Source organism: Eptesicus fuscus, chromosome 1 (assembly GCF_027574615.1).
Source record: "Eptesicus fuscus isolate TK198812 chromosome 1, DD_ASM_mEF_20220401, whole genome shotgun sequence".
In the NCBI taxonomy this organism is placed as follows: Eukaryota; Metazoa; Chordata; class Mammalia; order Chiroptera; family Vespertilionidae; genus Eptesicus; species Eptesicus fuscus.
In genome coordinates, this window is record NC_072473.1 from 50,590,555 (window position 1) to 50,662,643 (window position 72,089).

Below are 72,089 nucleotides of genomic sequence, written 5' to 3' on the forward strand. Positions count from 1 at the left end.
GTCGTAGTCTCAAAGTTGTTGTGGTATGCAACAATCAGGCTTCCGCCCTATGCCTCCATCTTGGTCCTCCTTTGTATAGTTAAGTCTTGATTGTTGTTGGTGTCACTGGGGGGGCTCTCTTTGTCTATAAAGGAAGAGTTGCTGTGCAGGAGACACGTTTATGGGCCGGGTCTTGGTGCAGCAAAGCTTTGGCGCTCACTGAATATTCCCGTTGAATGTGTCCCTTATGCACGTGGTTGAAATCTGGTGTCATCTCCCACAGACCACTAGATGCCCTCGTTTCTGGGTCTCCAATGGGGTGTAGATCAGCTACTGCCTTAGGCACTCAGCAAGGATTACAGCAAAAACTGTAGTTTCTTCCTCCTGTCTGAGTGGCCCTGGAGCAGTCCGACTAGAACAGCAGATCATCTGGTCCGCTGCCAGAGGGCAGACCACCCACATGCACAAGCCGTTGCTTGGGGCGCAGGTGTGCCCGCGAGACTTGCGGGGCAGGTCTTCAAAACATGCGGGGCGGGTCCCAGGGCGGGGCGGGGTCTCAGGGCGCCCACAGGCCATGGTGCGGCGAGCCTCGATGGCTGTGAGTCTGGTCCTTCTGCCTTCCACGTATCTAAGTCCCCTCGTTCCGCACTCCAGCGCAGCAAACACTGATTGCTGGGCGCACCTCCGCAAGAGTCCCGCCTCTCCCCGCAGGCATCTGGGTCTCCCGGGGTTCGCCAGAAGATGGGTTTCAGGGTGATGGAGAGCCAATCTCCCCTAGGTTTGGAACAAAAGCCCCTCTCCCCCGCCACCAGCCAGACCCACACACCTCCACACCTCATCCCCTCCGATTTCGCTTGGTGCGAGGCAACAGAACAGCCCCCAACCTCCGCCGCCATCTTTTTCAAACTTCTCAATCCATACCTCTTAATCCCTTCATTTCAGTCAACTCTACTGAAGTCTAGCGCCGCCGGGAGGTGCACGGAAAGGGCGCCTGGGCCTCCGTCCAGTGCGTGGTGCGCGCGTCCTGCGGAACCAGGCGCGCGAGGGCCGCGCGGCTGGGACGGGCGCTGGGCGGCCGCCGAGCTCCAGGCACCGCCATCGCCGCGTTCCGGACGTCGCTGCTGCAGCGTCCCCCCAATTTATACTTCTTAATCCCTTGAATTCAGTCAACTCTACTGAAGTCTAGCGCCGCCGGGAGGTGCACGGAGAGGGCGCCCGGGCCTCCGTCCGGTGTGTGGGGCGCGCGGCCCGCGGCACCAGGCGCGCGGGGGCTGCGCGGCGGGGACGGGTGCTGGGAGGCCGCCGGGCTCCGGGCGCCGCCGCTGCGGCGGCTTCCCCAGCGTCCCGGGCCGGGCGGCCTGCGGGGGCGGCGGAGTTGCGAAAGTGAGTGAGTTTCCCAGGGTTTCGCCCGAAATGGGGTTCAGTGCAATCGGAGCCGGTGCTCAGCGCACTCCGGAGCCTTTATCTCCTTCCTGCCAGTGAACGCCGGCCAGGTCATCAGCCGCCCCCTCCTCTCCGGTTCCATCCTCCCCGCAGGCGCGTGTGCTCGTGTCTCCGCCCGTTTCTCCATACCTCAGGCTTTTACGGCTTCCCCGACTGTCCCCGTGGCCTTCTCCTTCCCCCCAGCTGTGGGTATTTCAGTCCGCCAGCTCTCCTGTGGTTCTGGACGATGTCCGTTCTGACCTCTAGTTGTATTTTTGAAGTTGTTGTGCCCGGCTGCAGGTTAGGTGTTTAACCTATGCCGCCATCTTGGTTTTTTCCTCCCAATAAAAATTTTAGTTAACACTTTAGGAACACCTGTTTGTCCAGTACAATTAATTTTTCTAGAATATTCACTTGTTTCAACTAGCCAATTTAAATTTGCCTGAAAACTTGACTACTATTTTACTGTCAAATTTATTACTCTAACAACAATCTTATTTTACCCTGTAAATATTAGTGGAAGGGATTATTTGCCTTCTTGAGTAGGTCCTGAGCATTCCTGGTGGTAGGCTGGATTTAGATATCATAAACCCACTTCCCCACACCATGGGTACAAGACAACTCAAACAATTCTTGTTGTAGTGAGAGGGCAGCTGCTGTCGGCCAAGTCTCTGTTGGTCACCTGGGTCCTGATCTGAGCTGGGCATGGGAAGCACGAAGCAGCCATGGGGGCAGGAGACCTCCCTCAAAAGGGGCTAGGGTTCAGGCCCCTGCAATGTTGGGGGGTGAGGGTCTGTGCCCCACCTCTGTTGATCCCCAAATTCTCTCCTGATGGCCCCTCTGCGACTGTGCCTGTCTTAGGTTGTTCCTTCCTTGAGGAATCTTACCCGTCTCTGGCTAATCAGCCATCCTCCAGGGCCAAGCAGGGTGACCTGAGGTTCAGTTTTGTCTCCTTGGTAGCCTATGCCTCCGTGTCTGCCACTATTTCTTCAAACACCTTCTCTATCCCTTGCTCCTTTTCTTCCCCTTCTGGCACACTTACTATGCAAATATTGCTACGTTTCATGTTGCCCTACAGCTCCCTTAAGTGGTCCTCCTGTTTTTTAATTCTTTTTTTCTTTTTGGTACCCACTGAGCCTGCCCCTTGAGTGTGTTTCTTGTAGAGGTGGTTGGGTGGTGCTTTGATGTGGTTTGAAGCTGTCCTCTGAGTGTGCTGGTTATGGGGCCTCCAAGGAGGTCAAGGTCAACCATCTCCGGAATCCTGTCCAGGGCCAGCCAGCATGAGCTACAAAGCAATATGCAGTTGGCTGCTACTTATGCTGGCCTTATAGCTGCCCAGGAGAGGCCAAGTGAGCACCAAGGCCACCTGCCACTGGTGCCAGGCCTGGGGCCACTTATCTAGAGCTATAGGCACACTGAGGCCCAGGAATCACTATGGCAGAGTGAACAGTGTTAGCCAGGTTGATGGCGACTCAGATATGGTGCCTGTCTTCTGGCTCTATCCAGGAAAGTCTCAGGAAAAGGAACAATGGCCTCTTCCAGCACTATGTGTGGCAGAAAGCTTCCCCTCAATCTCTCACTCTGAAGCCCAACAATGCAGTTCTCCCCCTATGTGCCAATTACCTTTCAAGCTGCTGCCCAAGTGCTGGAGTTCAGAGCAAGTGAGTCCAAGTAAGTCCATTCACAGGCACTTTAAGAGGAACTGCCTGAGACTCCAGCAGTTTCTATCTCCAGAGACCACCTCTGCCTGCAGATTGATTGTATTCAATCTTGAGTAGCCCTCAGGCAATCGTCCACAGATGTGGTGAGAGTTTTACCAACAGGGTGGGACAATTGCTTCTGCCTAGAGGCTAATTGTTATTCTCAGTCTCTTAATGGGCCTCAGAAACTCCAATAGGGTGAGTCAACTGTCTTACCTCCAGGCAAAGCCACAGGGATAGCAAAGGTCTGCCTGAGAAAGATGACCTCCACAGTGTGAGGGAATGACTCAGCACAGGAATCCTGGGTGTCTGCCTTTTGAGCTCTAACCGCAGAGCCCCCAACCTGGGCTTCTGTTCACACAGCTCCAGTCCATTCTGTCTTACCTCTGCTGGAGCACAAGGTGAGTGGCTGCACAGGAAATTTTGTGTGTTGGTCCTATAAGAAGGTGCTTACATTTCAAGCCATCTCTACCTGGCAGACAGCAACCCTTATGCTTTTCACAGCCAGATGTTATGTAGGTGCCTTTATTGGTTCTGGTGCTCTCTGCTGGGGGGCCCAGCTTGGGTATTACATCCCAGAATTCTCAGTGGCAACCCTCCATAGCTAAGATATTTCTCCTGAACTTCAGCTCCTATCTGTGGAAGCCTGGCCAGCCCTTCCATGCCTCCATCCCTCCTACCAGTCTCTATGTGGTCTCTACTTTCCATTCTTGGTTATCAGGGTTCTCTCCAGCTAGTCTTTATTTGATTATTTAGGAATTTTAAAAAATATTTTAGTTGTAATTCCAGTTTCGTCCCGGGAGCCTGTCTGTGCAGCATATTTACTCTGATACCATTTTTAATCTCCCAGTCATGGTTTGATTCTCAGTCAAGGGCACTTACCTGGCTTGCAGGTTTAATCCAGGCACATGCAGGAGGCAATAATTGAGTCTATCTTTTTTATTATTAAAATTTTTAATGTTGACATAATTGCAGGTGTCCCCCTTTTCCCCGCCCTTTGCCCACCTCCACCCACCCTTGCCTCTCCCTCCCTTGGCCTTCACCAAAGTATTGTCTGTGTCCATGGGATATGCATATATGTTCTTCAGCTAATGTCTTCACCTTCTTTATCCAGTCATCCCCACCTCCTTCCCCTCAGGCACTGGCTAGTCTGTTCTATGTATCTACACCTCTGTTTCTATTTAGTTTGTTAATTTATTTTGTCCATTAGATTCCACATATTGGTAAGACCACATGGTATTTGTCTTTCTCTGACTGGCTTATTTCACTTAGCATAATAATCTCCAGGTCCATTCATGCAGTTGCAAATGGTAAGAGAACCTTCTTTTTTACAGCTTCATAGTATTCCATTGTGTAATTGTACCATAGCTTTTTTATCCACTCATCTACTGATGGCACTTGGGCTGTTTCCAGATTTGGCTGTTGTAAATAACACTGCTAATGAACATAGGGGTACATATATTCTTTCTGATTGGTGTTTAGGAATTCTTAGTATATATTCCCAAAAGTGGGATCACTGGGTCAAAAGGCAGTTCTATTTTTAATTTTTTGAGGAAACTCCATACGGTTTTTCATAGTGGCTGCACCAGTGTGCATTCTCACCAACAGCGCATGAGGGTTCCCTTTTCTCCACTTCTTCACCAGCACTTGTTGTTTGTTGATTTGACAGTAGCTATAGAAGGATCCTTAAATACCATTCTAGTAGTGTGGGAGGTGGTATAGTCCTTAAGTGTGCGCCCTATGGAGCCAGACTGCCCTGAGTTCAAATTCTGGCTTTATCGCTTTAGCTGTGTGAAGTTGAGTAACTTCCTTTTCTGTACCCCAGTTTCCTAATCCTTAAAATGGGGACACTAATAGTATAATAATACTTGCTTCATGGGCACTAATGAAGATAGTCCTTCCTTTCAAAGCCCCTGCAACCTCCAACACTGTAAGTCAGGAAGCCAAGGCACAGAACGGAGGTGAGGGGAGAGACTCACCCAAGGTCACAGAATGAGTTCAAGGCAGAACTTGGCCAAAACCCAGGTCTCCTGGGTGGCCTAGCAAAGGCTCCAGCACATAGCTTGTTCCTATAGCTCATGTAGTCCTCTCCACTCACAAAGAACATTAAAAACTTGTATGGCCAGGTCATTGGCAATTTTCTGTCTCCCAGTGTTCATGGGAAAAGGAGAAAAGGAATTCTTATTCTTTCTAAGGCTCCTTTATTATTATTTTTTTAATTCTCTGTGCACTCTCTGAAGCTGGATCTCACTGGCTCCAGAGTCTTTCTCCCTTTTCAGTTCTCTCTGGTAACTCAAAACTGTCTGAATAGATTTAAATAAACTTCTCAAATAGTCTCCTTCAAGGAGGAGATGATGGAAAGTTCAGCCTGAAGGGATAATTTCTCTGATGCTTATAGTGAGGGCTGAGTTTGGGGGATGGTGACAGTGCTGATGGTGTGGTGGGGACACAGGGGTGAAGGGTTTGGAGACCAAGGGCATGAGCTGAGGGGAGGGGATACTGTTGGCCAGGGCTGAACCAGGAGATCCCTGAATGAGGAGTCAACACCTGGAGACTCGCAGACAGCCAAGCTCAAGAGGCCCAGAAGGCCCATCAAATCTACACCAACTCATGTCCCTCCCCCCAACACACACACACACACACACACACACACACACACACACACACACACACACACCAGATAGGGACTGACTTTCCAAGAGGTTCAGGAAGCATTGAGTAGTGAAAGATCCTATTAAATGGCTAAAGTGTCACCTGGAGAAGGAATATATGAATGCATTAGCTCCAGTCAGTAACATTATATATGTGAGTTTATAATTTGCCTTTAAAATTATATATTACAGCCCTGGCCACCATTGCTCAGTGGTTAGAGCCTTGACCTGTGCCCCGGAGGGTTGCAGGTTTGATTCCTGGTTAAGAACATGTACCTGGTGGGGGTGAGTGTGATAGGCAACCAATCGATGTGTCTCTAGGAATTGATGGAAAATAAATATCCTCACTTCTTGAGTGAGGATTTAAAAAAATACATATTAAAAATCTCTAGTCCCCAAGCACTGTGATTGGCCAATAAGGGAAAGTACTCCTGAAAATAAGCAGCCAACTTCCTCTGAGTGCTTGCCATGTGTCAGGCACTGATTTGGGTGTTTCACATGCATGGAATTAATGAAATCTTGCAACAGCCCAAAGAAGTTGGTACAAATAAAATCCACATTTTCTGTTGGGGGGAGGGAGGTGGAGGAGGGTCTAGGGAGGACAAGTGGTGATGGACATGGACTTGACTTGGGGTGGTAAACACACATAATACAGTATACAGATGTTGTGTTGTAGAATTGTGCACCTGAAACCTGTATAATTTTGTTAACCAGTGTCACCCCAATCTATACTAATAAAAGGGTAATATGCTAACTAGACTGGGTCGACCGGACATCTTCCGGATGTCCAGTCCTCCTTCTGAACAAAGCCACGGTGGGCGGGGACCGAGGCAGAGGTGGTTAGGGGTGATCAGGCCGGCAGGGGAGGGTGATTAGGGGCAATCAGGCAGGCAGGCAGAGGGGGTTAGGGGTGATCAGGCAGGCAGGTAGGCAGGTGAGTGGTTAGGAGCCAGTGGTCCTAGATTGCGAGAGGGATGTCTGACTGCCATTTTAGGCCCGGTCCCTGTCGGACATACCCTGAGGGGTTCCAAGTTGGAGAGGGTGCAGGGCGGGCTGAGGGACCCCCTCCAATCCCCACCTCCGCACAAATTTCGTGCATAGGGCCTCTAGTAAATTCAATAAAAAGGGAAAACAATACATTTTCCAGATGAGAAAACTGAGGCCCAAACTAGTTAAATAACTTGCCCAAGATCATGCAGCAAGTAACAGAGATGGGTTTAAACTTGGCAGTTTGGCTTCAGAGTCAGTGAACTTCAACACTGTGCTATGCAGAGATAAACAAAATGGGCCCTTCTCTCAGAGTGGACAGCCTGGGAGGAGGGGCCTTGTGACAATAAGAAGCTACCTTTTAGGCTAGCAAATGATGTCAAGTAAACAACTCAGTGAGTCAGGAAACTGCCATTCCAGTTCTGAGCTGTGTGACCTTGGGCAGGTTACCTGACCACAGGTAGAGCCAGACCCTAAATCACAGGCCTGTTGGGTTGATCCACATGTGAAAATACCTAGTAACCCCTACAGAGCTGGGGGAGGGGGGCTTTTATAGCCACCAGCTCACAAATCCCATGTTCTGTTCCCCAACCTCCAATATATAGGGTATCCCCCCAAAATACATACTTTAACAGCTGATAGTTCAATTGATGTTTTTTTTTTTCCTTTTCAGATTAACCCATTGGAATTAATAATGGCAGCCAAAGTGTGTATACATGTTTTGTTGGGACACCCTGTGTACACCTGTCTGTGTGCTTACCCCAGTATGAACTTGTGTCTCCCAAGCCAACAGCCCCCAGCAACCCCACTGCACCCCAAGAAAAAACATTATTTATAGACATGCACACACCTCTCCCTGTAGACACACACACTCCTGTGCACATGCACAGCCCTATCCTTGCACACATGTACCCATCCCTATGTACACAACCACTACCTTGAAACCCTGTCTGCAGGAGCCCTGTCCACAGGACTCAGAAATCTGGTTCTTATGCAGCCTAGCTAATCATTCTGTCATGTGGGGACTGTAGGCTGGTGGGCATCAGCAGGGCATGGGGGCCCAGAAATGGGTGGAGTGGGGTGCACAATTCGGTGTGGAAGAGGCTGGTCAGGAAGGCAGCAGAGGCTGGTCAGTCCCAGTCTTTTAAGCAATCTGTTTAGCCCTGCAGCTAAGAAACCCATTAGCAGTGGCTTCTCATTTCAGATTTCCCAGCATGCCATGGCCTGCAGACCGTGCACTGTTTATTTGGAGAAGCCAAGAAATTGTTTGTATAATTAGAACAGGGACAAGGGCTGTCATTGAAGGGGTTTTCCACAAGGAGCCCTGGGTTTGCAGAGGATGCCAGCTCCAAGGCCCCACCACCCACCTGAGGAGCACCCGGCTGGGGCCCAAGAACAACAGAGGTCAGTGGCTGGGCTGCAGGACCACCACAGTGGCCTCTCTGGCCCCCTCTCTTGGTAATAACTGACTAGACCAACCACCACTGTTCTACCAGGACCAGGCAGATAGGAAAGAGGGCCAAGGGGCCATGAAGTCAGCACAAGGTACAAAGAGCCCAGGCTTTCAATTTCGATCTTTGCTTCACTGGGCCTCTCTGGGCTTCAGTTTCCTCATCTGGAAAGTAGGTACGGTAATACATTTATTAGAGCCTGGGAGGAGGAACAAGCTCTGTGTCAGTGTCTAACATTATGCCACAGTGCCCCATAAAGACCTTCTTCCTTGCTCTGTTCTGGAATGAACCTTGATTCCTTATTACTTTTCATCCTTCTGAATAATTAGCTTTCATTCTGCCCACCTTAGACTTTTCCCAAACTCTGACAATCATAGTATCATTTAAAAAACTATAGATATATTTTTATTTATTTCAGAGAGGAAGGGAGGGGGAGAAAGGTACAAACATCAGTGATGAAAGAGATTCATTGATTGGCTGGCTCCTTCATAACCCCCACTGGGTATCAAGCCTGAAACTCAGGCATGTGCCCTGACTGGGAATTGAACCGCGACTCCTGGTTCATAGGTCGATGCTCAACCACTGAGCCACAGCACCTGGGCAATGAGAGTACCATTGAGTTCAGAGTAGGAGAGGCCAGACAGTTTGCTTCCTTCTCTCTTTAGGCAGACTGTTCTTTCTCCTATGGCCTTTGTCAAAAATTCTAATGGAATCTAAATTTGTGCTTATGAAACAACTCCTCTCCCTACCCTTCCTCCCCGAATACACAGGTCTGAGTTCTGCTCCTCATCTCGGGGTAGGGATGAGGAGCAGAACTCAGACACAAGTCTTAGAGGTTGATCCAGGGGGCCCTCCTGATCAGGGCAGATCCCCACCTAACAGAGGTTCAGACTAGGGTCTAGCCCTTCAGGTGTGACCCAGCCTCAGCACTGCACTGCTTCTCCCTCCCTCACTGGAGCTGCTGTCTTGAAGTCCTGGTCACCATCTGAGCTGCTTCCTTCCCTGGCACTGTTTGATCAGTGGTGGGGTAAAGAGCAATTATCTTAATAGCTCCCATAGTGGGGACTGAGGTTCCCATTTGGGCCTCACTTTTGCCATTTGTGAAATGGGAGGTTGGACTAGATCAGTGGTCGGCAAACTCATTAGTCAACAGAGCCAAATATCAACAGTACAACGATTGAAATTTCTTTTGAGAGCCAACTTTTTTAAACTTAAACTTCTTCTAACGCCACTTCTTCAAAATAGACTCGCCCAGGCCATGGTATTTTGTGGAAGAGCCACACTCAAGGGGCCAAAGAGCCACATGTGGCTCGCAAGCCGCAGTTTGCCAACCACGGGACTAGATAAACTCCAAGACATTTTATCATCTTTTTAAAAAATATATTTTATTGATTTCAGAGAATAAGGGAGAGGAAGAGAGAGATAGAAACATCAATGATGAGAGAGAATCATTGATCAGTTGCCTCTCCCATGCCCCACTCTGGGGATTGAGCCCACAACTGGGGCATGTGCCTTGACCGGGAATCGAACGGTGACCTCCTGGTTCATAGGTTGACACTGAGCCATGCTAGCTGGGCATTTTCATTTTCTTAGTAAATGCTCACAAATTGCTTTCTGAGGTTGATAGGGCAGGGAAGTAATAAGGTCCTCAGGTCACAAAGTAGCTGGGCAGAGCCAGGATTCCAGCCCAGGTTATTTGGATTGCAAAGCTCACTTGCCTCCCAGACACACACACACACACACACACACACACACACACACACACACACACATAAAACAAAGGAAAGGCAGGAGAATCAGCAGCTTTCATTCATTCATTCATTCATTCATTCATTCATCTATTTCTTCTGTCCATTTGTTTTTATAATGAAATATGTCAAATGTGTGAAAAAGTCTCAATAATAGTATAACAACCCATCATTCATCTTCAGACATAAAACATCACAGATATAGTTGGAGCTTTCTGTGTACACTTTCAGATCCTAATCATTTTTTTAAACCTGACCCAAGGTAGCCACTTTCTCAATTTTGATATGTGAAAAGCCTTGCACTAATGGTACTCTGTGTACACTTAGTCACTAGCTTTATCACTCCCCATCATGACTGAGATGCATCCTTACTAACACATGTAGCTATAGCTCATTCATTTTCATTGCCACATGGTATTCCATTGTCTAAATATGTTACAACTTATTTATCTGTTCTACTAACCATGAACATTTAGGTAGTTTTGCACATCTTATCATAACAAAGAGTTCTGCTATGAACATCTTTGCACATGTCTCCAGGTGAACGTGCATGTGTTCATGTCTCTGGTGTCTTGTTGGGTCTGAGGTGTGTGCTCATCCTTACAGGATATTGCCAAATTGCCCTATTCATTTGTATATTCATAGGTGGAATGTTTATTGAGCAATTACTATGTGCCAAGCCCTGGTATGACAGCAGAGCAGGAGGAGCCATTGCTTTTCAAGTGAGAAGCAGAGGGAAAGGGGTAAGTTAGTTAGAAAGAACTTGAGGAGGCGTAAGTAGTCAATTTCCATGAACTTATAGAGAACTCTCTGGGAAGAGCTTTCAGGCTGTCTAGACATGGTGGGTGAGGGAAGACATATGCATGTCTCCTGGCCAGCTTCTGAAGGGATGTAATCATGAGAGGTGGCAGTTAGTAGGCCCAAGTGTTGGTCCTGGTTCTGCTTCATATTCATTGTGTGACCTTGGCCAGGTGCCTTCCCCTCTCTGGGCCCAAGTTTCTTCCCAATATGTGGGGCAGAGGGGCAATATGAAGTCTCAGTCTTTACTGTGTGTAGTCAAAATATTTGAGTTGGAAGAATCAATGTATCACATAACCTCTGGAGCCTTGATTTTCTCCTTTTTAACATGGGCTTGCTAAGCCCAGCTGAGCCCATCTCCCAAGGCTGCCAGGAATACTCTAGAAGGGTTCGGGTTATCCTTTTCAGTAGTATTCTCCTTTAGGTGCAGGTTTGTCAGGAGGGAGAGAAATGGCAAAGGTGACTCCTGAATTCCCTCCCAGCTTCTAGCTTTTGGCTTCTTTACTCCTCCCATTTCTGCTAGGCCTCTTCTATAGATTCTGCTCCCACTCCAATTCAGCCATCTCTACACACAAGGTATAAATGTAAAAAATAAATAAACCCAGAACTGGAGAAAATTGCTGGCAAGTGTTGGCTGCTGATTAGCATGCATAGTGGACGTGCAGCTGGGCATATCGAAGAGAAGTGCATTTTTCAGCAGGATAGAACTATCAGCGTGGTCTGGGCCAGGGAGAGCAGCAGAGGGAGGGGGACCCAGAGGTGGTGCTGCGCTGGATTCAGGGAGCCAGCCCGTCAGCCAGGAGGGCCCCAAGCCTCCTTTCTCAGGCTGCTCAGTTCCCTGCACATGCTCCCCAAATCCAAGCAGGAATTTTCCCTCAGTGACTGGGGCCTGGGTGAGAGGAATGCAGGTGGGGGGAGCAGAGCCAGGTGGGGAGGGTCAGATCGGCCTGGGTTACATAGCTGAGTGAATTGAGGTAAGTGCATTCATCATCCTCAGCTTCCATTCCCCATCTGTAAAAGAAGAATAGTGAGCATCCTGCAGGCTTGTGGTGGCCCAGTGAGTGAAGGAGAAGGCCTAGCAGTGATAAGCATATTGTAAGAACATAAAAGATGTGGGCCATTTTCCTCCTCCTCTGCAATATGAACCCCCATCACCCCTCCCCCCAGTGTATGGCCTGGGTGGGTGGGGGCACAAACTAGAAAAAGTAAGGATCTAGAGGAGCATCTGAGGGGAATCCATGGGGGAAATTCATAGAGAAAGAAGAATAAAAAAGTAAAAACAGCTGTGAAGTGCTTTGCAGTCTTTATCACTTCACTTAAGCACCTCAGCAATCCTTTACAGATGAGGAAATTGAGGCACTGAGAGTTTACTAACTTGCCCAAGGTCGAACAGCTAGGTACTTAGCAGACTTGGTATCCAAGCCCAGGCGACTTGACTCCAGTTAGGTTTGCCAGATAAAATACAGGCCACTTGAGTTAGATTTGAATTTCAGATGAACAACAAATACTTTTTTAGTATACACTGAAACCAAAAATGACATACCTATGCTAAAAACTATTCATTGTTTGTCTGCAATTAAAACTCAGCTGGGTATTGTTGTTGTTTATTCTAGATTCAGCAAGTCTAACTTCAATGGCTGCATTTTTAACAGTTCCTAAAACACAAACCCTGCCCCCTAGCCACACTCTAAGGCCTCTGAGAAAGTGGTTGAGGCTTTCTCTCCCTGCCCGGGACCCCAAACTCTCCCACCCACCTGCAATCCCATACCTGGTAATTGTGCTTATTAATAGAGGGAGAGTTGGATCTTAGATCTTAGTGGGTCCCTGTGCAGCCATGGAGTCATTGCAAAGGAATTGCCAGAGGAGCAGGCTGTCCCCAGGGGCCTAAATCTCAGAGCCCTGAGTCCCAAGGGTAAGGAGTGGAACAGTGGAAAGGGTGTGCTCGCTCTGGAGTGTGCAAACCTGGATTTGAATACTGGAATACTGGAAATGCCATTTATTTGCGGTATGACCTGTCTTAGCAGTTCAAGCTGCTATTTAAAAAATACCATAGCCTTAGCCAGTTTGGCTCAATGGATAGACCATCGGCCTGTGGACTGAAGGGTCCCGGGTTCAATTCTGGTCAAGGGCACCTACCTAGGTGGGCACTTACCTAGGTTGCAGGCTCGATCCCTGGCCCTGGTGGGGGCACATGTGGGAGGCAACCAATTGATGTGTCTCTCTCACATCAATGTTTCTCTTTTTCTCTCTCTGTCTTCCCCTCTCCCTTCTACTCTCTCTAAAAATCAACAGAGAATATCCTCGGGTGAGGATTAACAACAACAAAATATCATAAACTGGATGGCTTAAACAATAGACATTATTGTTATTTTTATTTATTGATTTAAAGAGTGTGAGGGAGGAGGGAAGAGGGAAGAGAGAGAGAGAGAGAGAGAGAGAGAGAGAGAGAGAGAGAGAGAAACATCCATTTACTTATTCATGCATTCATTGGTTGCTTCTGGTATGTGCCCTGACCAGGGATCAAACCTGCAACCTTGGCATATTGGAATGACACTCTAACCAACTGAGCTACCTGGCCATAACAACAGACATTTATTTTCCCCCACTTCTGGAGGCTGGGAAATCCAAGATCAAGGCTTATAGGTGGCCATCTTCTCACTATGTCCCCACATGGCAGAGGTAGGGGCAGGGACTTGTTGAGTGCAGAGAAAACAAGCTCTCTGGTCTCTTCGTCTAAGGGGACCAATGCCACCCTGAAGACCCCTCCCTCATGATCTCATCTAAACCTAATTACTCCCCCAAAGCCCCATCTCCTAATACCATGACATTGAGGGTTATGACTTCAACATATGAATTCTGGGGACACACAAACGTTGGGGCCATTATAGGCTCTAAGCAAATTACTTCAGCTCTCTCTTTCCTCATCTGTACAGAAACAATAAGAGCAGAGTTATCGTGAGGAGTAAAGGAGCTGATGTGTACTGTATTAGAAGTGCTCAGGAACTGTGCCCTATTGTTAGTGTCCTCTCCTCCTCTATACCACAGGCTTACGATTTCTCAATTTCTCTTGGGAGAGAGAGAGAGAGAGAGAGAAAGAGAAGAGAGAGAGAGAGAGAGAGAGAGAGAGAGAGAGAGAGAGAGAGAGAGAGAGAAAGAGAGAGAGAGAGAGAGAGAGAGAGAGAGAGAGAGAGAGAGGCCAAGCAGCTGATGAGAGTCTGGCCTCTGGGGTCACTTCCTCTGTAGCTATCATCCTCCTCTCAGCTCCCATCCTGCCTGCCACAGCTCCTAAATGATTCACATAAGTATTAATACTCCAGTCATCCTCTGATTGAATGGAGACTCTGGGAAAGTTGTTGTTCACCCAAACTCTGACCTATCTATGGGGAGATCAGCCTGGGGAGGGGGGCATCATGGGGTAGGGAAGAGGGTAGGAATGCCCAAAGGTGGAAAGAAGGCTCAGGGGTATGGCTTTATGATACTACCTCCCTTAGAGCCCTTTGTCTCTCCAAATGCTGATCTCCAACTTGGGAAACTTGGGAAAATCTGAGCACTTGTCTCTCTAGCTGCTTTCCTTCTCCTTTCCCATCTACAGAATGTAGATAAAGTCCCTACATCATAGGGTTAGCAGAAAAGTGAGAAACCATTTTTTCAAACTAACATTGCTCCAAAAGCAAAGCATTATGATTGCACCTGGGCCTTTGTTTTACTATCTATAAAATGGATAGTAGAATGCCTGACTTCTGGGCTTGTTTTGAGGATTAAGGTGTCCTCTGGGCTTCTTAGGCTATTCCCTGTACACAGGACACCCCTTTCTCGCCCTCACTTTCCCTGGCCTGCCTAATACTAGCTCTTTCTTCAGGATGGCTCCAAAGGTTTCCTCTGCTGAACAACCTTCCCCCAACCCCCACTGTACTCCCAGACTAGCTTTGACACCCCATCCCCTGGCTTATTGCGCCCCCTGTCTGGGTCCACTAACACGTACCATCATGGCCAGGTTCTGTGTCTGTCTCCTCAGTGGGCAGCCAGCTCACCATCTTGTTCCTCATTTCCCCCTGACCAGTATGGGGCCTGGCACTGAGTTTGCGCTCAGTAAACGTTTGCAGAATGAGTGAAAGTGCCTCATAAACACTAACATGTTGTCCAGATACCAGGGGTTATTAGCAGGGCATCGCTTTGAAACTCAAGATTCTTCCTATCATCACCAGCATCGTCATGGAGCTGGATTTTTCACAAGAGGCCCTCTCTTATCTTAAGCCTTTGCCCCTGGGATCCAGGCAGTGGGGCATATGATGACACTGGGGCTGGTTGCCCCGTGGGAGCACCTGGTGGATTCCAGGGCCAGTTGGGGCAGCCTCTGCCCTTGCTCCAGCCTGTCTCCTGGGTCTCTAGCCTGCTGTTTTGCCTCGCTGAGCCCACTGCGTTCAGTCGCAGACACCTCATTATCACAGTGATGCAGCCAAGCTGGAGGCAGTTCAGAGAAAAGCAGTGAGAACAATGTGGGGGGGGGTGGAGTTAAGGGGGCCTGGCGCAGGCACTGGTAGCAGGGGGAGGGGAGCAGTCCAGGCCTAGGTTCAGGCACTTGGCTCAGCCAGACCCAGCAGGGAACCTGAGAAACACAGCATCTGTGTTCCAGCATCTGGAGAAGGGCCTTCCAAGCAAGGGAAGAAATGAGCTCGGTGGGAAGACAGAGGGAAGGGGGATCCTCCCCATCACGGGCCAGGTGACCCAGGCATAAGCCAGCACAGAACCCAGTCATCAGCCTTCAAATAGCATCCCACCAGTTCCCACCTCTGCAGCTACCTTTTTGAGCCAGGAGATACCACTTCCTTGGAGTGGAAAGCAAAGAGAAGAGGCTGGTATATAAGAAGCAAAGAGAAGAGGCTGGTTTTCTGCTATAACCCCAGCTCCTCACCCCCTCTCATTGTATTGATGGGAACATTGGTCTAGGGTGGTAAAGGGACTTGGCCAAAAGTATAAATGCAATTTACATTAGCTATCAGCCATGGTACAGCCTGAGCTGGAACTTAGGAACCCTGGACTTCAAGTTTTTGTTTTTGTTTCTTTAAATTTTTATTTATTTATTAAACTAGAGGCCCGGTGCATGGAATTCGTGCACTGGGGGGGGGGGTGTCCCTCAACCCAGCCTGCACCCTCTCCAATCTGGGACCCCACAGGGATTGGGCCTAAACCAGCAGTCAGAAATCCCTCTCACAATCCGGGACTGCTGGCTCCTAACTGCTCACCTGCCTGCCTGCCTGATTGCCCCTAATCGCTTCTGCCTGCCAGCCTGATCACCCCCTAACTGCTCCCATGCTGGCCTGATTAACACCTAACTGCTCCCCTGCCAGCCCAATCGCCCCCAACTGCCCTCACCTGCCGGCCTGGTCCCCCCCAACTGCCCTCCCCTGCTAGCCTGATCTTGCCCCCAACAGCCCCCTAACTGCCCTCACCTGCCAGTCTGATCTTGCCCCCAACTGCCCTCCTCTGCTGGCCAATTTGGTTCTGATTGGTCAGTTTCTATGCCAGTCAGCATCAAAAACTCCACCTCCTAGGCAGCCATTGGCTCCTCACAGTTGACCAAGATTTGGTTCTGATTGGTCGGTTTCTATGCCAGTCAGCATCAAAAGCTCCACCTCCTAATCAGCTATTGGTTCCTCACAACTCATCCAGATTTGGTTCTGATTGGTTGGTTTCTATGCCAGTCAGCATCTCTGGGCCTATCAACGGGGCCTGATCAGAAAGGCAGGGCTGATCAGCAGCCTGGGTGGACGCATGGAGAGAAATGGAGGTGCAGCTGCTGGAGAGAAAGAGAGAGGCAAGTGCTGATCAACAGCTGCCACAGAGGCTACATATCAGACCCTGCTTCTCTCTTCAGGCCTCTCTCTGGGTCTGATTTGCAGCCCCCTCAGCAGTCAGCACTGGGTCACCATGGCAACCCAGTATTGACTGCAGGACTGACTTCTGGTTGGTTGAGCCTCCGATCATGACAGACCCAGGGTTTTTATAAATTAGGATGTATATTTTATTGATTTCAGAGAGGAAGAGAGAGGGAGAGAGAGACAGAAACATCAATGATGAAGGAGAATCATTGCTGTCTCCTGCACGCCCCACATTACGGATTGAGCCCACAACCCGGGCATGTTCCCTGACCGGGAATCAAATCATGACCTCCTGGTTCATAGGTCGACGTTCAACTACTGAGCCACGCCAACATGGCAAATTTAGTTATTTTTATTTTCTTTTTAAAACCATTTTTATTGATTTCAGAGAGGAAGGAAGAGAGAGAGAGAAAGATAGAAACATCAATGATGAGGAGAATCATTGATTGGCTGCCTCCTGCATGCCCCCTACTGGGGATCGAGTCCACAACCCGGACATATGCCCTCGACAGGAATGGAACCCGGGACACTTTAGTCTGCAGGCCGATGCTCTATCCACTGAGCCAAACCAGCTAGGGCTTATTTATTAATTTTAGAGAGAAAGAGAAACATTTATCTGTTGTTCCACTTATTTATGCATTCATTAGTTGCTTCATTGTATGTGACTGCTGTTTTGCCCCGCTGAACCCACAGCCTTGGTGTATCAGGATGACACTCGAACCAACTGAGTTTTGTACTTCTCCCACCATACCTTTCTCTCTCCAGGAACCGAGTGAGCTACTGCCCAGACTGTACCCTGCCATATGCCCTGGGGCACATGCCACCACTTCTGCAGTAACCCCTCCCCAAATGCACACCCATAAACAACACATAGATAAACACATTCCACATGAGTGCAGGTAACTGACACACACGTGAGTTTCCAGGTGGGATGTTAATTTGACTTTTCAAGACAAAATTGCCTTCCAAAAGGGTGATGCATGAAATGCAGATCAGGCCTAGCACCCCTCACTCATGATTGGCACTCTGGTCTCTAAGCCTTTTCCCTTGCTGGCCCCTCCACCTGGAATACTCTGCCTTCCAGAACATGGCCAGGCTGGCTTCATCTTTTCATGAGGGTATCAATTCCAATATTGTTCTTCTGAGAAGCCTTCCCTGACTACCTAATCACTCTAGCCCAAGCATGTCAAACTCATGGCCTGCGGGATGCATGCAGCCCACAATGAATATTTTTGCAGCCAATAGAACAGTATGTAAGAAACATTTTAATAAAAATTTTGTAACTTAATTTTTACAATATCCTGTTATACATAATTATTAATAACGAACTACAATGTTCGCTAATGACTGATTACTATAATCATGTTGCATTCATTTCCCTTATGCACCTTATGCACAGGCATACCATTTCTCTCCACTAATACTAGCAGCGAATATTTTAGCAGCCAATTGCCATGTCATTAGTCTTATACTGATTTGTTTGGTGTGTGCAACAGGAAATATTATGCTTTTGGAGAACAAAAAAATAGATTTGTGTTATGCTTATTAATTTGTGCAGTTATTCAGTGTCTGTTAAGTTAATGTTCAAGAAAAAATATTAATTTTTATTAAAATGTTCTATTATTTTATGTTAACGATTACTCATTTATTTCAGCCCTTTGTATTCAGCATGTCTATCAAAATAAACTTACATTTCTATGAAAATTGAAGCTTTTGGTTTTTTGCAGCCCACATAAACTTAAACCTTGTTTATTTGGCCCGTGTTAGCCTTTGAGTTTGACATGCTTGCTGTAGCCCATCACACCATTTTCTGTTCTTCATGGAACTGGGCATGCTTTCAAATCAGCTTGCTTGTTTATTGTCTTCCCCACCCCTCAAAATCAAAGCTCATTAAGGTCAGGGACCATGTCTGGCTGGTTTTCTGCTATAACCCCAGCACCTAGAACAGTGCATGGCAAACACACACACACACACACACACACACACACACACACACACACTGAGTGAATAAATGTTAAATGAATGAATAAATAGACAACCAAACCCAGAGCAAGATTTTCCTTCTAGAAAAGTTGTCTAGCTTGGACAGAAAGAATGAATACAATCTTGAACTGGAAGAGTCCCTGAACTATTTCATTCATTCAATAAATATTTATTTATTATCAGGCACTGATTTAGGCACTGGAGACACAGCAGTGAACAAATCAAAGATCCCTGCCTTTATGAAGCTTACATTCCAGTGGGAGGTGATAGACAATGACCAAGATATTTAAGTCAATTTTAGGCTATGTTAGAAGGTGATAAGTAATAAGAAAAATAGCCCGGCCCGTGTGGCTCAGTGGTTAAGTGTCGACCTATGCACCAGGAGGTCATGGGTTCAATTCCTGTTTAGGACATATGCCTGGATTGTGGCTTGATCCCCAGGGGGGCACGTGCAGGAGGCAGCTGATTGATGTTGATGTTTTTTTCTCATCGATGTTTCTATCTCTCTAAAATCAATAAAAACATATAAGAAGAAAAATTAAAAGGAAAGGGAGATGGGAGGAGGATAGGTAGGAGAGTTATGTGTGGAAATTTAAATGGGGTGGCCATTTCAGCAGAAACCTAAAGGCATTGAGAGCGTCAGCTGGAGGATATGGGGCAAAGGAAACAAAAAACACAAATGCCCGGAGGTTGGAGTGTGTCTGGCATGACTGAGGGACAGCAAGGAGGTCTGGGTGCCTGGGGCACAGTGTTGGAAGGGGAGAGTAGTGGCAAGGGGAATCAGTCACAAGGCAGGCATCCTTCCTGTCACTTTCCCATTTTTGGGTTGCCAAGAACCAAGGACTTATGAGCCCTGAGAATGGCCTTCCAAGAAATGTTTCAAAATCCAACCTCTCCCTCCTTTCCTGAGTGTAGGGCCCCAGCCTGGGCCAGCTCCCCAGGTGTCTTGTTGGCCCTGCCTGAGGCACACAGGACATTTCCACCAGCTTGGCTGAGGACAGAAAGGGCTCTTGGCAAAGACCCTTGCATTTGGATAGCACTCTGTTGTTTGCACTGTGTCTTTATTCTCAGACTCACAGATACAGAGAACAGACTGGTAATTGCCAGAGAGGTGGGGGTTGGAGGACTAGGTGAAAAAGGTAACTGCCCACTAGGTGAAAAAGGTAACTGAAGCAGTTAGGGTGGGCAACATTAGCCCCATTTGAAAGGTGAAAAAAGTCCAAGTATAGAGGGTAGTGCTAGTGGTCAATGTCTACCAAGTACTTGTTATTGACTCTTCAGAAGGACTTTGGAGTACCAGCCTCTCTTGAAAGATAAGAAAACAGAGACTTAGAGAGGTTAAGTGACATTTTCCAAGGTCACACAGCTAGGTCATGGCAGACCTGGAATTGAAATCCAGACCTTTCTATCTCTACTGTCTCATATTTTCCATCACACCACCCAGCCTCTGGGGAAGCAGGAGGAGGTTGAAAGTGAAACCCAGGACAGCAAGATCATTAACATTGAAGAGGTGGTAATTTATCCACAGGGCATAAAGGACAGCATGTGGGCTTTAGAATCAGACAGACTGTGACTAGAATCCCAGAATTGCTATGTGATCTTGCACAAGTTGATTCCCCTCTCTGAGCCTGGTTTTCTTGTGTCTAAAGCAGACTGAAGGCAGACATCTAGTTTGTGCAGTTGTTTTATGGATTCAGTAAGATCCCATGTGGGGAAGTGCTCCATGTGGTGCCTGGCACATAGAAGATGCCCAATCAATGTGGGTCCTTCTTTATAGATGTTCATCCAACTGAAGTGAAAAGGCAGAGGCTGGTGGCAGTGTGGCCAACCTTGGTCACCTCCATGCCTGGGTATGATTAAGACTGAGGCTAGGCCTAGAGGACAGTCCCAGCTGGTGTGGTGAGACTGTCAGCACCAGGCCCCAGACCTCTTTTCTCTGAGAACCTTCCTGGGCCAAGGACAACAGCAATGCCATTGCTCTACTGGCCCAACTCTTAATTGGGAATCCAGAAATAAATGGGGAGCAGGAGCCTGGGGGACTGAGTCCAGCTCTTCTCCCTGTGACTCTCTTCCTGCCTTCCCTCTTGCCAGGCCAGCAGAGAAAACAGTTTTCCCAGCTGCTCCGTCCCTCCCTCCACCTTAAGACCACCCCCTCCTACCCCCCCCCCCCCCCCCCCGCACCAGGGCTTAGGGCTGTTTAATGGGGTGGAGCTGTCTATAATCTGCTCCATAAATGTTTTCTGGATCCTCATCAGAAACCATAATGTCCTATTAATATGCTGATGAGATTTCATTTGGGGCTAAGGAAGGAAGAGTAGCTGGGAGGATGTGGGATGGGGTGGGGTGTCAAGCTTCACCATGGGGGTTCCAGGGGGGAAGAGCCTAGTGGAGCTCCTGGTGTCTCTCCCAAGTCCTTGGAAAATTCAGAAAATTTGGTCCCAGGCCCCATCTTTCTCTGGGCACAGGCCCCTAAGGGACTGAGTCAGCTGCCACCGAGACTGGCAGATGCACACACTCCTCTGCACCTTATCCCTGAATACCATCCTGTGGAACCACCCCATGACCAAGGTTAGTCACCAAAGCCCACGCTCAGTCCTCATTTTTTCCTACCACTGGCATCTACACGGAATGCCCCAGGCCTACGGACTTCAGTGTGATACAACCCGGTATTTTTAGAAAACTAGAGAAGCAAGGTATATAAAGAGGCCAAAACAGAGTAGGCCCTCAATAAATTGTGGCTATGAAGACAGATCCCACCTTGCTCCTAGTCTGATGGGTGAGCAAGGCCAATGGTAAGCAATTAAAATCCAGTGCTGTGATGCCAGAGGAGTTTGTGTATAACAAAGGAGGGAGGGGCTATCTGTGTTCATACCGCTGGCGGTGTGGATGCCAATCAGTAGGTACTTACAGAACAATATGAACGAACAAACAAAACAGAAACAGACTCATAGATACAGAGAACAGACTGGTAGTTTCCAGAGAGGTGCAGGGTTGGAGGACTAGATGAAAAAGGTAAAGGGACTGAGAAATACAAATTGGCAGTTACAAAATAGTCACCTGGATGTAAAGTACAGCATAGAGAATATAGTCAATAATACTGTAATAACTATGTGTGGTGCCAGGTGATACTAGACTTATTGGGAGGATCACTTTGTAAGTTATGTAAATGTCTAACTACTATGCTGTACACCTGAAACTAATACAAAATAATATTGAATGTAATTGAAAAAAACATTTTTATTTTATTTTATTTTTTTAAAATTTCTTTATTGATTAAGGTGTCACATATTTGTCCTCATCCCACCATTCCCATCCCACACCCCTCCCCACGGATGCCCCACCCCCCTGTTGTCCTTAACCATTGGTTAGGCTCGTATGCATGCACACAAGTCCTTTGGTTGATCTCTCCCCCTTACCCCCACCTTCCCCCACCCACCCTCTGAGGCCCAATAGTCCGATCGATGCCTCCTTGTTTCTGGTTCTGTTCTTGTTTATCAGTCTATGTTGTTCATCATTTCCCCTAGATTAGCGAGATCATGTGTCACTAGAAATATACTTATAAGAACCGAATGTGAGACGAGCAATAATAGTTATGCTGACAGGCAAATGAATCAGTCTGTAGTGAGTTTCTTTCTGGACCAACAGTTCTTTTGAGACCCAATTTCAATGTCCACCAGTTCCTTATGTGTACATGTCGGCACTGACTTTTCAGCTCTGGATGGTGGACAAATGGTGGTAATGCAGGTCCGATTCCCTCTGGTTTGGTCTCGCCCGGACCCAGAGGCACGGCTTCACCTGGACCCAGGGGCGCGTGGCCTCTCCCGGACCCAGGGGTGCGGCCCCACCCGGACCCGGGACCCAGCCTCACCTGGATCCAGGGGCGCACAGCCTCACCCGGACCCGGGATCCAGCTTTACCCAGACCCAGGGGCATGCGGCCTCTCCCAGACCCAGGGGCGCGTGGCCTCACCCGGGCCCGGGACCCAGCCTCACCCGAATCCAGGGGTGCACGGCCTCACCCAGTCCCAGGATCCAGCTTCACCCAGACCCAGGGGTGCGTGGCCTCACCCGGACAAAGGGGCGGGTGGCCTCTCCCAGACCCAGGGGCGTGGCCTCACCTGGACCCGGTACCCAGCCTCACCCGGATCCAGGGGCATGCGGCCTCACCCGGACCCGGGATCCAGCTTCACCCAGACCCAGGGGCATGCGGCCTCGCCTGGACCCGGGGGCGCGCGGCCTCACCAGGGCCCGGGACCCAGCCTCACCCGGATCCAGGGGTACACGGCGTCACCCAGACCCGGGATCCAGCTTCACCCGGACCCAGGGGCGGGTGGCCTCTCCCAGACCCAAGGGCGTGGCCTCACCTGGACCTGGGACCCAGCCTCACCCAGACCCAGGGGCATGTGGCCTCTCCCGGACCCAGAGGCACAGCCCCACCCAGACCTGGGACCCAGCATCACCCAGATCCAGGGGTGCACGGCCTCACCCGGACCCAGGATCCAGCTACACCCAGACCCAGGGGCACGTGGCCTCATCTGGACACAGGGGCGCGCCGCCTCACCTGGTCCCGGGGGTGCGTGGCCTCACCTGGACCCAGGAGCGTGCAGCCTCACCCAGACCCAGGGGCATGCGGCCTCACCCGGGCCCGGGAACCAGCCTCACCCTGACCCGGGTCCCATCCTCACCCGGACCCAGGGGTGCGTGGCTTCTCTAGGACCTAGGGGTGCACAGCCTCACCCGGGCCCAGGATGCAGCCTCACCCGGACCCAGGGGCACGCGGCCTCTACTGGACCCAGGGGCGCGACCTCACCCGGGCCCAGGACCCAGCCTCACCAGTACCTAGGGGTGCGCGGCCTCACCCGGACCCAGGGGCGCAGCCTCACCTGGACCCGGGACCCAACGGGGCTTCTTCTTCTTGATCCCAATTCCTGTCGGTCAATTCCCTCTCAGCAATTCCTTCGGCCATTTTCTCAGAGCTCCAGGGTGGCTGCCGTGGAACTCGTCGGGCGGCGGGCTCGGCGAAGCTCCGGTGTACCCAGTGAGTGGCGGCGGGCTGGTCCGAGGTCGCTGCGGCGGCACTCATGTCTGCAGCGGCAACCAGTCGCCAGGGGAGCACTCCTGGATCCAGGACCCAGTGGGGCCTTGTCTTCCCAATCCCAACTCTCATTGGTCAATTCCTTCTCAGCAACTCCTCCAGCCATTTTCTCAAAGCTCCGGGTTGGCTGCCACGGAACTCTCTGGGCAGCGGGCTCGGCGAAGCTCCGGTGCACCCGGTGCGTGTTGGCGGGCTGGTCCAGGGTCGCTGCATCAGCGCTCGGGTCTGCAGCAGTGGCCGGTCGCCGGGCATGTGCATCTGGCCGCTTCCAGGGTGCTGAGATTCTCGAAGGACTCAGGTTTCAGCAAGCGTGCAGTCTCCCACCCCATGTCTCCCAGGGGCTCGTCTGTTCGTGCTCAGCAGCGAGTGGAGCCGTCCCCTCAGCTGGAGATTGCCAGGGGAACTGTGCCGAGCACGTTCCAGGCCGCCATTGTGTCGCCAGAGCCGTAGTTCTTAGTGTGTTCTTTGGCTCACCGGCATCAGCATCATCCCGTGTACCCCTCTCTTTTATTCTAGTTGTAGAGCATCTACTCAGCCAGCCCTCCTGCGGTTCCGGATGGCGTCCGTTCTGCTCTCCCGTTGTAGTTTCAAAATTGTTGTGGTAGGCAACAATCAGGCGTCTGCCCTATGCCTCTATCTTGGTCCTCCTTTGTGTAGTTAAGTCTTGATTGTTGTTGGTGTCACTGGGAGGAACTTTCCTCCAGGCCAATTGGCTGTGAGGACCCGCTGTGTCTATAAAGGAAGAGTTGCTGTGTAGGAGACACGTTTATGGGCTGGGACTTGTTGCAGCAAGGCTTTGGCACTCACTGAGTCTGTCTCTTGAATGTATCCCTTATGCGAGTGGTTGAAATCTGGTGTCGTCTCACACTGACCTCGTTTCTGGCTCTCCAATGGGGTGTAGGTCAGCTAGTGTCTGAGGCCACTCAGCAGGAGTTACAGCAAAAACTGCAGCTTCCTCCTCCTGCCTGAGTGGCCCTGGAGCAGTCCGACTAGAACCGCAGTCCACCTGGTCAAGCTGCCACAGGGCAGGCCACCCACATGCAAAAGCTGCTGCTTGGCACCCGGGCGGGCCTGCAGAACGTGCAGGGCGGGTCCCAGGGCTGGGCGGGTCCCAGGGCAGGGTGGGTCTCAGGGCGGGGCGGGGTCTCAGGGTGCCACCAGGCCATGGTGTGGCACACTGCAATGGCTGCAAGTCTGCTTTTTCTGCCTTTTCTGCTTTCCGCGTTTCCAAGTCCCCTCGTCCCGTGCTCCAGCACAGCAAACACTGATTGCAGGGTGCACCTCCGCAAGGAAGTTACTCCCACTCTCCGACACAAAGGCTGAGAGTCCAGCCTCTCTCCGTAGGCATCTGGGTCCCCCTCGCTTCCCCAGAAACTGGATTTCAGAGTGATGGGGAGCTTATCTCCCTTAGGGTTGGAAAAAAAGCCGTGCATCCCTTCCCCCGCCACCAGCCTGACCCACGCGCCTCCGCACCTCAGCCCCTCTGAGTTTGCTCTTTCCTCTTCCCTCTTAGTTGTAAATCCACCATTCAGCCAGCTCTCCTGTGGTTCTGGGTGGCAGACGCTCTGTCCTCCAGTTGTATTTTTGAAATTGTTGTGCGTGGCGCAGTTCATTTGTTTAACTTTGCCGCCTTCTTGGTTCTCCTCTCTCAAAATGGCTGAAGGACTTGAATGTAAGATGGGAAATCATAAAAATCCTCCAAGTCGGTGTCGGCGGCCTCCGGGGCCCCGAGGATCTCACTGGGCAGCTCGGCCAGGTTGGTGATGCGAATGAGCCCGTCCTGCAGAAAGATGGTCTCTTCCTTCACCGAGAGCCACTGCGCCGAGTCTGTGGCCGCCACCGCCAACGAGCCCATGGCCCCGGCTGAGGTGCTGTCTGAGAGGAGCAGCCGCCCGGCCTGGGGAGACGCAAGCAGGAGTCGCCGCGCTCACCAGTCCATCTTTTAGTTGTATTTCCGAAACTGCCATGCGAGGCAACAGATCAGCCATTTAATTCCGCTGCCATCTTGGCTCCTTTTCCAATGCCAGTGGACAGGATGGCGGTGGAGGTCTTCAGTTCCTCGTAGAGGTCGGCGCCATTGCAGGGGAAGGCTGAGAACTCAAAAAAAAACATTTTTTTAAAGGGTACTTACAGATAAGGTCTCTGTGCCAGGCCTTTGTGCCTGCTGTGCTCCCAGCCAGGAATGCTTCCCTATATCTTCATCTGCCTAAGTCCTGCCAGCCTTCAAGGCCAGCTTCTGGGTTCTCCTGGCTTCCCCCAACTCCTGTCTGCCCCTGCAATCTCCCCCAGAGGGCCTACATTCAGAGGTATTTGCATCTGTGTGCTGTTACCTGGAACAAGGCTGTGAGCTCCTGCTCCTGGCTTGAATGGAGTTCACTGAGGCATCTGCACACTCACTGCACCTCTTCTCCAACCTCCATGGGCCACTGGATCCTTGATTTCCTACCCAGAAAGTGCCCGATCACCTCACTTCCCTCAACTTACGTTGGCTGCTGCTGGCTGCTAACTCCCGGCTCACACCCTCAATTCCTGGATTCTCAAAGTCATTCTGGTTGGGACCCCTGCTTCAGCCTGCTCTGAGTGCCTGTGTTGGCCAGCTGGCCCCATTTTGCAGTGCTTCCCGTCTAACCCTCCTCCCATGGCTACACCTGGGAGCACCTTGCCCTGAGCTCCTATTCCCTTTTGCTGTTTCCAACAAAATTCACCTTCCTGGTTCCTTGGCCTCTTTCTCCAGCTGGAACACGTGGTCAGGCAGCTCCTTCAACCCAGTGTTCTGTCATCTAGCCTCTGAATTTGTCAGGGCCAATCAGTCACCCTCCCTGTCTACAAGTAGAAAGAGTAAGTGCAATGTATGGCATTCAGGTCTTCATTCCACTTATTTGCTGGGTAGCCTTAAGTAAGTTCTTCAGTTCTCTATGCTTTAGTTCCTATAAAATGGGAACAATAATATTATCTATGTCACAGAGTTCTTGTGTGGATTCAAGGAGACAATGCATATGAAGCACTTAGCACAGTGCCTAGTATAAGTGCTCAATAAATTCCAGCTATTATTTCCCAGCCTTCTCAGAAGTCCATCCAGCATATCTCTAATCCCACACTGTTGATGCCACATCTCCAGGCTTTCCTCCTGGACCCAATTCATCTTATTCCTACTGCCCCAATTCTGCCTGTGGAATCAGACAGACCTGGTTTCATTTCTTGTTACACCTTTTAACTCTGAGTATTTCTCTGAGACTCAATTTATCTGTAAACTGGAACTGTAAATTCCCACCTCAACAGATTGATGTGAAGAACAAATGAGGTGGTGGCCATGTAAGTATCTATCACAATGTTTGTCATATAGTAAATATTTTTCTTTCCACATACATGGAGCTTAGGTATGAGGCCAGTTTGGTTTGAGCCTGGGGATGAGGTGAGTACAAAGGGAGGAGTATGGCTGGGAAAACTGACAAGGATGCCAGGGAGGCCCTGGCAAGGTAGCCAAACTAACCAATGCAGTACCTGAAGGGCAGAGCAAGCTTAGGCAAGACATGCAGTGGGCACTGACAGGAGTGCTGATCTGACTTCTGGGCCAGGCAGAAGCCGTGATGCAAGGTCTGCAGACCTGGTCCTTCAGCAGGCCCCGGGGATGTTCCCTGAAGGACCCAAGCCTACAAGAAAGAACATGGAGAGAGGCTGCTTGGGAAGGTATGGATTTCTTTGGGTGGCACTGGGAAGATAGTGGTTGAGAATACTGATAACATTCTAATTACCCTGAAAGCCATGAAGTTGTGGTCTGGAGACAAAGGGTCAAAGATATTTCAAAGAGCAGGCCCTCTCTGTGACCAAGACCTGCCTAAGAATTTCCTGGTGCCTGAAAACTTGGATTGACTTGGGTGAACTCTCTCCGGATGGGATTCAGGACATGGCAGGATCTGAGACTGGAATTGGGTAAAACAGGGAACCAGAGCCTGTTTGATGTGAAGTGTCCCAGAACAAGGAAAGACCAGGGGTGCTGGGGGGCAAAAGCTGAGAGAGGCTTGAAGGCAGTAGTCAGCCTACTCAAGCCAGATATCAGGGTTTTCCAAAACTCAACTCGTCTCTAATGAGCTGCTCAGATCAGAAAGTCATCAGTGTAAAAACATGTATTAAGTCCTTACAAAAAAAACACCAGACACTAGAGCTGGGAAAACAGGTGAATCCCATAGGCTTCGCCTTCTGACGAGTTGGTATCTCTAAGCTAAGGCAGTGGGGCACAGGCTGGGTGAGATATGGGGGAGGTGGCAGAACTTCACCTCAGTTGTGCCACCTATTTGCATAATAACTTTCCCCCTCTCTGAGCCTCATCTTCCTCATTAGAACAATGGGGAAAAGGTGGGGAAATAGATGCTTTTTAAAGGCCTAAGAGTCTGAATTGGTGAAGGGGGCTCAGTAGTCATGCAAGGACAGGAGCAGAGTCCAGGGTCTCAGAGTAAACAAAGCTGGGAAGCTCTGCCTGCGCCCAGAAGGTGCCTGGCCCTCCCACATCTCCCAGGGAGGCCTTTTGTACTGGACTCCATGGGGCTGATATCATACGTCAAAGCCATTTCTCACCTTCTCTGCCATGGTGTGCATGCGGGTTGTCCAGACGTCTGCCTGCCCACCAGGCCCGAAGCACTGAGGTTTGTGATCACAGAGGAGCAGCCATGAGAACTGATGCGGCTATTTCCCGTATAGGCCCCAGACACTCTCTGGTGACCATAGGAGGCCAATTAGTGAGAACAAAATGCTTCCTGCTCTGGGCCTTGCCTACCACTGCCTGCATCTGCTCAAAGCTTAATGGTCATTTGAGATGTCTCTGGGGACAGAGGATGGGGCTTCCATGGACTGCCTGGCTCCAAGCAGCAGCCTGGGTCCTGAGGGCAGCTGGGGGAGGAGGAGCAAGGTGCCTGTGGCTGCTGGAGAAGCCCTGAGGCCGAGGGCCAGCATCTAGAGCTGCTCCTGCCCCCCACCTGGGAACCGGTGCTCCTCAGGGTCTCCTGGTGGTGGGCACAATGGGGAAGGGCAGTGAGGCCTCAGGGCATCTTCTTACTTTTGGAAGCTGCTGCAGCCTAGACTCCTGACTAGGCCTTGGGCCCTTGTGAGGAGGATGTGGTTAAAAGCCTTCATCCCAAACTTTCCAGGCTGGGCTAGAAAGCTGGTGTGGCTACCTGTGTGCTGTGGGTAAAGTGCTCAGCTGGAAAGGAGAGACCTGGGTTCTGGTCAGGGCCCAGCCACTGATGTTCTGCTTTGTGGTTTCTCCATTCCTGGGCCTCAGTTTCCTCATCTGTCAAGTGAGAATTGCTGCCTGCCTTACTGATTCAGCTGTCATCGTTTGGAAGAGTGTCATCAGAGAGCTCAGGCAGGTAGGGAGGCTGGAGTGGAGGCGTAGGGCAGGGGGAGGGAGGAAAGCTGAGTCTGGAAAGGTGATGTCACTTCCTTAGAGTGGTCCTCTCTGATGCCCTTCTCCCACCTCCATTTGAAACCCACTCTGGCCACTTATTAGCTATGTGACCTTGGGCAAGTCTCAACCCTTCTGCACCTCAGTAAACCAGGCATTAGATCAATGTTATTTTTGAGACCACGGGAATAAATGAGGTGAATCTTTGTAAAGCACCCAGTAGAGCTGAGACAGAACTAGGGTGAGGAAGGGTGGGAGCCCTGTCCTGTGGAGGAAATTCCTGAGGGAGTCCTTAAGCACAGCTACCACCAGCTGCCAGCCCCAGACTCCACCCCCACCCCCGCAATGAATAATGAACTGGTATTGATCTCCTGGTCAGGAAATTCCCTGTGATAAAAATACAGCTAGTCTGTGAACCTTGAGCTCCAGACAGGTTTTCACCAGCCAGGGCTGAGCTCATATGCACTACCCCCGCCCCAGCCCACAGCTCCCACAGGGAGAGCTCTGAACAGGACATCAGAGACAGAGACCAATTGGTGCCCACCATCTCCTCCACTCTGTCGCTAGGCATAAAGGCATCAAAGGAGCAGGATCACCTATGGCAGGAGCTCATGTAGCCAGGCCCCTGGAAAGAGAAGATGGAGCACAGACCTGGGTTTAAATCCTGCCTCCGCCACTTCCTGCAAGTGACCCAGTTTCCCCAGCTATAAAAAGGAGATGATAATTCCTTCATCAGAAGTTAGTCCTAGAGTCAAATGAATGAAAGTATATAAGGTGCCCAGCACAGTGCTTACCAAGGAGAGGCACTCAGTAAATGGCAGCTCAGGACTTCCTAATTATCCCTTCTCTCCCCCTGTCCTTGCTGTGAAACACATGACCATTTCACAGACAAATGAACCTGAATGACTCTTTAAAAAATAGACCTTTTATTTATATATAATTAACAAACCATAAAATTCACTCTTTTAAAGTACATAACCAGTGGGTTTTAATATATTCACAGAGTTGTGCAGCCACCACCATTATCTAATTTTAGAACATTTTAAATCAACCCAAAAAAGAAGCCCCATACCCACTAACAGTCACTCCCTTTTCCCACCTCCCCACCCTATGCCTCTGACAACTACTAATTTACTTTCTGTCTCTATGGATTTGCCTTTTCTGGAAGTTTCATATAAATGGAATCATACAATATGTGGCTTTTTGCATCCGGTTTCTCCTATTTAGCATGCTGCTTTCAAGCTTCATTCATGTCGTAGTGTGTAATAGTACTTTATTCTTTTTCATGGCTGAGTAATGTTCCATCATATGGATAAACACACTATGTTTATTCATTCATTAGTTGAGAGACATTTGGGTGGTTTCCACTTTTTTTACTATTATGAATACTGCTGCTATGAACATTCATGTACAAATTTTTATGTGGACATATATTTTCATTTTTCTTGGGTAGATTATGAGAGTGGAATTGTTGAATCACAGAGTAACTCCATGTTTAGCTTTTTGAGGAACTGCTAGGTTATTTTCTAAAGCAGCTGCATCATTTTACATTTCCACCAGCAGTGGATGATGGTTCCATTTCCTCCACATCCTTGCCAACACTTTTTAATTGTCTTTTTTATTATAACAATCCTAGCGTATATGAACTGGTATCTCATTGTGGTTTTGATGTATATTTTCCTTTAAAAGATTTTTTAAAATTTATTTTAGAGAGAGAGGAAGCCAGAGGGATAGAGATACATCTATGAGACAAACACATCATCAATCAGCTGCCTCCTACACATCCCCTACTGGGGATGGCGCTGCAACCTGGGTATGTGCCCTGACCAGGAATCAAACCAGTGACCTTTTGGTCCATGGGTTGACACTCAACCGCTGAGCTACACCTGTTGGGTGATGTATATTTTCATGATGGGTAATAATGTTGAGCATCTTTTCCTGTGTTATTAGACAATTGTATATCTGCCCTGGAGAAATATCTATTCAGATCATTTTGTCAATTTTTAAATTGGATTGTTTGTCTTTTTATTGTTGAGCTATAAGTTCTTTATTCTGAATAAAAGTCCTTTATCTATGACTGGCAAATATTTTCTCACATTTTGTGATGTGTATTTGTCTTCATTTTATTGATGGTGTCTTTTGAAGCACAAAAGTTTTAAATTTTGATGAGGTCCAATTTATCATTTTTTAAAAAATCCTCACCTGAGGATATTTTCCATTGGTTTTTAGAGAGAGTGGAAGGGAGGAGGAGAGACAGAGAAACATTGTGATTGGTTGCCTCCTGCCCTGGTCAGGGATTGAGCTTGCAACTGAGGTACATGCCCTTGACCAGAATCAAACCTGAGACCCTGTCAGACCTTTAGTCCATGGGCTGACACTCTATCCACTGAGACAAACTGGCTAGGGCTATCTATTCTTTTTTTGGGTCATTTGTGTTTTTGGTGTTGTGTTTAAGAAACCATAAGAACCTAATCCAAAGTCACTGTTTTCCTCTAAAGGGATTTATAGTTTTAGCTCTTACATCTAATATAGGGTGTCCCCCAAAAATGTATACACACTTTAACTGACAGCTCAATTTTGAAAATGAAATATATTTTAATAAACACTGCCTTTATAATTATTCAAAGTGTGTATATACATTTTGGGGGCCATCTTATATATTTTGAGTTAATTTTTAAATATGGTATGAGGTAGGGGTCCAATTTTATTCTTTTGTCTGTGAATATCCAGTTTTCCCAGCACAATTTGTTAAAAAGACTATTTTTCTCCCTCCTGAATTGCCTTGGCATTCTTGTTGAAAAATAATTAACTGTATATGCAAGGGATTATTTCTGGACTCTAAATTCTGTTCAATTGATCTCCACATCTATCCTTATGCCAGTATGATACTTCCTTGGTTACTGTAGCTTTGGAGTAAGTTTTAAAATTGGGAAGAATGAGTTCTAATTTTGTTCTTTCTTTTCAAGATTGTTTTGGCTATTCTGGATTCCTAGTAAAATCCACATGAATTTTAGGATCATTTTATCCATTTCTGAAAAAAAAAAAAACACCCCTAGCTGAATATTTTTATAGGAATTGCATTGAATCTGCAGATCGATTTGCAGTTGATTGCCATCTTAACACCATTAAACCTTCTGATACATGAATATAGGATGCCTTCCTATATATTTAGGTCTTTAATTTATTTCAGCAATATTTTACAGTTTTCAATGTACAAGTCTTACACTTCAATCATTAAATATATTCCTAGGTGTTTAATTCTTTTTGATGCTATTGTAGACATAATTGTTTTCTTTTTATTTTTAAAATATATATATATTTTTATTGATTTCAGAGAGGAAGGGAAAGGGAGAAAGGAATAGAAACATCAATGATCAGAAAGAATCATTGATTGGCTGCCTCCTGCATGCCCCCTACTAGGGATAGAGCCCACAACCCAGGCATGTGCCCTGCCTGTGAATTGAACTGTGACCTCTTGGTCCATGGGTCAACGCTCAACCATTGAGCTACGCTGGGCCAGAATTGTTTTCTTAATTTATTCTTCAGATTGTGCAGTTAATGTATAGAAATGCAATTCATTTTTATGTACTAATTTTGAATCCTGCAACCTTAGTGAAATTGATTATTAGTTCTAATAGTGTGTGCATTACTTAGAATTTTTTATACACAAGGTTATGCCATCTATAAATAGAAATTTACCTCTTCCTTTACAATCTGAATGCATATGTTTATATTGGAAACTTCAGTGCAATGTTTAATGTAAGTGGTGAAAAAAAAAACATTCTTGTCTTGTTCCTGATCATAGGGGGAAAGCATCAAATAATTTACCATGAAGTATGATGGCGGTTATGGGGTTTTGATGGATGCCCTTGATCAGGTTGAGGAAGTTTCCTTCTATTCCTAGTTTATTTATTATTTTATCATGAAAGCTTGCTGACTTTTTTCAAAAGCTGTTTCTGTGTCCATTGAGATGATTGCATTTATTTGTCCTTTATTCTATTAACATAGTATATATTCATTGATTTTTGGATGTTTAGGCAACCTTGAATTCCTGGGATAAATCCTACTTGGCCATGGTGTAGAACCTTTTTATAAATTGCTGGATTAAATTTCTTGTGATATTTTTGGCTTTCATATCAAGGTAACACTGGCCTCATAGAATGAGTTGTGAAGTGTTCCCTACTATTAAATTTTTTGGGAAGAGAATGTAAAGAATTGCTATTCATTTTAAATGTTTGGTGGAATTCACCAGTCATCTGAGTCTGGGCTTTTCTCTGTGGGATTTGTTTTTAATGCTTATAATCTAGTCTACTTGTAGTCTATTTACTTATAGTCTACACAAATTTTTATTTTTATTTTTGTATCTGTTTCAGTGGTTTCTCTCTCCCTAGAAATGTATCATTTACCTCTACTTTATTTAGCTTATTGGCATGTAGTTGTTTATAATATTATTATTTCTGTAAGGATGGTAGTCATGCCCTGCTTTCATTTCTTATTTTAGCAATTTGGGCTCTCTCTCCTCTCTCCTCTCTCCTCCTCAGCCTGGTTAATGGCTTCTCAATTCTTTTGCTAATTTCAAAGAACCAACTCTTGATTTTGTTCATTCTCTCCATTGTTTTTCTATTATTTATTGGTTAATTTAGTTTTTGAAGGTGAAAGTTTGGGTTTTTGTTTGAATTATTTCTTCTTTTTTAAATTTATATGTAAAGGTGGACTTTACAGAATTTGGCCTTTATTTTATTTTATTTAATATATATATATATATATTATATATTTCAGAGAGGAAGGCAGAGGAAGAGAGAGATAGAAACATCAATGATGAAAGAGAATCATTGATCAGCTGCCTCCAGCACACCCCACACTGGGGTTCGAGCCCACAACCCGGACATGTGCCCTTTACCAGAATCAAACCTGGGACCCTTCAGTCCTCAGGCTGACGCTCTATCCACTGAGCCAAACCAGCTAGGGCTCTTCTTTTTTTTTTAATATTGGCATTTATAGCTACTACATCTCTCTCTGAGTATTGCTTTAGTTGCATCCATTAAGTTTTGGTATGTTGTGTTTCTGATTTTATTCATCTCAAAGTATTTTCTGATTTCCCTTGTTATTTCTTATTTGACCCACTGATTATTTAGCAATGTGTTGTTTAATTTTCACATATTTGAGAATCCCCCCAAATTTTCTTGTTTTATTGACTTTTAATTTATTTCCATTTTGAGTGTGTTAGAAATAAGGCAAGCCCCCCAAGTCAGGGGTCCTTGTAGAACACAAAACACACTTGGGAGCCAGGCAGCAAGGCAAACATCTTTACATCTTCGTAGAATGGTGTGCACACATGGTCTAGAAGCATGCACACACTGAGCAGGTGGGCTGCTCGGGTTTATAATCCCTGATGCACGTGACCTGTCCTTTGCTCTTGATTGGAGCTCAGGCACACAGTCTTTCGCGATTGGCTAATTCAAAGGGAGGGGCTGGCCTTTGCTGTTTCAAGATAGTGGCCCACAGGGGAGCTGCAAACCATGTGGCCAACATGGCGGCTGCCAAGTCACGCAGTCCAAAATGGCAGCTGTCTAAACTGTTCTTTGACAGAAAAGATGCTTTGTTTATTCTCACAAGTGGAGAACATACTTTATATTATTTCAGTCCTTTTACATTTGCTGAGGCTTGTTTTATGATCTAACACAGTGATGGCGAACCTATGACACGCGTGTCAGCACTGATGAAACATTTGCTGCTCCTGAGGATGAAACATTTGTGAAATAATGTTTTTTTCCTCAAAGTGACACACTACCCAAGTTATGCTCAGTTTTTTGGCAAAGTTTGACACACCAAGCTCAAAACGTTGCCCGTCACTGATCTAACATATGGTCTACCCTGAAGAATGTTCCATGTATACTTGAAAAGAGTGTCTATAGAACTGTTACTGGGTGAAGTATCTATAGATTTTTGTTAGTTCAGTTGATAGTGTTTTTCAAGTCTTGTAGCTCCTCCTTGCTCTTCTGCCTACTTGTTCTATCCATTATTGAATGTGGGGTATTGAAGTCTTCAAGAATTATTGTTGAATTGTTTATTTTTTAAATATATTTTTATTGATTTCAGAGAGAAAGGGAGAGGGAGAAAGAGATAGAAACATCAATGATGAGAGAGAATCATTGATCGGCTGCCTCCTGCATGCCCCACACTGGGGATTGAGCCCACAACCTACTCATGTGCCTTGACTGGGAATCAAACCGTGATCTCCTGGTTTATGGGTCGACACTTAAACACTGAGCCACGCTGGCCAGGCAAAATTGTTTATTTCTTTATTCAATTCTGTCAGTGTTTCATATAATTTGGGGTATTTGTGTTAGGTACCAGTATATACACATTTGTAGTTTTTGTCTTCCTGATGAATTGACTATTTTATCATTATAAAACATTATTTTTTAGTAACAATTTTGTCTTAATGTCTGTTTTGTTGATATTAGTATAGCTACTCCAGCTCTTGGTTACTGTTTGCATGATATAATTTTTCCATCCATTTATTCTCAACCCATTTGTGCCTTTAAATCTGATATACTAGTATGTCTCCTGTAGAAAAATGTATAATATAGTTTATCATAGTTTTTAAAATCCATTCTGTATTCTCTGTCTTTTTTTCTTATATTTTTTATTGAATTTATTGGGGTAACATTGGTTAATAAAATTATATAGGTCTCAAGTGTACAATTCTATAATGCATCATCTATATGTTGTATTGTGTTTTCAACACCCAAAGTCAAGATTTTCCCCCGTCACCATTTACCTCTGGTAATCACCATACAGTTGTCTATGAGTAGTTTTATTTTGCTTAATCCCTTCACTTTTTTTCACCTAGCCTCCCAACTCCTCTCCCCTCTGAAAGTTGTCAGTCTGTTCTTTGTATCTATGAGTCTGTTTGTATTTTATTTTTTCTTTAATAACAAAAGTTACATGAACAACTTTTATTTTTTTTTTTTTAAATCCACTGAGCCAAACCAGCTAGGGCTCTTCTTTTTTTTTTAATATGAGCATTTATGGGCATTTATAGTTCCTACATATTTCTCTGAGTATTGCTTTAGTTGCATCCATTAAGTTTTGGTATGTTGTGTTTCTGGTTTCATTCATCTCAAAGTATTACATATGTCTCCCTCCCCCCCACCCCATTGACCCCTTCTAGCCCGCCCCGCCCCCCCCCAGGCCTTCACCACTCTATTGTCTATATCCATGGGTTATGCATATATGCATACAAGTTATTTGGTTGATCTCTTCCCACCCACCCCCACCTTCCCTCTAAGATTCAACAGTCTGTTCCATGCTTCTATGTCTCTGGATCTATTTTGTTTAGCAGTTTATTTTGTTCATTAGATTCCACATATGAGTGAGATCATGTGATACTTGTCGTTCTCTGACTGACTTATTTAGCTTAGAATAATACTCTCCAGGTCCATCCATGCTGTTGCAAAAGGTAAGATTTTCTTCTTTTTTATGGCCAAGTAGTATTCCATTGTGTAAATATATAATAGCATTTTTATTCACTCATCTACTGATGGGCACTTTAGCTGCTTCCAAATCTTGGCTATTGTAAATAAGGTTGCAATGAACATAGGGGTGCATATATTCTTTGAAATTAATGTCTCAGGTTTCTTCAGATATATTCCCAGAAGTGGAATCACTGGGTCATAAGGCAGTTCCATTTTTAATTTTTTGAGGAAAATCCACACTGTTTTCCACAGTGGCTGCACCAATCTATATTCCTACCAACAGTGCACAAGGGTTCCCTTTTCTCTACATCTTTGCCAGCACTTGTTGTTTGTTGATTTATTGATTGTAGCCATTCTGACAGGTGTGAGGTGATATCTCATTGTGGTTTTAATGTGCATTTCTCTGGTGATCAGTGATGGTGAGAATTTTTCATGTCTCTTGGCCATCTGTATTTCCTCTTTGGAGAAGTGTGTATTCAGGTCCTTTGGCCAATCTCTGCCTTTTGATAGAGATGTTTAATTCATTTACATCTAATTCAATTACTAGTAAGATTAGATTTGTACCTGCCATTTTGCTATTAGTTTTCTATGTCTTATGTTTCTTTTTCCTCTATTCCTCCATTATTGCCTTCTTTTGTGTGTTTTTAAATATATATTTTTATAAATTTTAGAGAGATAAAGAAACATTAATGATAGAGAAACATCATTGATCAGCTGCCTCCTACATGCTTTGTGCCCACCCCCGACCAGGGACTGAGCCCACAACCTGAGCATGTGCCCTGACAGGGAATCGAACTGGTGACCTCTTGGTGCATTGGTCTAGACTCAACCACTGAGCAACACCAGCCTGGGACCTTCTTTTGTGTTAATTAGATATTTTAAAGTACCATTGTAATTCTCTTGTCATTTATTTTAGTGTGTATTTTTGAGGGCTTTTTTAGTGGTTGTCCTAGAGATTACAATTAATTTAAAGCATCTAGTCTGGGTTAATACTAATTTAATATCAATAGTATATACAAGTTTGCTCCCAGATAGCTTTATTTCCTCCCCCATCTTTTGTGCTGTCATTACCATACAAATTTCCTCTTTATGCATTCTAAGTGCATTAACAGTTTCACTATTATTGTTTTATGCCATCACCTTTTAAGTCAGATGGGGAAAAAAGCATTGCAAACAAAAAATACAGTTGCACTGTCTTTTATATACCTACTAGAAGCCCAGTGCAGGAATTTGTGCATGGGTGGGGTCCCTCGGGGTGGCCTGTGAGCATTGGGCCGCAGCTTGTGCCCCCAGCCTCATAGCCCAGCAGCCCCACCTGGCACCCCGCCTTGGCCTGGCGCCACCCCCTCACTTGCTGCATCATCCCACCTGCCTGGCAATCGGTCAGGGTCTGGCGATCGGTCAGGGTCTGGCCCCCTGCCTGGCTCCCTCAGTGCCTGGGAGCCAGGTGGTGGCCCTGCCCCCTGCTGCTTCTGCTGGTCGCTGTTTGCAGGGCGATCGGTGGGGTGATTGGATCCCCGCTCGCACCTGCTTTGACCTGGCACCACCCACTTACCTGCTCCACCATCCCACCACGGTCCCACTCTCATCGGGGCCCATCAGGGCTGGCAGCACCTCCACTGCCGCCCGCTGCCAGCACCATGTCACTGATGCCCGCCATTTTCTGCACCGCCCCCTGGTGGTCAGTGCACATCATAGCAAGTGGTCAAACCCCCTGTTGAGGGTACAATTTGCATATTAGGCTTTTATTATATAGGATGTAGTTATCTTTACCGTATTCTTTATTTCTTTCTGTAGATTAAAGGTATCATCTAGAGTCCTTTTAGTTCAGCCTCAAGAATTCCCATTAATACTTTTTGTAGGCTATGTCTGTTAGCAATGAAATTCTGTGTTGTTTTTTTAATCTTAGAATTCCTTAATTTCTCCATTCTTTAAAAAATATTTTTTATTGATTTCAGAGAGGAAGGGAGAGAGAGAGAGAGAGATAGAAACATTAATAATGAGAGAGAATCATCAATCAGCTGTCTCCTGCATGCCCCACACTGGAGTTCTTGTCCATAACCCAGGCATGTGCCCTGACTGGGAATCGAACCGTGACATCCTGTTTCATAGGTCAATGCTCAACCACTGAGCCACGCCAGCCAGCCTCTCTTTCATTTTTGAAAGAGAGTTTTGCTGAACAAAGAATTCTTGCTTGGTAATCATTTTTTCCAGCACTTAGATTATGTCATCTCACTATCTTTTGGCCTTCATGGTTTCTGATAAGAAGCTACCTTCTCAATACCTTATTAATATTATTGCTAATCACTTATATGCAATTTTTCTCTTACTGCTTTCAAGCTTCTCTGTTTTTGACTTTTATCAATTGACTATGACATGTTTATGTGTGCATTGTATTGCATTTATTCTATTTGGAATTTGCTGAACTTTTTGAAAATTTAAATAGGTATTGTTGGATTTTTAAGATCAAATTTGGGACTTTTTGGTCATTTTTTTCTCCAAGTGTGCTTTCTGCCACTTTCTCTCTCTCCTTCTGGAGCTACCATTGTGCACATGTACCATGTGTCTCTGAGGCTCTGTTCATTTTTCTTCATCATATTTTCTTTTTATTCTTCTGACTGAAAATCTCAGTTCAATTTTAGGTTTGCTGATTTTTTTCTTCTGCCAGCTCAAATCTGCTACTGAGTCCCTCTAGTGAATTTTTCATTTTAGTTTATACTTTTCAATTCCAGAATTTCTAATTGGTTCATGTGTGTGTGTTAAAATATACATAACATAAAATTTACCATCTTAACCATTTTTGTGATAGTATGTAGATTTATCATATATATATTTAAAATTTTTAAAATGTGGGTTTTTTTTTTGCCTAGGGTGGAGCAGGGCCTGAGTGGAGGGGGCAAAGTGAGGGACATCTGTAATAATGTCAACAAAACATTTAAAAATTTTTTTTGATCTCACTTAAGTATGGAATCTAAAAAATAAAACAAAAAATACCCCAACACCAAAAACAAAACAAAACACTGAATTCATAGAAAGATAAATCATACTTGGAGTTAGCAGAGGCAGGAAGTAGGGGTAGGGGCACTTGTATGAAGGTAGTCAAAGGTACAAACTTCCAGTTATAAAATAAATAAGTACTTGGGATATAATGTACAACAAAGTGACTATAATTAACACTATTATATGATACATACAAAATTGTTGAGAGTATATCCTAAAAGTTCTTATAAAATGAAAAAATTTTTTTTCTTTTTTTTTATTGTATCCATATGAGATTATGGAACTAATCATTTCACAATATATGTAAATCAAACCAGTATGCTGTACAGTTAAATCGTATACAGTGATATATGTCAATTATTTCTCAATAAAACTGGAAAAATTCCAAATGACAATATTTAATCTGTATATTAAAATTTTAGTTTTTATTGTGATAAAATATACACAACAAAATTTACTATTTTAACCATTTTATGTGTAAACATTATCAGCATTATGTGCATTCACATTGTTGTGCAGTAATTACCATCTATTTTCAGAACTTTTCATCTTCTGAACTAAAATTTGCCCATTAAACAATAACTCTCCATCACTCCCTCTCTTCAGCTCCTGGAAACCACCATTCTATTTTCAGTCTCTATGGATTTGACTATGTATCTCATACAAGTGAAATCATTTGTCCTTTTGTGTCTGGCATATTTCACTTACTAATGTCTTCAAGGCTCATCCATGTTAGATTTCCTTCCCTTTTAAGGCTGAATAATATTTCATTGTATGTACATTCTGTTTATGTATTCATCCATCTATGGACATTTGAGGCGTTTCTACCTTTTGGCTATTGGGTATAATGCTGCTATAAACATGGGAATATAAAAATATGTTTGATCCCTGTTTTCAATTCTTTGGGGTATATACCCAGAAATGGAATTATTGGATCATATAGTAATTCTATTTTCAATTTTTGTCATACTGATTTCCATAGTGGTTTTGCCATTTTGCATTCCCACCAGCAGTGCACAAGAGTTCTAATTTCTCCTCATCCTGGTCAAGATTTATTGTTTTATTTCTTTTCCCCCCATAATAGCCATCCTAATGAATGTGAAGTGGTGTCTTATTGTGGTTTTGATTTGTATTTCTCTAATTATTAATGATGTTGAGTATCTATCTTTTCATGTGCTTATTGGCCATTTATTATCTTCTTTGGAGAAATGTCAATTCAAGTCCTTTGACCATTTTTAAGTTGGGTTGTTGTTTTGTTGTTGAGTCTTAGGAATTCTTTTTATATTTTGAATATTAGTCCCTTTTCAGATATGTAATTTGCAAATTTTTCTCATTCCCTGGGTTGCCTTGATAGTATCCTTTGGTGGACAAAATATTAAAATTTTGATAAAGTCCAATTTGTCTATTTTTTCTTTTGTTGTCTGTGCTTTTGGTTTCCTACACAGGAAATAATTGCGAAATGCAATGGCATGAAGATTTCCTCCCTTGATTTCTTCTAAGAATCTTATAGTTTTAGCTCTTATGTTTAGGCCTTTGATCAATTTTGAGTTAATTTTTATGTATGGTGTTAGGCAAGTGTCCAACTTTATTCTTTTGCATGTGGATATCTGTTTGTTTGTTTTTTATCAGTTTGTTGAAAAGACTGTCCTTTCCCCATTTAATGGTTTTGGCATCCTTGTTAAAAATCATTTTTGGCCTATGCACAAGGGTTTATTTCTATTCTATATCATTGATCTAAATGTCTGTCCTTACCCCCACTGTTTTGGTTGCTGAAGATTTGCAGTAAATTATGAAATCAATGAAGTACTACAACACTTTTTTCAAAAATGTTTGGGCTCCCTTGAGATATGTATGAATTTTAAGGTGGTTTTCTATTTCTGCAAAAAACACTGTTGGGATTTTGGTAAGAATTATGTTGAATCTGTAGATCCCTTAAGGCAATATTATCATCTTTACAAATCAAGTCTTTCCACTTCATGTACTCTCTTTTATTTCTTTCAGCAACATTTGGTAGTTTTAAGTGTATAGGTCTTTTGCCTCATTGGTTAAGATTAATTTTAAGTATTTTGTCCTTTTTGCTGCTAGTATAAATGGGATAGTTCTCTTAATTTCTTTTTCAGATTGTTTATCATCAGTGTATAATTACACAATTGATTTTCATTTGTTGTTTTTTTTGACATTTTATTTTATTTTAATAAATCTTTATTGTTCATTATTACAATTGTTTCTCCTTTTCCCCCCATAGCTCCCCTCCACCCGGTCCCCACCCAACCCTCTGCCCTTACCTCCCCCACACTGTCCTCATCCATAGGTGTACGATTTTTGTCCAGTCTCTTCCCGCACCCCCACACCCTTTTCCCCCTAAGAATTATCAATCAACTCCCATTCTATGCCCCTGATTCTATTATATTCAGCAGTTTATTCTGTTCCTCAGATTTTTAATTCACTTGATTTTTAGATTCACTTGTTGATAGATATGTATTTGTTGTTCATAATTTTTATCTTTACTTTTTTCTTCTTCTTCCTCTTCTTAAAGAATACCTTTCAGCATTTCATATAATACTGGTTTATTGGTTGTGGGAATGCAAAATGGCACAACCAATGTGGTGATGAACTCCTTTAGCTTTTTCTTATCTGTGAAGCTCTTTATCTGACCTTCAATTCTGAATGATAACTTTGCTGGGTAGAGTAATCCTGGTTGTAGGTTCTTGCTATTCATCACTTTAAATATTTCTTGCCACTCCCATCTGGCCTGCATAGTTTCTGTTGAGAAATCAGCTTACAATCGCATGGGTGCTCCCTTGTAAGTAATTAACTGTTTTTCTCTTGCTGCTTTTAATATTCTCTCTTTGTCTTTTGCCCTTGGCATTTTAATTATGATGTGTCTTGGTGTAGTCCTCTTTGGATTCCTTTTGTTTCGGGTTCTGTGCGCTTCCTGGTCTTGTAAGTCTATTTCTTTCAGAAGGTCGGGGAAGTTTTCAGTCATTATTTCTTCAAATAGGTTTTCAGTATCTTGCTCTCTCTCTTCTTCTGGCACCCCCATAATTCTGATGTTGGTTCACTTGAAGTTGTCCCAGAGGCTTCTTGCACTATCTTCAAATTTTTGGATTCTTTTTCTTTTTGATTTCCCAGTTGAGTGTTTTTTGCTTCTTTGTATTTCAAATCTTTGACTTGGTTCTTGCAATCCTCTAGTCTGCTGTTGGGTCTCTGTATAATATTTTTTATTTCAGTTAGTGTATGTTTAATTTCTAGTTAGTCCCTTTTCATATACTCGAGGGTCTCGTTAAATTTATTGGCTTTTTCTAGGAAATTCTTGAAAAACTTTATAACCGTGGTTTTGAACTCTATATCCAGTCATTTGTTTTCCTCCATTTCTTTCGTTTGTGATCTGTTTCTTTGTCTCTGCATTTTTGCTGCTTCCCTGAGTTGGTAGGGTGGCTTTGTGTGCTAGGTGTCCTATATGGCCCCAATGGGTCGGCCTCCCAGTCACCTGAGGTGGACACTCTTGGTGCACCCCTTTGTGGACTGTGTGTACAGCTTTATTGTAGTTAAGTCTTGATTGTTTTGGTGTCACTGGGAGGAATGGACATCCAGGCCAATTGGCTGTGAGGACCCGCTGTGTCTATAATGGAAGAACTGCTGTGCTGGAGACACGCTTATGGGGCAGGACTTGTTTCAGTGGGGCTTTGGTGCTCACTGAGTCTGCCTCTTGAATGTGTCACTTATGGATGTGAGTAGTTGAAAACTGGTGTTGTCTCACACTGACCACTAGGTACACTAGCTTCTGGATCTCCAGTGGGGTGCAGGTCAGCTACTGTCTGAGGCCACCCAGCAGGAGCTACAGCGAGAACTACAGTTTTCTCCTCTTTGCTTGGGGTTTGGAGGTTTTGGAGCTGTCTGACCAGAGCTGCAGTTTGTTAGGTTAAGTTGCGATAGGGCAGGCCATTTATATGCAACAGCCGCTGTGTGGAGCTTGGGTGGGTTTGTAGATTGTGCGGGGCGGGGTCTCAGGGAGTCACTAGACTAGGGCGTGGCAAACAGCGATGGCTGCCAGTCAGCCATCTCTGCATCTTCGCGTTTCCAAGTCCCCGCGTCCCGCGCCCCAGCACAGTAAATATTGATTGCTGGGCACACCTCTGCAAGAAAGCCACCCTCACTTTCCAACCTGATGGCAGACAGTCCAGCTTCTCCCCGTAGGAGTTTGGGTCCCCAGCATCTCCCCAGAAACTGGAGTTCAGAGTAATCAGGAGCTTGTCTCCCTTTAGGTTGGAAAAAGCAGCGCACCCATTCGCCCACCACCAGCCCAATTCGCGCGCCTCTGTACCTCAGCTTTTCAGCACTTGTGCACATCTCAATGCTCTTTACTCTTTCCTTCTAGTTGTAGAACTTCCACTCAGCCAGCTTTCCCATGATTCTGGGTGATAGATGTTTTGTCTTTTAGTTGTAGTTTTGAAATTGTTGTGCGAGGCAGCAATTTAGGTGTTTACCTATGCCGCCATCATGGTTTCTCTCTGATTTTCATTTGTTGATTTTATATCTGCAACTTTGCTAAACTTGTTTATTAGTTCTAACAGCTTTTTGTGGACTCTTTAGAATTTTCTACATAGAAGATCATGTCATCTGTGATCAGAGATAATTTAATTTCTTCCATTTTGATTTGGATACCCTTTAATTCTTTAGATATGGTTTCCTATAATTTTTTTTAAATCTTTATTGTTCAGATTATTACAGTTCTTCCTCTTTTTCCCCCCTTAGCTCCCCTCAACCCGGTTCCAACCCCACCCCCTACCCTTACCCCACACTGTCCTCATCCATAAGTGTAAGATTTTTGTCCAATCTCTTCCCACATCCCTTACTCCCTCTTCCCCCCGAGAATTGTCAGTCCATTTCCTTTCTATGCCCTTGATTCTATTATATTCACCAGTTTATTCTGTTCATCAGACTTTTTTATTCACTTGATTTTTATTTTATTTTTATTTTTTATTTCTATTTATTTTTTTGCCTTTTAATTTCTTTATTAATTAAGGTATTACATATTTGTCCTAATCCCCCATTACCTCCCACCTCCCCACTCATGTTCTCACCCCCCTGAGCTTGGGTGGGTTTATAGATTGTGTGGGGCGGGATCTCAGGGAGTCACTAGGCTAGGGCGTGGCAAACAGCGATGGCTGCCAGTCAGCCATCTCTGCATCTTCGCATTTCCAAGTCCCCGCGTCCCGTGCCCCAGCGCAGTAAACAATGATTGCTGGGCACACCTCTACAAGAAAGCCACCCTCACTTTCCGACCCAATGGCAGACAGTCCAGCTTCTCCCCGTAGGAGTTTGGGTCCCCAGCATCTCCCCAGAAACTGGAGTTCAGAGTAATCGGGAGCTTGTCTCCCTTTGGGTTGAAAAAAGCAGCGCACCCAGTCGCCCACCGCCAGCCCAATTCACGCGCCTCTGTACCTCAGCTTTTCAGCACTTGTGCACATCTAAATGCTCTTTTCTCTTTCCTTCTAGTTGTAGAACTTCCACTCAGCCAGCTTTCCCATGTTTCTGGGTGATAGACGTTTTGTCTTTTAGTTGTAGTTTTGAAATTGTTGTGTAAGGCAGCAATTTAGGTGTTTACCTATGCCGCCATCTTGGTTCAATCTTGATTGATAGTCTTGCTGGATAGAGTATTCTTGGATACAGTCCCTTGCTTTGCATCACTTTGTATCACTTTGTATATCTCCTTCCATTCCCTTCTAGCTTGATGTGTTTCTGTTGAGAAATCATTTGATAATCTGATGGGGGATCCTTTGTAGGTAAATCTCTCTCTCTTTTGCAGCTTTTAAGATTCTCTCTTTGTCGTTAACATTTGCCATTGTAATTATGGCATGTCTTGTTGTTGGTCTTTTGGGATTCATCTTGCTTGGGACTCTCTGTAGTTGTGTAACTTTTTTCTTCCCCATATCAGGGAAGTTTTCTGTCATTATTTCTTCAAATAAATTTTCTAATCCTTGCTGCTCTTGTCCTTCTGGCAGCCCTATTATACATATGTTATTTCATTTTGCATTGTCCCAAAGCTCCCTTAGCCTCTCCTCCTGCTTTTTAATTTTTTTCTCTAGTTGCTGTTCAGATTGAGCTTGTTTTTGTACTTAATCTTCTAACTCACTAATTCGGTCCTCTGCTTCTTTTAGTCTACTGTTGAAGCCTTCCATGGTGTTTTTGATTGTAGCTATATCATTTTTCATTTCTTCCTGATTTTTGTATAGGTTGTTGATTTTCTCTTCCATCTGGTGTATGAACTGTATGACCATTACTCTGAATTCTTTTTCTGTCATGTTGCATGCTTCCATTTCACTTATTTCCTTTCTTGGTGATTCCTCATTTTCTTTCCTCTGGGGATTGTTTTGTTGTCTCCACATTCTGACTATCACCAGAAGGTTCAAATGTTGAGTTGCGGGGGCCTGGGCCGTGTGCAGTGAGAGTTTTGCACCCCCCAAGTGTCCCTGAAGAGTTCTGACACCAAGACGTGCAGCTGCTGTGTGTTGGTGGAAGCCATGCTCGCCCTGGGTCAGAGTCACAGGCGCTTAGTGTGGCCTCGTGTGTGCACCTAGAATCAGGGACCCTGCCTGCACCACAATGAAACAGAGAACCCACTGGTGTGTGCCAAAAATCAAAGTTCCCTAGTGCTTGTCAGGAGTCAGAGGCTCCCTCTGTCCACGCCGAGAATGAATTATCAGAGTCTCTGTTGCTTGGTGCTACCTCACACTGAGATTCAGAGTCCCTGTGTGCACATGTGCCAAGAATTGGAGTCACTGGCTCTTAGTGTGAATGTAATGGGAATCAGGGATCCCAGGCGCACACAATGAGGAACAGTCTAGTCACTGGTGCTCATTGCTGCCTCTTGCGTGGAGATTCAGGGTCCCCAATCTGCTTGGGAGACCGAGTTGCACAGTCACACTGTGTTGGCAGGAGGGCCACTTCTGCCTTGCGGTAAACAGCCTTCTGTGTGTGTTTGCCCTGAATCAAAGTCAGGTGGCACTGCCGCTTAGTGTGGGTGTGGGGTCTTGTCACGCGGGTATGCACTGTGGAAAACAAACTTCCCATGTCCATGCACCCAGGCTCAAATTCAGCACTGTCCTTCTGTGTGGGCACAGGGTCTGGTCGTGGGGAACAAACTCCTCGGTTTCACACATTCAGGTTCAAATTCAGCACAGTCTCCCTGCTTGGGTGCAGGGTCTGGTCATTGGAAACAAACTCCCTGGGTTCGTGCCCCCAGTCTCAAATTCAGTGCTATCTCCCTGCATGGGTGTGTGATTTGGTCATGGAAAACAGTCTCTCCAAGGTCGCATACCTAAGCTCAAATTCAGCACAGCCTCCCTGCCTGGGTATGGAGCCTGGGCGAGGGAAACAAACTCCCCGAGTTCGCACATCCAGGTTCAAATTCAGTGCAGCCTCTCCTCTGCTGGGGTGCAGGGTCTTGTCGTGGGAAACAAACTCCCTGGGTTTATACCCCCAGGCTCAAATTCAGCACTGTCTCCCTGCATGGGCGCAGGATCTGGTCACAGAAAACAATCTCCCCAAGGTCGTGCACCTATGTTCAAATTCAGCTCAGCCTCCCTGCCTGGGCGCAGAGCCTAGTTGCGGGAAACAAATTCCCCAAGTTCACACGTCCAGGCTCAAATTCAGCACTGTCTCCCTGCTCTGCATGGGCGTGGGATCTGGTCACAGAAAACAACCTCCCTAAGGATGCACAGCTAGGCTCAAATTCAGGACTGCCTCCCTGCCTGGGCACAGAGCCTAATCAAGGAAAACAAATTCCCCGAGTTCGCAAGTCCAAGCTCAAATTCAGTGCTGTCTTCCTGCCCTGCGTGGGCACGGGATCTGGTCACAGAAAACAATCTCCCTAAGGATGCGCAGCTAGGCTCAAATTCAGCACAGTCTCCCTGCCTGGGTGTGGAGCCTAGTTGTGGGAAACAAACTTCCCGTGTCCAACATCAAGGCTCAAAGTCAGGTAGAGCTGCCACTCCTATGTGTATAGAAAGCCTTATTGTGTGGCTGGGGTCTGGTAGTTCCTATGTTGCTGCCATGGGGGCGGCAAGGGAGGGGGATTGGCTTTGTGACTCGCAGAAATCTATGGCCGGGGTGTCTGGAGTCTTGGTGTCCCTGGGTCTGCAGCTGTGGTCGCAGGTCTCTTTTACCAGAGTGGCTGTAGGGTCCTTTTTTTGCTACTGACACCAGACTGGGTGGTGGCGAGGCTAGGATTCTAGTCTCAAGCAGTTCTGTTCTTCAAGATGGCGTGGTCTCTGTGCCACCGGTGTCCTCCCTGGAGTGTTTGCAGCAGCAGCGGGGTTTTGCCGTCTAAGACTGCCCAGATTGGCAGCCCCTTGGAAGAACTGCAGGATTTAACTGTTCCTATTTCACTCACACACACCCACACATGTCCACACACACCTCTATCGCTCCCTCACTCTCTCACACATTCTCCTTCCCTACCTTCTTGCTGGTCGCCATCTTGCCTCTCACCTATTCACTTGATTTTTAGATCCACTTGTTGATAGATATGTATTTGTTGTCACTTTGTTGTTCATAATTTTTATCTTTACCTTTTTCTTCCTCTTCTTAGAGAATACCCTTTAGCATTTCATATAATACTGGCTTGGTGGTGATGAACTCCTGTAGATTTTTTTGTCTGTGATGTTCTTTATCTGACCATAAATTCTAAATGACAGCTTTGCTGGGTAGAGTAATCTTGGTTGTAGGTTCTTGCTATTCATCACTTTGAATATTTCTTGCCACTTCCATCTGGCCTGCATAGTTTCTGTTGAGAAATCAGCTGACAGTCGTATGGGTACTCCCTTATAGGTACCTAACTGTTTTTCTCTTGCTGCTTTTAAGATTCTTTCTTTGTCTTTTGCCCTTGGCATTTTAATTATGATGTGTCTTGGTGTGGTCCTTTTTGGATTCCTCTTGTTTGTGGTTCTCTGCACTTCCTGGACTTGTAAGTCTATTTCTTTCACCAGGTGGGGGAAGTTTTCTGTCATTATTTCTTCAAATAGGTTTTCAATATCTTGCTCTCACTCTTCTTCTGGCACCTCCATAATTCGGATGTTGGTACATTTGAAGTTGTCCCAGAGGCTCCTTACACTATCTTCATATTTGTTTATTCTTTTTCTTTTTGTTTTTCTGGTTGGGTGTTTTTTGCTTCCTTGTATTTCAAACCTTTGACTTGATTCTTGGGATCCTCTAGTCTACTGTTGAATTTCTGTATATTATTCTTTATTTCAGTCAGTGTATGCTTAATTTCTGACTGGTCCTTTTCCATTTTTTTTTTTTTTTGGCATTCTCACTAAGATCCTTGAAGGTCTCACTAAGTTCCTCAGAGGTTTCTAGAAGAATCTTGAGTAACCTTATAACTGTGGTTTTGAACTCTATATCCAGTAATTTGCTTTCATCCATTTCTTTCATTTGTGACATGTTTCTTTGTCTCTGCATTTTAGCTGCTTCCCTGTATTGATAGAGTGGCCTTATGTGTTAGGTGTCCTATAGGGCTCAGTGGCTCAGCCTCCCCAGTCACCTGAGGTGGATGCTCTTGGTGCACCCCTTTGTGGGCTGTTTGAACATTCTTGTTGTAGTTAACCCTTGATTGCTGTTGGTATCACTGGGAGGAATTGACATCCTGGCCAATTGTCTGTGATGACCAGCTGTGTTTACACTGGAAGATCTGTTGCACAGGAGACACCCTTATGGGGCATGACTTGCTTCAGTGGGGCTTTGGTGCTCACTGAGTCTGCCCCTTGAGTGTGTCTCTTATGGATGTGAAGAGTTGTAATCTGGTATGGTCTCACTCTGACCACTGGGTACACTGGCTCTTGGTTCTCCAAGGAGGTGCAAGGTCAGCCACTGTCTGGGGCCGCCCAGCAGGAGCTACAGAGAGATCTGCAGATTCCTCCTCTTTGTATGGGGTTTGGAAGTGCCCAGATGAGGCCCAGCTGTGAAGGAAGGCCAGTGGGTTTTGGGCCTTCTTTTGGAAGCTCTGGGGCTCTCTGACCCAGCTGCAGTTTGTTTTAGGCAAAAGGACATGCCATTCATATGCAAAAGCCTATGTGCACAGCTTGGATGTGGTTTTAAATTGGGTGGGGCAGGGTCTCTGGGATTCACCAGGGCGGAGCAAACAGCAATGACTGCCAGTCAGCCCTGAACCAGAGAAGTCTCAGTTCTCCACATCCCATGCCCCTGTGCAGGAACAATGATCACTGCGAGCCCCTCTAAGAGAAAGCCGGCCTGAAGTTTCTGTCCCGATGCCAGACAGTCCAGTTTCTCCCCATATGTGCCTGGGTCCCCCAGAGTCTCACCCGGAACTGGAGTTCAGAGCAAGTGGGAGCTTGTATCTCCCTCCCGATTAAAAGAGCAACACATCCAGGTGCCAGCACTTTCCGTGCCTCCACACCTTTACCAGTCTCAATTCGCTTTCTTCACCTCTCTAATTGTGGAACTTCCACTCAGCCAGCTTTCCCACGGTTCTGGGTGCTAGTTGTTCTGCCGTTTAGTTGTGGTTTTAATGTTGTTGTGAGAGGCAGCAAGTATATGTGTTTACCTATGCTGCCATCTTCGTTATCCTCCTATAGTTTTTTTTTAAAAACAACCATATTAACCTTGTATTCTGCAATCTTGCTATAATTTCTTCTTAGTTCCAGAAGGTTTTATTGATTCTTTAAGATTTTCTACATCGACAATCAAAACATTTATAAACCAAAACTTTTTTTTCTTTCCAATATTTATACCTTTTATTTCCTTTTTGTCTTATTGCTTTAGCAAGGCCTTCCCATACAATATTGAACACAAATGATGAGAGCAGACATCCTTCCAATTCTTGATTTTAGCAGGAAAACATCTAGTTTTCACCATTAATTGTTAGCTTTAAGTTTTTTTGTAAATATTTTTTTATCAAGGGAGTTTTTGTCATGAAGTGGTCAAGTACATTTTCTACATACATGGACATGATCATATAATTTGTCTTCTTTAGCCTGTTGATAAAATATGGGATGCAATACCTTAGTTGATTTTTGATAAACATATTTGTAATAGATAATTTAAAGTCTTTGTCTAGTAAGTTCAACCTCTTTGCTTTATTTGGTACACCTTCTCTTGATACTGTTTTCCCTATGTATGGGCCATACTTTGTTTCTTTGCATGTCCCAACATTTTTTGTCATAAACTTAACATTTCAAATAACATAATGTGACAACTCTGGAAATCAATTTGTTTTCCCTCCTCAAGATTTGTTTTTGTTACTGCTTGTTTTAGCTGTTGTTTGTCTGTCTAGTGACTTTTCCTAATTAATTGTGCAAAGTGCATCCCCTATCACATGTGGCTACTGTAGTGTGTGCTTGTTCAGCTTAATGGTCAACTAACAATTGGATAGAAATTTCTCTAAATGCCTTGAAACAGCAATCATTCACCCATTGATGAGAAGTTTTTTTTTTGTTTTTGTTGTTGTTTTGTGTGTGTGTGTGTGTGTGTGTGTGTGTGTGTGTGTGTTTGGGTACCCCTTCAGTTCTCCAGTAGTTTGCAACTCTGCCTTAGCCATCACTTTCTACTTCCACCAAGCCAATGTCATCCTGAAGTAAACACTTAAGGCCGTCTCAGGTATATTTGGTGCATGCACACAGCTTTGTATATGCAAGTGACTTCCTAGATCCTCAGGAATATGATATGTTAGAGAGCATTTCAAATCCCCCTCTAAACTTCTGATTCCCTAGATCTTCCTTTTAAGATTCTTGACCAGATATCCTCTTGTTTTCCACCAATTGGTACTGCTGCTGTGATATGAAACAATTGTAGTGATTGTTTTTAATAAATGCTCTGGGGATAAGACTTTTCCCTTTGGGTAAACTCCTAGGTCAAATAAAAGCTCTATAAATGATGCTCTTCTAAGGAGCTGCTGGACAGGTCAAATAGTAACAATTGTTTGGGAATTGGGATTTTTGGGGATCTCCAAACCTGGTCTGCTTCTTCTGATTGCCGCTGGGCTGCTGGCTTTCAAGGTTACCATGGAGCTGGGGAGAAAGAACTAGGAATAGAAGAAGTCCAAACCTCACAAAGCTCATGTTCTTACTAATAATTGGTGCTTTTTCAAACAATGCTCCTTGGATTGTTGCAAACTTCTAGTTAGTTTTCAGAGCTCTGTAAAAGTTGATTTTGACCATTTGTGCTGGAGTTCTTACTGCTTTTAAGATGAAGCAAATTTTTGGAGATCCTTGTCCTACCATTTCCGATGTCCTGTTCTGAGTGATGCTTATAGGCTTGACAGACATCTATGAACAAAGCTGGGGGGAGGGTTCCATACAGAAGCAATAGCATGTACAAAAGATGGAGATATGAAAGTTTGTGGTTTATTAAAGGCTGGTAAGTGACTTTGAGTGACTGGATCATATAGAAACTGAATAGAGTCTATATTACTCAGGAATTTTCCTGCTGCAAGTACCTAAAACTCAACTCAAGTAGCCATCAGGGTTTTTCTTTTCTAAAATATTCATTGGCTCACAAAGTTGATAGGTCATGGGCAGGTCTAGCTTTAGCTACAGATTTATCTAGAGCCTCATACAATCATTAAGACTCAGTCTTGTAACCTTCTCAGTTCTGCTCTTTAATGTATTGGCATCATTCTTTGGTAGCTTCTTCCCTTATGGTTGCAATATGGCAGACAACAGATCCCAATTAATATCCTCAAAGCTCCAAATACAATGTAAAGAGAAATTATCTCTTCCCAACAATTCTGTCAAAAGTTCCAGAACTAAGCCTCATTGTGCCCATCTCTAAATTAATCACGGTGACCAGGAGAGATGGAGCCAGGCAAGAATCACATGCTCTTCCCTGGAACCAAGAGTGGAGTCAGCGCCTAACTGAGCCACAGAGAGTGAGCATGGAAGAGAGGTAGCTTCTTAAGGAATATATAAATTATCTTTCCAGAAGTTGAATAATAAGTGCTTATCAAGCAAAAACAATAAATATCCCCCCTAGGAAGAGTGGTAGAAGCTGAGACTAGAAAGTGCCAACTCTGGAGAGATCTTGCCATATTGGGCATGATCCCATAGTCCTGAAAAACCACTCAACAAATATTGGTTGAGAACCTTCTCTCTGCCATGATCTGTGCTGAGTACTGGGATACCAAACCTCAAGAAAACTCTAATCTAATTTTAGACACGCTCAACCTACAACTTCCTTGCTGAGACTTTCCAAGAGCTCATTTTATCCAAATCTTTAGTTGCCCAGACTAGAAATTGATGCTCAGAGGGGCTTAGGAATCTTACCACTGTCACAAGGCAAATCAGTGGCAGAGCTGGGACAAGAACCAGGTTGGCCTCTCTAAGCTACCACATTCATTCTTCTAGTTGTCTTTCCAGCCCACCTATGGAGGAGAGGCTTCCCATAATACTTCTACCCTTGCTTTTACCTCCCAACAGAATGCTGGTTGCCCTTGGATCAACTCTTATTAACCCTTTCGTTGGGCTCAGCATTGAATTATTTCCTCTGTTGCCTTGTCTTCTGTCCAATATGCCTGCCTCCTGTCTCTACACTGTTAGGTGTCCTGTCCCACCTTCTCTTGCTAGCCATTAAGACACATTTGTCCCATGTAAAAAGTACTTTTACATGGGACACTGTGGTCAGCCCACAAAGGCAACACTCAGATATAGGTAATGTGAGCCAAAGAGTGTTGGTCACATCTCACTGTGGGGAGCATGAAAATTCCTCTGATCCATATCCCAGTGGAGGCTACCTGATGGGCAGAGTTGTCATTCTTCTCACTCCTGCCCTAACCAAGAAAGAGAGGTACAGAATAGGTCACAGAAACAGCCTGGGAATCACCTGAACAAACTGGCTCTGTTTTCCTTAGAACCTGTATCTCTCCTGGCCTAACCATCAGCGAGGTCATTTGTGCGTGCTCTGGGGAAGGGCAGGATAGCTATGGCCCTTTCCTGGTCCTCTTCCTTGACCCACAGCCCCATGATAACTTTCCCTTCCTGGAAGCTACTCTCTGCTGATCCTTTTCTCTAGTTCTAACTGCAGCCTCTCTGCTCCACCATTACCTCTTGCCTGGATCACTGAAGTTGCCTGTTGACTGTTCTCTGCTTCTACTCAGTCTATTCCAGTTTTCCTCCCACTTTCAGTCTATTCCATAAACTGAAGCCAGGGGGGGCCTTGTTAAAACAGAATTTGAATCATATCTCTCCTTTGCTAAAAGCCCTCCCACAAGCTCCCCATGTCACTCAGAATAAAATCTGAAGTCCTTATTCTGCCTTACAAAACCCTTCACAAGCTAGTCCATATAAAATCTCCAACCTCATCTATTACTCTCTTCCTCCCTCATTCTTCTCCAGCACACTGATCTCCAGGCTGTTCCTCAAAGAGCCAGTCAGGCTCTTGTCTCAGGACCATTGCACAGGCTGTTCACTCTGCCTGAAATATTCATCTCCCAGACATCTGCATGGTGTGCTCCCATATGCATTTCAGATCTTTAATCAAATGTTACTTCTTTGGGGAGGTCTTCCTGACTATATTTTTAAAACATTTTACCCATACCTTTCCCCAACACACCCAATCCCTTTTCCCTACTTTTATTTTTCTCCTGGACCTACCATCTTATAGCATAAAACACATTTTATTTATTGATTTTACTGAGGTCTACGAAGCAGCAGCTTTTGTCTGTTTTTCCCCCCAAAAAATGCTTTATTCTCAGCTCTTAGAACAATGTCTGGTACATAGTAGGTGCTCAATAAATATTTGTTGAATTAATAAATAATCCTGAATAATCAGACTTTTGGACAGTCTTTTAGTCATGAAAAATTAGAGCCAGGAAGTTACTTAGACCACTTCATCTAACTGCCTACTCTCATTTGACAGGTGGGAAGACAGACTCAAAGAAGGAAAAGGACTTGCCAAAGTCACAGAAGGCGTTAGTTTAGTTAGAAACCAGCAATGTAACCCATAGAATCAGGGATCCTGTAGGCTGTTCTCTTGGGTCCCATCCTCTCCTGCAATGAAGTCCTTTCCTTCCTACAAGGAAGTACACAGCTGAGGTCCCCTGTCCATGTGTCTGGAGAGCCTTCCCACCCCACATGTCTGGAGCTGGATAAGGTCTAACCCCAAGGCAGTTGCTCCAGCTCTATGGGGGTTTCATGGGAGTGGCCTGCTCTCTGGTTCTTGCTTGGGGATGGGAGGGGGCAATTCTGGTCATGTGGAGAAGAAAGAGGTTAGGTGAGTAATGTGGTAATAAGGTGGTGAAAAATAGCATGGATTGAATGCTTGCTTTGTGTCAGACATCACACTAGGCATTTTATATAAGAAGTTTCATGTTTGCTCATTATCCTTAACACTTTGAATAAGTATTATTTTCCTCATTTTACAGGTAAGGAAGCTGAAGCTCAGAGCAGAAAAATGACTTTCCTAAGACCATATAGCCAGTTAGTGGAGGAACAAAGATTCAGATCCAGGTCTGTTGGCTAGTGGTCTGGAGTCTTTCCCTGGTGTTCTGGCTCTAGTTAGCTCTCTGAGGATTCCACCACTAGACAGGGTCCCAGTCAGAGGCTCAGAGCTGAAGGTACCTCTTCCAGGCCTTTACATATCCTGTAGGAACAGCAGGTCTGGAATGGGCCTAGAGCTCCAGGAGGACTGTCAGCACACTCCTGTAGTGCCTGGCCCACAGCCTCCTTTTTCTCTGTCCTGTGCTTGTAGAACTGGGCTTATATTCAAGGCTGGATGAATATTTTCCCCACAGAGAGTGGATAGCCCGTAGTTGAACCAAATGGAAGTCCCTTCCTCCCACCCATGGGAGGAGAGTGAAAAGGGGGAAGGGGGGCAGAGCAGCCTTCCAGAAAGGATAAATTTGCTGAATTTCAGCCTAATATCCTGGAGCTATTCCTAGGTAGATTGTGGTCAGTGGAATTATGCTTTTATCAGGCTGCTGGGAGTTTCAATAAAATCTTTATGGCCGGGAAAGTTCTCTTTATGGAAATCAGATTATTGAAGTGCCAGCTGGGGGAAGGGCTTCACCAGTCTGCCTTGCTCCCCACTGCCTCTCTCCTCCCCTTCAGAACAGCTTCCCCACTCAGCTCTTTTCCTCTCCTTCCCATAGGCCCCCAGCTCCGAGAAAAATTTGAGTTCCTTATGCCAAAACGTGAAATAGGCCTTGGCAGGTAGAGGGGCATGGAGAGGGCACATTGCAGGTGTTCATGGGACTGCAAAATTAATGTTGCACAGTGGCTCCTATTTCCCTACCATCATCCCCAATGAGGAGCCCTGGTCTTGCCATTTCTGGGTCAGTCTTTCTCTGCCCCTGGCTCAATCTGTTGGCAGGTCCCAGATTCTGGTACTTAGCACATGACTGAGCCCTTTCCCACACCTCCCATTATCCCTAGCCCTACCTATCTATCTGGAGAGCCTTCCTGCCCAACACCCTACAGGGCTGGTGTTTGGGGCTGACCCCAAGGCAGTGTTGCTCCACCTCTATGAGGCTTTCTTGGGAGTGCCCTGCCCTATAGCTCTGTCTCTGGTTGTGGCCCCCACACTCTAGCTCATAAACTGCCTGCCTGGACACTTGAATATTAAGCTAAGACAACATCAAATACACATCTTTGACATTGCACTGAATTTAACATCATCAAAGAGAACGTGAAAGTAAGCCATTCTTTTGTATTTTTCTTATCTATTCTGAATGCATATTTAAACACATGAACTGAAACTATTTGGCATTAAGACTTGGTTAGAGGAAGAAGAAGAAAAAAAAAATGCCTGCTTGGGGAGGGCCTGCTCTAGGCAGTTTTCCTTGTGGTTTTTTGGGAGGTTTTAATTTAGCAAAAGGAAAGTAGTTTGGACCAAATAGTCTCTTTCAGGGCTAGAGTCTTTAAATAGTCTCTTTAAATTTAGTGCTTTTGCCTACCCAAGTTCTCCCACTGCCTGCCTTCCAACATTCTCCTTGTAGGACCTTCTTCTAGTTTAAGAGATAACATGTCCTCTGAAGAATAGTAGAGGAACTGGAAAAGAGTAGAATGAAGGAGCCAGAGTCTTTGTGTTCAGTCCTTTGAAGGGTTGTTTTGGAGCAGAGGAAGGGGATGTGTTCTGTATGGTCCCAGCAGTAAAGCTAAACCAGGCCCCTGCTGGCATTTTCACTATTATCATATGAAATAATCCCAACAACAATTTGAGGTGAGGAGTATTGTCCCTGTTTTACCGATGAGGAAACTGAGGCCCAGGTCCACACATCTCAGAAGTGGCAGGACCACCTTTCAAAGTCAGGTCATCCAGCATCAAATCTAACATTTTCCAAATCCTGCTGCTCTGAACTGACCAATGGACAAAGGCAACAAGTAGGCAGCATTGGGTTCAGTGTAAGTGGTACTTTGAAACCATCCCAACTAGCAGCCCAGCCCCACTTATGCACCACCATGGAGGCCAAGCTGTGCACATCCCATACTGTAATCAGCATGGAACCTGCTCCCTGTTCAACTCAATCTCTTCTTCACCCTTGGCCCTGCTATAGACCTCTGGCCTATACCTCAGCTGCACATCTGCTGCCTCTGACATTCCTGTCTGCCTGGGAGTGACACTCATTCTCCCAAATGGACTTGCCCCTAGACTTTGCTCACTTTGGATCTCTCAGAAGTGAATCCAGCTTGGGTAGTTTGCCCTGTGCTCCCACCCTGTCCATCCTTGCCCTCCTGATTTGACAAGAAGAAAGAACTTTCTAATACAGCTGTCCATGGATGGATGGGTAGGGCTGGCTGCTTGGTCCCAGACATTGGGTGGTGGGGGTGGAGGGGGGGAACGGCTGTCCAAGCTGGGAATCCTTTCAGTTATTTCCATTGGCTTAGGTATTCATTTTTTCTATGTGAGCCCTTCTATTATTGTTCACAGGTTTTGTACTTGGCCTCTTATTTCCCATTCTTTATCTCTCTCCTTTAGTCTGTCTTTTTATTTTTATTTTTTCTGATTATTTTTATTTTTTTTATTCTCCTTTTATCTTTCTCTGTGTATTTTTACCTCCCCTTTCTCTCCACCTCGATTTCTGCTTTTCTGTTTCTGTCTTCCTTCCCTAGATTCCAGTCTGTCCCTCCCTTCATTCCCTTTCTCATACTTCTTTCTCTGTCTCTTTTGCTTAGTCCTCTATCTGCTCCACTTTTACGGAATCCCACTTTATTCCTCTCCCCACCTCCCTCTCATTTTTCTATCTTTCCCCATTTCTCTGTCTCTGACTCTCCTGCCCCGACCAGCCACCACTATTAGAGCCTCCCCTAACACAACCTTCCTTCCTGCTCTATTTGACACAACCTTCTTTCCTCTGTTTTCTACACAGGAATCAACTATGTCTTGTGTTTCTCCAGTCTAAGGCTTTGACCTCTGTGGCAGTTGATACTTGGGGGCTGGATTCGAGCAAGATAATCTTGGCCCCTGGGAAACTGGAGGAAATCCTGAGTCCTGCAACTTCTCTCCCAAAAGGAGGAAGTGCTATTTTTGGCTTCCTTTAGGCCTCAGTTGGAGCTCATGGTCATCTCAGAACATAAAGGCCTCAAGAATGAGTCAATAACACTTAAGAAGCCCTGTCTTTGTGTCCAGCTCCACCATGGCCACTCCTTGTCCATATGTAGAGGTCACTCCTCCCCGCGGGCACTCACTTTGGTTCTGGACTCACCCTCATTCTGGAAGAGCTTGATGCTTGCTCTTGAAGAAGCAGAAAGAAGCTAATATTGCTGGAGTCTAGAGTGTGGGATGGCTACTTGGGGTGGTGGTGGAGGAGATGTCAGGGGATGAGACTAGGGAGACAGGTTGGAGCCAGACCAGGTGGGAAGTTTGGACTTTAACTTAAGGCTGATGGGGAGATAGTGAAAGTTGTTAATCAGAAAAAGGAAAATGATCTATCTGTAATTTATAAGATCACTCTGGCCGCTGGGTGGATACTGGATTATAGATAAGCAAGAGTGGAAGCAGAGAGACCATTGAAAAGGCTGTTGATGTAGTCCAGGTGAGAGATGATGGAGGCTTGAACCAGGGTAGTGGCAGTGCCTATGAAGGGAAGTGGAAATTTTCTGATGTTTCGGATGTAGGAGTAATGGGGCTTGATTGTTAATTAGTTATAGGCATGGTGGAGAGGGAGGTGTGAAAGCAGATTCTGGCTTGCACAATTGGTTGGCTAGTGATGCCTGTTATCAGCACAGAAATCACAAGAGAAGGAACAGATTGGAGACCAGTTGAGTTCTGGGTTGGCCATGTGGAATCTGAAGTGTTCATAGGCCATTGAGATTGAGTTAGTGGTCAAGCAGTGGCAGATCCTGGAGGTCAGAGGGTAGGTCTGGAATGGAGATAGAGATAGGAGATACCAGCAAAGAGACAGGCACTGAAGCCATTGGAGTAGGTGAGATGGTCAAAAGCAAGAGTATAGCATGAGTAGAGGGCTAATGTTAGGGTCTGGGGAGACTCTCAGGAATGAGTAGAGCAAGAAAAAGTCTATCAAGGATTATGTCAGGATTATGTCAGAGGCAAGAGGGATATCTAGAGAGTAGAGTGGCAGAAAAGCCAAGAGAAGAGAGTATTGCCAAAAGGAAACAGTGATCAATTGTGTGAAAGGTGAAGTCAAATATGAGGAAGGAAAAGAGCCCAACAGATCGGTGATTAGAAGGTCCTTGGTGACTTTCATAAAAGCATTTTTCAGCCGGGGTGTGCATGGTAGCTGGACTGCAGTATTTAGAAAGGTAGGGAAAGCCGAGTGTTTCTATCCTAAATTCTGCCACATTCCACTCCCTTTAATTGAGTTCCTCTGTTTAGGAGTGAAGAGGAGCCAGCAAGCTTCTATTGCTTTCCACTATACCAAGGTTTGATTTTCCCTACCCCCACTCCTCTACACACACACACACACACACACACACACACAACTGACACATGCTTCCTCGCTTCCTTTTGCTTCCTTCTCCCCTCCCCCCACTTCAGACTCAGAAATAAATTGCTCACTGCCCCAATGGTGAAACCTTATCTGGTCTGGTAAAAATGTGTGTCGGGAGCAGCTGAGCTCCACGTTTCAGCCAAGGGGGTGAGCTTCCCATGGCTGGCTTGCATGCAGCCTGGGGTGGGAGCAAGAGTAGAAGATGGAGGGAGGAGACACAGCAGAGACAGGGATGGGCATGAGGGGCATGGGAGGGGCGGGGAAAGAGGAAAGAATATGAGAAAGTGGGAAGGAGGAAAAGCAGAACTGTGAATGTAGAGAAGCTGGAAGTACTAGAACTGGAATCTCTTTCTGGAATCACAGATGCATGTTTAAATCTTATCTTCACTACTTCCTAGCTCTGTGGCAAGTAAAGTTCCTCTCTGAGTCTCAGTTTGCTTAACTGTAAAATGGACTTAATAATAATACCTATCTCACTGGTACTCCTCATTAGGCAGCATATATTCTTATTATTTTCATTCTTCTTATTTCAGGACAGAACTAGTATTGGGAGAAGGCCTGGCAGCTTTCTGGAGACCTTGACTGGGCTACAGAAACAACCACCCAGGGTGGGCCCTGCACGAAGGGGCTGTGCTGGGCCTTTGTATGCAAAGGGGCTTTCTGGGGAGGTCTCAGAAGAGTCTAACACTGGTAGTGAGAAGCAGCAAAGATATACTGAGTAAGAACCAAAGAATGGTCATTGGGTCACAAGCTCAGCAGTTCCTGTAGTCCCTTCAGCTTTGGCCCAGAGTTAGCCTACAGAAAGGAAGGCAGCCCAACCACTAGGACTGGAACTCTACCCACTAGGACCACCTCCCTCAGCTGTATACTAAGACTCATTCAATTTCAGGCCTGACTCTGATGAGCCCTAGCTTTGCACAGAAACCTCCAGCCAGCTGCTTGCCACATGCTGCCTGGGTTTTGAGGTGGGTGGGGGAGTTTCTGATGCACAGGAAGGCAGGGAGGCCAGAGGAGCTCACTAGGCCTGACCCCAGACACCCTACCTCCATGGGCCAGATGTTGAAGCCAGTCCTGTTCTCAGGCCTAGTGCTGACCATCACTGGCTTCCTTGCCCCTGGATCTGCAGAATCCTGAGGAAACTGCAACCCATGCATGCCTCCCTGTGCCAACCCACTACTCCTGCCCCTAGCCTTGTCCTGCTGCCCTGTCAGGAGGTTTTAGCAAAAGGAGATCTACTGCTAAGAGTATCCTGGCTGATGGAAAAGAATCCATCACAGCCCTGGGGTGTCAGGAAGTGTAGAAATGAGACATAGTTTTTAGGTTGGGGGATACCAACCCCTCCTTATTGGCAAGGTAGGAAATTTGGGCCTGGACAAGAACAGATGCCAAGCCAAGAGGGTGCTGGGGCTCCTCCAAGGGCTGTGGGCCAGGAGGCAGCAGTGGCAGACTGTCTGGATGCAATCAAGCTTACTATGACCTCACGGGGAGAAGAGGGAACCCCCAGAATGGACAGCTTTGGACCTCGCTATCAGAAGTGAGGGAGGGAAGGAGCTGTGTGGGGATGAGACACGGAACATTTAGTGGGTGAGTGAAAAGTATGAAGATGAATGAGTCAGAAGAAAAGGGAGGAGCTAGCAAGGCAGCTTCAGGAAAACAGCCATCCTCAGTTGACTTGGCCTCAAAGCTTTATGAGAACCAGTCTGAGAAGCAGGTTCTGGGGAAGAGCACCCGCCCCCAAATCCATGGGTTCCAGGGGCAGCAGCATGTGGCAGGGCAGATTTTAGATGGTTCTGGTCGCTCCTTATACAGAGAGGTTGGTAGGCCAGGAAGCTAGTAAGATCCAATGTGGGAAGAGCCAGTCCTTATGGACAATCTTTTGAGTAGGTCTGCAGGGCAGACCAGAAAAGGCAGAGTGCATGATGCAGTCAGGGAGGACTGGCAAGGAGCAGAAGCCCAGGCCCCATGAGCAGCTGAAGGAACTGAAGCTTCATGGCCTGGAGCAGAAAAGACCAGGGAAGGTGATCTCTATTTTCAGAGTTCTGAAGGGCTATCATTGGTAGAGGGACCAGAGGGACTAGACAGTGTCTGTGTGGCCTCAGGGGGCAGAGACTCCTGGGGGAAAGCTACAGGGAAACAGAGTTTTACAGCTTAGTCTTAGAAATAATTTTCTCAACAGCTGTCCATGCTCAAAATTGGGAAGGGGGTAGATAGTGAATGCCCCATCACTGGAGGTGTGTGATCAAGGGCTGGATGGCCACTTTGTGGAAAGTCAAAGAGTATATGAAGATGGTCCCTCTGGCCACCCTGTCATGAGAATCTCTGGCTTCATGAGCTACATGGGTTATCTCTGTGAGACAGTCTAACCAAGATTCTAACACTCACTCCTTAATTTCTTTGAGGGACTGTGACTTGAGCCTGCACATCCCAGATACCTAGCTCAGTGGAGTAGTATCACATGTCCATTTATCATGTGGTTCTGATGTTCTCTCATGATCTTCCACACAGGCCTTCAGCCCCTCCTGACATCAGCTTCTTACCACACTGAGCATAGTTGGCATGTTTAATTATACATTTTTTCCCACACCACATAGCTCCTTAACGGCAATATGTGGGGCTTAATTTGTGAGGTACTGGTTGGTTCCAACTTCATGGGCAATTGAAGGGATTCTCATGGATAACTTGACTATCTGCAATTGTGTTTTATAGGCTGATTTGAGACTCCATGCCTATGTAGGGCACTGCTTCACTGACTGCTTAATAACTCTGCCAGGCACAAAGCAGTATGTTAGGGAAGGTGTGGTTGGAAGCCTGGATGGAAAAGATCTCTCCCTGAAGGCCTGGTGCCTCCATCCCTCTCTTCACACAGGCAAATTATCCTCCTAGATAGCCCTTGCTCCTCTACTGAGTTCCTGCTGTCTCTGCCTTCTAAAGAGATGAAGAATCTAATCTTTTTTTTTCCCACCTTGCCACTTCCACTTTGGTCCAAGGCACCCACATCTCCCATTGGGATAATTTCAAGAGCCTCCTTACTCTTCCCTTAATTCTATCCATTCACTTCACAGCAGCCATTGTATTTCTCTGTTAAGACATGTCAGATCCTGTCACTCATCTGCTTAAAACCCTCCAATATCTCCATTCCCCTCAGAACAAAAGCTAAATGACTTACAAGGTCCTACAATATCAGTCTCCCAGGCCACCTCTCTGACTCATCTCCCAGTACTCTCTTTAATGCTCATTCCCCAAACCCACTGAACATACACCCACCTCTACGCCTTTGCTCTTCCCTCTGCTGGAGACATACTTTCCATAGAACTTGATATAACATACCCTGACGCCCTTCAACCTCTGCTTCAATATCACCTTATTGCAAAGGCCTTTTCCTTTACCACATGTTATAAAATAGCAACTCCACTTCCCTCTCCTACCCAGCTCTCCTTACCCCTCTCATCTGCCTTTCCTTTCTTCATAGCACTTCTCATCATGTGTACATTTATTCCTGTGTGACCTTTGGTTGGCCACTAGTATATAAGTCAGGATCTTTTGTTCTCTGCTGTATCCCCAACATCTAGAATAATGCCTGGCATATAGTAAGTACTCAATAAATATTGAATGAATGAGTGGTTTAAAACACACTCCTGTGAGCCCACCAAACAGGATAGAAAGCCAACTGTCTCCACCCCAGCACTGGACCTCCCTTCCTGTTTTCTAATGTTACTGACTTGCTGGGTACTGGGCTCAGCCTGACTGACTCCACCTGTGGAAGCTGACACACTACCTTAGCTAACACTCTAACCTCACCTTCCTGTCCTTGTGCCTGCATGATTTTTCCTGCCAGCCACATCTAATCTTAGGGCATCATCACCTGTGAGACTTGGAACTGTATCCAGGCACCTCCTGGCTCATTGGGCTCTCAGGCTTAGTACTTGGCAATCAGGCATACTCTGCATGCTACCACCACCCATGCCACACCAACCTGATGAGTTGCCCAGAAAGCACCCAAGAACTTGAGAGGAGAGGGTTGAGAGAGGATTTGGAATTTATGCTGTCTGAGCCTTCCCAGGTAGAATTGAACCTAGAATGCTGAGCTATAGAAGGAAGTAGCTCTTATCACCATAGGCAGGTCAGTGTTGTGCTGAGTTGGAGATGATACAGTAGGGAAGGAACAGGTCAAAGACCTGGCTTCAGAGGTACAGAGAAAGCCTTGAGGGAAGCAACCACCATGAGACTTGTCAGTGAGAGGCCCAGGATGGGAGAGAGCCAGATGTCCAAGTGTTTGGGGCTCAGGAACTCTATTCTTGAGCAGTATCTGGGCCCAAGGCACCCAAGGTATAACCTGGCAACCAAGTCAGGGGCCCACACAGAGGTGGAAAGCTGCTTGAGCAACTAGGATCACTGTGGCTCACACTGTGGGCAGAGAGAACTGAGTGGATGTGTATCATGAAGAGGATAGAGAACTTCCATTTAAGGTCACCAACCATTCAATTAGACACGTTGTCTGTGATTTTTTTATATACCTATGAAATATGCATAATTATTCCCATTTTATAAATGATCAAATTAAAACTGAGACTTGAAATACCTTGTCCAGGGTCACAGCTAGGAAATGGAATATCCAGAAAATGACTTCTGACTCCTGGTCCATGACTCTACTAACTACAGACTGAGCATACACTGTGTAATGTGAAAGTGTAGTATGCACTTTGCACTCGTCTAATTTGAACATTAAGCTTTAAAATGTAGGTAGGTATTATTGTTCCTATTTTATAACTTAGGAAACTGAGGCTCAGAAGTGGTTAAGGGACTTTCTCAGCTAGTGAGAGATAAGGCTTAATTTCAAACCAAGGTCTGTCACATTCCAAGGTGTATGACCTTTTTGCTATATTCCCTGTTAAATGTTTGATTGAAAGGGAAAAAAAGAATGAATGAATGAATGAATGAATGAACAAAGACAGGCAACTCTTGGAGGGCCTGAAATGAAATATCTGTCCTGGCGACAGGTTAGTCTCAAGTGGCACCTAGAGACATCTAGATTGGAAGGAAGGGGAGGACATTAGATGTGTTTGTGGGGTGAATGATGCTAAACTCAGTTTTGTTCAGGCCCTGTGGGGCTGTACAGAATTGTGAGCACCAGGTACACGTTAGGAGCACCAGATTCATGGGTATGGCTTAATGCTCTGGTGTCACCATCTTAAATTCTTAATAATTTTTTAACAAGAGTTCTGCATTGTAATTTGGTGCTGGCATTCTATGACTGGGAATCCTAAGTATTGGAACAATGTTCCCCTCATGCCTCCTGGTGTCTACTCTTTCCCCCAAAGTCTGTCCTGTACATGTTCCTGAGCAGCCTCCCTAAAGCATAGCTGTGGTGCTAAACAACCTCCCTGTTTCTCTATTGCTTGTTGTTTTGCTCCAAACAGCTCAGCTTCCAGAACCTCAAAGCTCCACCACTCTTGTTCTGTTTTCTCAGGACTCCTTCATATAGACCCTCTCCTTCTGGCCCCCAACGTGCCCAAAGGCCTTCTGGGCCTTGGTGTACTGACAGCCTTCAGTGCCTTTAGGCTGGGGAAAAGTGCTCATGCCCTGTTGAGGAATTCTTTTTTGCCAGCATACCAGCTCCCCAAAGGCAAGGGTTTGTTCTGTTCTGTTCACTGCTATGTTCACAGCACTCGGGAAAGGGCTCAGGTAAAGTAGAGACTTAAGTAATGGCTGTATGAATGACTAAATAAATAGATTCAAGGCTCTTCACGATCTGGCTTCAACACACTCCAAGCCTAATGCCTATACACTCAGCCCGATGGAACAATTCTTGGTTCCCCGTGTACATCCTGTGCTGTCCCCACAGCCTGGGGTTTCCTTCTTCTAATACTCTTGTTTTCAAATTCAGGCCATTTTCAAGACCCAATTCAAAATGCTATTTCCTCTATGGAGTTTCCCCTAAACACCACAGCTGGCAGTGACCTCTCCTTCTGGACTCTGTGTAGTTATTGAGAGTTTCCTTAAGGCTCTCTCACTTTTTGAGATGTAGCAGGAGGTGTCAATATACTTGGAATAGTATCTTTCTGCCAGTTACTGTGTAATCTTGACTAGTCATTCACTTCTCTGAGCCTGTTATTTCAACTGCAAGTTATACCTACCTGGTAGAGCTGTACCATCCATTAAATGAATTAGCTTAGTGCTAAGTGTATCCTATCTAATAAAGAGGGAATATGCAAATTGACCATCACACCATCCCAAAGATGGCTGTGCCCACAGTGGAGGCTGAGTTCCTGTAATGAGCCCTTTTTTTTTTTTTTGGTGTTCTTTTTTATTTATTTATTTAATTTTTAATTTTTTTTACATATGTGTCCTTATTCCCCCATTACCCTCGCCCCCCATTAATGCCCCCCCCCCTGTTGTCTGTGTCCATTGATTAGGCACATATGCATGCACACAAGTCCCTTGGTAGATCTCTCCCCCTTACTCTCACCGACTCCCACCTTCCCTGAGGTTTGACATTCTGATCGACGTTTCTCAGTCTCTGGATCTGTTATTGTCCATCAGTTTATGCTGTTCATTATATTCCACAAATGAGTGAGATCATGTGATGTTTATCTTTCTCTGCCTGGCTTATTTCACTTAGCATAATGCTCTCCATCTCCATCCATGTTGTTGCAAAAGGTAGGAACTCCTTCTTTTTTACCGCAGCGTAGTATTCCATTGTGTAGATGTACCAGGGTTTTTTAATCCACTCATCTGCTGATGGGCACTTAGGCTGTTTCCAAATCTTAGCTATTGCGAATTGTGCTGCTATGAACATAGGGGTACATATATCCTTTCTGATTCATGTTTCTAGTTTCTTGGTATATATTCCCAGAAGTGGGAACACTGGGTCAAATGGGAGTTCCATTTTTAGTTTTTTGAGGAAACTCCATACTGTTCTCCACAGTGGCTGCACCAGTCTGCATTCCCACCAGCAGTGCAAAAGAGTTCATTTTACTCTGCATCCTCGCCAACATTTGTCGTTTGTTGATTTGTTGATGATAGCCATTCTGACAGGTGTGAGATGGTACAGCATTGTTGTTTTGATTTGCATCTCTCTGATGATTAGTGACTTTGAGCAGGTTTTCATATGACTCTTGGCCTTCCTTCTGTCTTCTTTCGAAAAGTGTCTATTTAGACCAGTTGCCCATTTTTTGATTGGATTGTTTATCTTCTTTTTGTTAAGTTGTATGAGTTCTCTGTAAATGTTGGAGATTAAAAACTTATCGTTGATATCATAGGCAAATATGTTCTCCCATGCAGTGGGTTTTCTTGTTGTTTCATTGATGGTTTCTTTTGCTGTAAAAGAGCTTTTTATTTTGATGTAGTCCCATTTGTTTATTTTCTCTTTAGTTTCCATTGCCCTAGGAGCAGTATCAGTGAAGAAGTTCCTTCGGCATATGTCTGAGATTTTGCTGCCTGTGAATTCCTCTAGTATTTTTATGGTTTTCTGTCTTATGTTTAAGTCCTTTATCATTTTGAGTTTATTTTTGTGTATGGTATAAGTTGGTGATCTAGCTTCATTTTTTTGCATGTATCTGTCAAATTTTCACAACACCATTTGTTGAAGAGACGGTCTTGACTCCATTATATGTTCATGCCTCCTTTGTTGAATATTAATTGGGCATAGTGGTTTGGGTCGATTTCTGGGTTCTCAATTCTATTCCATTGATCTATATGTCTGTTCTTGTGCCAGTACCAGGCTGTTTTAAGAACAGTGGCTTTGTAATACACCTTGACATCTGGTATTGAGATCCCTCCTACTTTGTTCTTCTTTCTCAGGATTGTTGCAGCTATTTGGGGTCTTTTTTTTTTTTATTCCAGATGAATTTTTGGAAAGTTCATTCTAGGTCTGTGAAATATGCCGTTTGTATTTTAATGGGAAGTGCATTGAATTTATAGATTGCTTTGGGTAGTATGGACATTTTGATGATGTTGATTCTACCAATCCATGAACATGGTATGTTCTTCCATCTGTTTATGTCTTCCTCTATCTCTTTTTTCAGTGTCATGTAGTTTTCCACATATAGGTCTTTTACCTCCTTAGTTAAATTTATTCCTAGGTATCTTAATTATTTTGGTGCGATGGTAAATGGGATTGCTGTTTTAGTCTCTCTTTCTGTAAGTTCATTATTGGTGTATAGAAATGCCATAGATTTCTTGGCTTTAATTTTGTATCCTGCTACACTGCTGAATTCATTTATTAAGTCTAGTAATTTTGTGATGGAGTCTTTAGGGTTTTCTATGTACAGTATCATGTCATCTGCAAATAAGGACAGTTTTACTTCTTCTTTTCCAATTTGGATGCCTTTTATTTCTTCTTGTCTGATGGCAATGGCTAGTACTTCCAGCACTATGTTAAACAGGAGAGGTGAGAGTGGGCATCCCTGTCTTATTCCTATTCTTAAGGGAAATGTTTTTAGTTTTTGCCCATTGGGTATGATGTTGGCTGTGGGTTTGTCATATATGGCTTTTATTATGTTGAGGTATCATCTATTCCCACCTTGGTGAGAGTTTTTATCAAGAAAGGGTGTTGGATTTTGTCAAATGCTTTTTCTGCATCAATTGATATGACTATGTGATTTTTATCTCTCAATTTTTCTTTATGTGATGTATCACGTTTATTGATTTGCAGATACTGTACCATCCTTGCATCCCCAGGATAAATCCTACTTGGTCATGGTGTATAATCTTTCTGATGTACTGCTGTATTCAATTTGCTAGAATTTTGTTGAGGATTTTGGCATCTATGTTCATGAGGGATATTGGCCTGTAATTCTCTTTCATTGTGTTATCTTTATCTGGTTTTGGTATTAGGGTGATGCTGGCTTTATAGAAGGACCTTGGAAGTGTTCCTTCCTCTTGAATTTTCTGGAATAGTCTGAGGAGGATAGGTTTTTGCATGTTTGGTAAAATTCCCCTGTGAAGCCATCTGGCCCTGGGATTTTGTTTGCCGGAAGCTTTTTGATGACTGCTTAAATTTCTTCCATAGTTATCAGCCTATTGAGATTTTTAGAATCTTCCTGAATGAGTTTTGGAAGGTTGTATATTTCTAGGAATGTGTCCATTTCCTCCAGGTTGTATAGTTTGTTAGAATAGAGTTGTTCATAGCATTTTTTAACAATCCTTTGTATTTCTGTGTGGTCTGTTGTTATTTCTCCTCTTTCATTTCTGATTTTGTTTATCTGGGTCCTCTCTCTTTGCTTCTTGGTGAGCCTGGCTAGAGGTCCATCAATCTTGTTTATCCTTTCAAAGAACCAGCTCTTGGTTTTGTTGATCTTTTCTATTGGTTTTTATTTTTATTTTTTGGTCTCTATGTCATTCATTTCTGCTCTGATATTTATTATTTCCTTCCTTTTGCTCACTGTGGGCTTTTCTTGTTGCTCTTTTTCTAATTCTTTGAGTTGTTGAGTTAGATGATTTATTACCATTTTTTCTTGTTTTTTGAGGTAAGCCTGTAGAGCTATAAACCTCCCTCTCAGGACTGCTTTCATTGTGTCCCATAGCATTTGCATAGTTGTGTTTTTATTGTCATTAGTCTCCAGGATGTTTTTAATTTCTTCTTTGATCTCATTGACAACGCAGTCATTGTTTAATAGCATGCTATTCAGCTTCCAAGTGTTTGAATTTTTTGGAATGTTTTTATTGTAATTTATTTCTAATATTATGCCATTGTGGTCTGAAAAATGCTTGATATGATTTCAATCTTTTTGAATTTGGGGAGACTTTGCTTGTGACCCAATATGTGGTCTATTTTTGAAAATGTCCCATGTGCACTTGAGAAGAACTTATACTCCGTGGCTTTGGGGTGAAATGCTCTGAAGATGTAAATTAGGTCCATCTGATCTAGTGAGTCATTTAGGATTGCTGTTTCTTTGCTGATTTTTTGTCTAGAGGATTTATCCAGTGATGTTTGTGGTGTATTAAAGTCCCCTACTATGATTGTATTGTTGTCAATCTCTCCCTTAATATCTTCCAGGAGTTTTTTTATGCATTTGGGTGCTCCTGCATTAGGTGCATATATGTTTACCAGAGTTATATCTTCTTGGTGAATTGCTCCCTTTAGTATTATGTAGTGGCCTTCCTTATCTCTTGTTATGGCCTTTACTTTGAGGTCTATTTTATCAGAAATAAGTATTGCAACCTCAGCTTTTTCTCATTTCCATTTGCCTGAAAAATGTTTTTCCATCCCTTCACTCTCAGTCTGTGTGAATCCTTTGCTCTGAGATGGGTCTCTTGTAGACAGCAAATATATGGGTCATGTTTTTTATCCATGCAGCTTCCCTATGTCTTTTGATTGGTGCATTCAATCCATTTACGTTTAATGTTATTATTGACAAGTACATGTTTGTTGTCATTTTTTTCCTTAGTGTTTGTGTTTCTTCTTGCCTTTCTCTTTCTTCTGTTTACAGCAGTCCCTTTAGCATTTCTTGCATTGCTGGCTTGGTAGTGATAAACTCTCTTAGCCCTTTCTTTTGTCTGTGAAGCTCCTGATTCCACCTTTAATTTTGAATGATAGCCTTGCTGGGTATAGTATTCTTGGATTCAGTCCCTTCCTTTGCATCACTTTGTATATTTCATTCCATTCCCTTCTGGCCTGGTGTGTTTCTCTTGAGAAATCAGTTGATATTCTAATCAGAGATCCCTTGTAGGTCACTTTCTGTCTCTCTCTGGCAGCCTTTAAGATGCTTCCTTTGTCGTTAGTGTTCACCAATTTAATGATGTGTCTTGGTGTTGGTCTTTTGGGGTTCAACTTGTTTGGGACTCTATGAACTTCTTGGACTTACATAGTTTCTTTCTTGCCAATATCAGGGAAGTTTTCTGTCATTATTTCCTCAAACAGGTTTTCTATTCCTTGCTTCTCTTCCTCTCCTTCTTTTATCCCTATTATGCGAATGTTGTTTCATTTTGTGTTGTCCCAGTGCTCCCTTAGGCTCTCCTCTTGCTTTTTAAGTAATCTTTCCAGTTGCTGCTGTGTTTGTGTTTTTCCCTACCTTGTCTTCTAATTCGCTGATGCGGTCTTCAGCCTCTTCTAGTCTACTGTTTAAGCCTTCCATTGTGTTCTTTATTGCAGCTATATCATTCTTCATCTCCTCTTGGTTTCTTTTCATGTTGGTGACATTCTCATTCAGCTCCTGATACTTCTCATTGCATTGTGTGTATTTGTCATCCAGCCATTTAAACATCCTTATAACCATTACTCTGAATTCTTTCTCTGATAAGCTGCTAGCCTCAATTTCATTTAACAACCTTTCTGGTTATTCCTCTTTTTCTTTCCTTTGGGGATTGCTTTTTGTCTTCCCATGTTTTCCTGTAATGTTTTAATTGTAGATCCAATTGCTTTGCTACCCAGGTTCTTTTGGGGATGGTGCTACTGGTGTAATCCCTCAGTTTTCCTGGGCTTGTTAGTCTAGTGTATCTCCCTACTTGAGCTATTTGGGTTCTCTTGATGTAGGCCTGCGAGCTTGAGAGGCACAACTGCAGTGTCTAGAAGTCAGCAGCTGTGGAGGGGAGTGTCCCAATTTTTGCTGTCTTGCACCCTTAATTGAAATCACACGTGCCCAGCAGGGACTCACAGTGGCACCAAGGAACCGTCTGTCAGGGTGATGTAGCTCAGGGTGCCTGCACCCTGGAAAGGCGTGACTGGTGCCCAGAGTTCTGAAGTTGTGGGGTGGGCAGATTCAGCTTTTGCTGCTGCACCTGTGGTGGATAGGCGCTTACTCCCAATGGTGGCTCACAGGAGCACCCACGGTAAGTTTGCCAGCGAGGCACACTGAAGCACTCTGAAGGGCCCTGGCAGTGTAGCCGTGTAATTGAGGTGCCTGTGGGCAAGTATCCAGGATGAGTGAATTCAAAATTTTTAATGCTGGGGGGGGGTGCACCCCTGTTTGTTCAAGATCATTCCTAGAGAGAGCTCACAGTGGCTCCCACGAGCGCCCTGTGGGTAGATGGGGTCAGGGTGCCTGCCTGTTGGAACTTCACATCTGTGGAGGTACGTTTGCAGGCACAGAGTTCTGATGCACTCTGAGGGGTCCTGGCACTGAGGTTGAGCCGCTGGGGTGTCTGCAGGCAGTTATTCAGGAAGAGGGAGTTCAGAATTTCTACTGTGGGGCAGCGTGCCCTTGTCTGTGCAGAATCACACCCAGCAAGTCTCACGGCTGCTCCCAGAGTGCGCTGTGGATAGATGGTCTGCTGGGGTGTCTGCGGGCCATTATTCAGGAAGAGGGGGTTCAGAATTTCTACTGCAGGGCCGCGCGCCCTTGTCTGTACAAAATCACACCCTTGGGGGCTCTCAGTGGCTTCCAGGCACTGCCTATGGAGTGGAGTGCCCTGGATGCCTGCGTGCTGGAAACGCACTAATGTTTTGTTCTGGAGTTCTGCCACTGGGGAGGGGGAGGTTGCACTTACTGCTGCCGAGCCGTGCACCTTTGGAGGTGGAGGTCCCAGGGTCCACGGGTCTGCACCTGGGGCAGCAGGATTTTGGCTGGAGTGGCTCCTGGGTCGTGGGCCAGTTCCAAGGCCTGTCTGGGTGGTGGTGCTGATGAGTTCCTAAAAAAGGCCCTTTTCCCCTTCAACATGGCGTGGGCTCCATGCCTGAGT